Here is a 67,160-nt window from a genome sequence, read left to right as displayed (position 1 = left end):
TGACACGCTTAACATTTTGTGTCACTAATAATTACAAAACATTGACGACTTGATAAAGTTATTATTTGGTATACAAGAAGATGTTTTTCAAAACTGCTGCTGACCAGAGGCCTTTTTTTGCTGGCCTAGTGATGTCAGAATCAGAAAATTATATTTTATATGTATTTTACAAAATTGATTCCCATCAATCTACTGACATAGTTTTATTGCTTTTCTCTCCCTCGGTGGTGCTGTTTCCAGTGCAGCGCAGATAAATCAGAGCTTTAATCCAATCAGATTGTCCACGGCTGCTGTCTCCGGGTCAAAATCTACCCAGAGGCCTACATCATTTCAAGTGAATCCCATCTTCAGTTGAAACAAATAGGGAGGGTGTTGTTGATTTGCATATTCTTCAACCAATCAGATTTATGTCAACCTAGAACTTTTCACAGGTTTCTCAAATGGGGATGCTATACTTCACTGCAAAAATAATGTTATTTTAAACACCAAACCTAGTTGCAACTAGTTACCACCATCAGAAACGATAAACTAAGCCTCTTATTTGTCACTGGTGTATTCTGTTTTCACTCTCATACTGTCAGGTGTAATTGCCAGAATGCAAACAGTTTGGTGTGAGATGTGGTTGTTTAATATTCTGAGATACCAGAGACGGTAGTTGAGGATGTATTACATTGGACTATATTTACTGTACTGCAACTCTATATTGTACTGACATTAAAATTCACCACAATATGCAATGTCTGCCAGTACAATTTGTATAAAAATACACAAACTAATACACATTTGAGTTGTCTTAAGTGGGGCTTGAACTCAGAGCCTTCATGTTTCAAGGCATTGTCTTAACCTCTAGGCTAAATCAACAAGGGGGTGGTCATTTAGATACATTCAGACTTCTTGGTCAGCTCTGCATTTGCAGTCCAACAAAAAACAACCTAGCAATGGCAAAACATTTGTGGTGCTGTAAATGTCTGGTCAGTAGAAGGACGTACTCTAGGGCTAACTGAAATATGAGTTTAACAAACTTAAAAGTCAAGGTTAAAACAATCCTTTGATCAGTTCTATATTCAATGTTCACATTCAAGAGCTGTGCCTACTGTAAACATGGCAACATTCTTGACTGATGTTGAAGTCTAACACTTCCCCGAGTTGGTTTGTTGGAAAGGAGAATAAAACACCAGGAGTCAGGTCAATTACCGTATCATATGTCCATTTATTACAGAAGCTTCTGGAGACACGTGTCGCCGCACAATGTCTAAGGATCAACATTCAACAGATCATTTTATACTTCTATTACGCCCAAAAAGATAGAGTTGTTAAATTCACAGAACAAGTGTGCTATTGGTCCAGTTCCAATTCTATTCCTTATAAGGATAAACGCAAACATCTTCTTGTCTCCTCCTGGTTTCTGTCTGGCCTGTCAGACTATGTGTGTGTGTCTCTAACCTGTGTCCTGTTTCTCAAAAGACAGACATACTAAATCTTTCTCTCCCCGGCAACTGCTTAAACCGAGTTTCCTATTCTCCTACTTGCTCCTTCAGTTTCGGTTCATATTACAAACATTTAATATTTTGTTTCATTGGTTACAACAGCTTATAACAATTCACTAACTTATATAATCAATACATCTACATTGGTTACAACAGCTTACAACAGTTCACTAACTCATACAATCACTACATCTACACTGAAACCAATGCAAAATCTGTAAAACATTACAACTCTTTAAAACTCTTTAAAAAGCCTTTTTGAACAAAACAAAAAAAGTTATACATTTAATGTATGTATAATGTATGATCAAGTGGGATTTAATGTTCACCCCCTCCATGATCTGCCACCTTAACATGGTGGAGGGGTTTGAGTACCCGAGTGACCCTAGGAGCTATGTTGTCTGGGGCTATATGCCCCTGGTAGGGTCTCCCAAGTCAAACAGGTACTAGGTGACGGGTCAGACTAAGAGCAGTTCAAAACCCTTTAATGATGAGAACAATTTTGAGGTCTGTGACGTCGCCCGGTATGGCGCCTGAAGGAGGGACCATAAGGGGCCGGTGTGGAGAGGATCGGGCGGCAGTTGAAGGCGGGGGCCTAGAAAACCCGATCTCTGGACACGGAAACTAGCTCTAGGGACGTGGAACGTCACCTCGCTGGCGGGGAAGGAGACTGAGATTGTGCGTGAGGTTGAGAGGTTCCGCCTAGAGGTAGTCGGGATCACCTCTACGCACGGCTTACGCTCTGGAACCACACTCCTTGAGAGAGGATGGACTCTTCACCACTCTGGAGTTGCCCATGGTGAGAGGCGGTGGGCTGGTGTGGGTTTGCTTATTGCTCCCCAGCTCTGCCGCCATGTGTTGGAGTTTACCCTGGTGAACGAGGGTTGTTTCCCTGCGCCTACAGGTTGAGGACAGGTGCCTACGGGCCAAACGGCAGTGCAGAGTACCCGACCTTCCTTGAGTCTCTGGGAGGGGGGCTGGAAAGTGCTCCGACTGGGGACTCCATCGTTCTACTGGGGGACTTCCACACCCACATGGGCAACGACAGTGACAGTGACCTGGAGGGGCGTGATTGGGAGGAACGGCCCCCCTGATCTGAACCCGAGCGGTGTTCAGTTATTGGACTTCTGTGCTAGTCACAGTTTGTCCATAACGCACACCATGTTCAAGCATAAGGGTGTCCATCAGTGCACGTGGCACCAGGACACCCTAGGCCGTAGGTCGATGAACGACTTTGTTGTCGTTTCTCGAGTGAAGAGAGGGGCGGAGCTGTGTAAATGATCACCACCTGGTGCTGAGTTGGATCCGATGGCGGGGGAGGAAGCAGGACATACTCAGCAGGCCCAAGCGTACTGTAAGGGTCTGCTGGGAACGTCTGGCCGAGTCTCCTGTCAGAGAGATCTTTAACTCCCACCTCCGACAGAGCTTCGACTGGATCCCGAGTGAGGCTGGAGATATTGAGTCCGAGGGGACCATGTTCTCCACCGCCATTGTTGAAGCAGCCGCTCTGAGCTGTGGCTGTAAGGTCTCCGGTGCCTGTCGAGGCGGCAATCCCCGAACCCGGTGGTAGACACCGGAAGTAAGGGATGCCGTCAAGCTGAAGAAGGAGACCTATCAGGCCTGGTTGGCTTGTGGGACTCCTGAGGCAGCTGACGGGTACCGGCAGGCCAAGCGGACTGCAGCCCGGGTGGTTGTGGAGGCAAAAACGGGTGCTTCGTAGGAGTTTGGTGAAGAGATTCTGGCAAACTGTCCGGCGCCTCAGGAGAGGGAAACAGTGCCCTACCAATGCTGTTTACAGTAGAGGTGGGCAGCTGTTGACCTCAACTGGGGATGTTGTCGGGCGGTGGAAGGAGTACTTTGAGGATCTCCTCAATCCCGCCGTCACGTCTTCCATTGAGGAAGCAAAGGATGAGGGCTCAGAGGTGGACTCGTCCATCACCCGGGCTGAAGTCACAGAGGTAGTCAAGAAACTCCTCTATGGCAAGGCACCGGGGGTGGATGAGATCCGCTCTGAGTACCTCAAGTCTCTGGATGTTGTGGGGCTGTCTTGGTTGACACACCTGTGCAACATCGCGTGGCGGTCGGGGACAGTGCCTCTGGGATGGCAGACCGGGGTGGTGGTCCTGCTTTTTAAGAAGGGGGACCAGAGGGTGTGTTCCAACTATAGGTGGATCACACTTCTCAGCCTCCCCGGGAAAGTCTATGCCAGGGTACTGGAGAGGAGAATACGGCCGGTAATAGAACCTCGGATTCAGGAGGAACAGTGTGGTTTTCGTCCGGGCCGTGGAACACTGGACCAGCTCTATATCCTCTACAGGGTGATGGAGGGTTCATGGGAGTTTGCCCAACCAATCCACATGTGTTTTGTGGATTTGGAGAAGGCATTCGACTGTGTCCCTCGCGGCATCCTGTGGAGAGTGCTTCGGAAATATGGGGTCCTGGGTCCTTTGCTAAGGGCTGTCAGGTCCCTGTACGACCGAAGCAGGAGCTTGGTCCACATTGCCGGCAGTAAGTCAGACTTGTTCCCAGTGCATGTTGGACTCCGGCAGGGCTGCCCTTTGTCGCTGGTTCTGTTCGTAATTTTTATGGACAGAATTTCTAGGCGCAGCCAGGGGCCGGAGGGTGTCAGGTTTGGGGACCACTTGATTTCGTCTCTGCTCTTTGCGGATTATGTTGTCGTGTTGGCCCCTTCAAACCAGGAACTTCAGCATGCACTGGGACGGTTTGCAGCAGAGTGTGAAGCGGTGGGGATGAGAATCAGTACCTCCAAATCTGAGGCCATGGTCCTCAGTCGGAAAAGGGTGGCTTGCCCACTTCAGGTTGGTGGAGAGTGCCTGCCTCAAGTGGAGGAGTTTAAGTATCTAGGGGTCTTGTTCACGAGTGAGGGAAGGATGGAACGGGAGATTGACAGACGGATCGGTGCAGCTTCTGCAGTAATGCGGTCGATGGATCGGTCTGTCGTGGTGACAGGTCAATCTACGTTCCTACTCTCACCTATGGTCATGAGCTTTGGGTCATGACCGAAAGGACAAGATCCCGGATACAGGCGGCCGAAATGAGCTTTCTCCGCAGGGTGGCTGGGCGATCCCTTAGAGACAGGATGAGAAGCTCGGTCACCCGGGAGGAGCTCAGAGTAGAGCCGCTGCTCCTCCACATCGAGAGGGGTCAGCTGAGGTGGCTTGGGCATCTGTTTCGGACGCCTCCGGAACGCCTTCCTGGGAAGGTGTTCCGGTCCCGTCCCACTGGGAGGAGACCCCGGGGAAGACCTAGGACACGCTGGAGGGACTATGTCTCCCGGCTGGCCTGGGAACGCCTCGGTGTCCCCCCGGTCTAGGGAGTGTCTAGGGAGAAGGAAGTCTGGGCATCTCTGCTTAGACTGCTGCCCCGCGACCCGGCCCCGGATAAGCGGAAGAAAATTATGATGATGTTCACACTCGAGTTGTACCTATTGTAAACATCTGTAAACATGGCAATGACTGAGATCATTGTAAAAACTGTAAAACATTGCAACTCCTTAAAACACAAAAGCTATTTTAAACAAAAAAAGTTTTACATTTTATTTTTGAGTTGTAAACATGGCAACATTCCTTTGTAGAAATCATTATAAACAAGAAACCAGGCATGCCTCTTTCAGCCGGCCCGCAATTTGTGACAACTGCGACTTCTGCTGGTTCACCTCCCCCTGCAGCGGGTGGGCCCCAGCGGTCGACGTCACCGGCTTTCTGACACCACCGTCTCATCATACATTTCACCTGTGTCTCGTTTAATGCACCTGTTCCTCATCATCGCTGTTTCCCCCGGTATATATGTTCCCTCTGCTCCCCCTGTCTTTTTGTGTAATTGTCTCTAGCTACTATAAGAGCTGTACGACGCTTTGTTAAAGCTTATGATATATACTTTCGCTGGGATACAATTAAACAATCCTTCCACCACGCCTTCTCCGGTTCCTCCTTGCTCCTCTAAACCCCGAAGCCGTGACAGAATTACACACCACCACAAGACAGCAAGGATATGGAGCCTACAGGAGCCACAGGCGAGGTCGGTGTTGCGGAGGCGGTCCAAGTACATTCAACGATGCTGGCCAGCCTAGGCGCTGCAATGGACAACGTCTTAAAAGCGGTACAGCGCCTAGAGCTGAGCCAGCAGACCCCCGCAGCACCGGCCGTTTCTCCGCCTGCCCCTGCCGTGCCGCCAAGCATGGGGGCACTGCATCTTCCCTTGCCCAGGGACTTCGACGGGGCGGAGGACCGCTGCCAGGGATTCCTCCTACAGCTGGACATCGCGCTCCAGGCGATGCACCCTGCGCTGACCGAGGCTCAGAAGATCACCTTGCTCGTCTCCTGCCTGTCCGGAAAAGCCCTGGAGTGGGCCACCGCCATCTGGAACACCGAGCAGCCCACCCAGGGCAGCTACGCCGATTTCACCCGCTGCTTCCGAGCCGTGTTCGACCATCCACACGAAGGAAGAGAGGCGGGTGAACGGCTGTTCCACCTACGGCAGGGGACGAGGTCGGCGCAGGAGTTCGCACTGGAGTTCCGGACCCTGGCAGCGGGATCAGGGTGGAACTAACGGGCTCAAATCGACCACTACCGTTGTAGCCTTCGCGAGGACGTCCGGAGGGAGCTGGCTTGTCGAGACGTGTCCCTCTCCTTCGATCAGCTGGTTGACATGTCCATCCGTCTCGACTACCTGCTGGCTGCCCGAGGACGTCCCAGAAGAGGCCCGTCCGTTCCACCCTACCAACCCGACTCCGCCGTCCCCATGGAATTGGGGGCGGCTGCACTGCCGGGCAGACGTCGGGGAGGACAGGTGCGGAGTGCCTCCAAGGGGCAACGAGGCCATTCAACTGCACCACACCGCACCTCCCTCCCCGAGTCGAGAGGCGACAGGCATGGTACTTCCGCGTCACCCCAGGTAGCACATGCCCATTCACCACTTACCTCTTCCCTCTCTATGTGCACGGTCCCTGTTAAATTCCCCGGCTTTCCGCTGCTTTCCCGGTGTAAGGCGCTGGTAGACTCAGGCGCAGCTGGGAACTTCATGGATAGGTCTTTTGCCCTGCGGTCACGCATACCCCTCCAGGTCCTCACCACCCCCCTGCCCGTGAGAGCTTTAGACAGCCGGCCACTAGGGTCAGGTCTGGTCACAAGTTGCACTGTTCCCCTCCTCCTGATTACCGACAACCGACACAGCGAAACCATTTCATTTCACGTGATCGACTCACCTACGTTCCCAGTCGTTTTAGGTTTCCCCTGGTTGTCCCTCCATGACCCCGCCATCTCCTGGTCTAGTCGACGTCTGTCGGGGTGGTCGCGGAAGTGCCAGGGTAGGTGTTTGGGTGTTTCCGTTGGCTCGACCTCGGTGGAAAGTCCAGACAGTGCTCCCGCCGTGCCCATTCCCCCCGAATACAGGGACTTAGCTGCGGTCTTTTCCAAGGCTAAGGCCGCTGTGTTGCCACCACACCGGCCGGGGGATTGTGCGATAGACCTCGTTGACGGAGCCGCACTCCTGAAGGGTCACGTGTATCCACTGTCCCGCACCGAAACGGAAACCATGGGCGCGTACGTTACTGAAGCGTTGGCACAGGGCTACATTAGGCCCTCCAAGTCACAGGTCTCCTCGAGTTTCTTTTTTGTGAAAAAGAAGGACGGTGGTTTGCGCCCGTGCATCGATTACCGGGCGCTGAACAAGATCACCATCCCGTTCCGCTACCCTCTCCCTTTGATCTCTGCGGAGGTGGAGAAGATGCACGGGGCCCGCTTTTTCACTAAATTAGACCTCAGGAGTGCCTATAACCTGGTGTGTATCCGGGAAGGAGACGAGTGGAAAACGGCCTTTAGTACCACGTCCGGCCATTACGAGTATTTAGTGATGCCGTACGGGTTAATGAATGCTCCTTCAGTCTTCCAGTCCTTCGTTAACGACGTATTCCGGGACTTGTTATGCGAAGGCGTGGTGGTGTATATCGATGACATCTTGATATACACTGCCACCCGCGCCAAGCATGTCTCGTTGGTGCGCAGGGTGCTGGCTCGACTGCTGGAGCATGACCTGTACGTTAAAGCCGAGAAGTGTCTGTTTTTCCAGTCGTCTGTGTCCTTCCTGGGTTATCGCTTTTCCAGCACGGGTGTGGCTATGGAGGAGCCTCACATTGACGCCGTGCGTAATTGGCCGACCCCAACCACGGTTAAGGATGTGCAACGTTTCTTAGGCTTCTCTAACTACTACAGGAGGTTTATCCGGGGCTTTAGCCAGGTCGCGGCTCCGATCACCTCCCTTCTGAAGGGGGGGGGGCGACCCGGTTGCGGTGGACCATGGAAGCGGAGCGGGCGTTTGTGGAACTGAAACACCGTTTCACCACCGCTCCGGTCCTGGCCCATCCCGACCCGTCGCTCCAGTTCATCGTGGAGGTGGACGCGTCCGATTGTGGGCTCGGTGCCATCCTCTCCCAACGGACGGGGTGTCGTAACACGCTCCGTCCCTGTGCCTTCTTCTCCCAGAAGCTCAGTGCGGCGGAGCAGAACTACGACATAGGTGATCGTGAGCTGCTGGCCGTGGTTCGAGCTCTGTCGGCGTGGAGGCACTGGTTAGAGGGGGCTAAACACCCTTTCCTCGTCTGGACTGACCACCGGAACCTGGAGTACATGCGGGCAGCGAGGAGGCTGACCCCTCGCCAGGCAAGGTGGGCTATGTTCTTCACCCGGTTTGTGTTTACTCTTACCTACAGGCCGGGGAGTAAGAACGTCGGGGCTGACGCGCTGTCCAGCCAGCATGACACGGAGGAGAGGCCAGTGGATGATGCTCCCGTGCTCCCGGAGTCATGCATCGTGGCACCGGTGGTATGGGAACTGGACGCGGACATCACCAGAGCGCAGCGCGACGAGCCTTCTCCGCCCACATGCCCTGAGGGCCGTACGTATGTGCCGGCGTCTGTCCGCGACCGCCTCATCTACTGGGCGCATACATCTCCCTCCTCCGGTCATCCTGGCATCGGGCCAACAGTGCGCGCCCTGGCCGGTAAGTACTGGTGGCCCACTTTAGCCAAGGAAGTGAGGGTATACGTCTCTTCCTGCTCGGTGTGCGCCCAGAGTAAGGCACCCCGGCACCTACCTGTGGGCAAGTTGCACCCCTTGCCCATTCCACAACGACCATGGTCCCACCTATCTGTTGATTTTTTTGACTGATCTCCCCCCTTCCCAGGGCCATACCACCATCCTGGTCGTTGTGGATCGGTTCTCGAAGTCCTGCCGCCTCTTGCCTCTGCCCGGCCTTCCTACTGCCCTACAGACCGCGGAGGCCCTGTTTACACACGTCTTCCGGCACTATGGGGTGCCCGAGGACATCGTGTCTGACCGGGGTCCCCAATTCACGTCCAGGGTGTGGAAAGCATTTATGCAGCACCTGGGGATCTCGGTCAGCCTGACCTCGGGCTACCATCCCCAGTCCAACAGGCAGGTGGAGCGGGTAAACCAAGAAGTGGGTAGGTTCCTCCGGTCCTACTGCCAGGACCGGCCGGGGGAGTGGGCAGAGTTTCTGCCGTGGGCAGAATATGCACTGAATTCTCTGCACCACTCCTCCACGGGCGTGACGCCATTCCAGTGCGTACTGGGCTACCAGCCGGTCCTGGCGCCCTGGACGCCGAGCCAGACCGGTACCCCTGCGGTGGACGACTGGTTCCAGCGGGCAGCGGGCACATGGGAGGCAGTACAATCCCGCCTCCGGCTCGCTGTCCGCCGTCAAAAGACCTCTGCGGACCGCCACCGCGGGGAGGCCCCGGTGTATCGGCCGGGCGACCGGGTCTGGCTCTCGTCCAGGGACCTGCCCCTCTGCCTGCCCTGCCGGAAGCGGGCCCCGCGGTTTGTGGGGCCCTTTAAAGTCCTGAGGAGAGTCAACGAGGTAACATATCGGTTACGCCTTCCCCCAGACTACCGTATTAACCCCTCGTTCCATGTGTCCCTCCTCAGGCCGGTGGTGGATGGTCCCCTTCAGGGTTGTGAGGTGCGGGAGGTTCCCCCTCCCCCTCTGGACATCGAGGGGGCCCCGGCGTACTCTGTCCGCTCCATCATCGACTCGAGGCGCCGGGCGGGGGGCCTCCAGTACCTCGTGGAGTGGGAGGGGTACGGCCCGGAGGAGCGGAGCTGGGTTCCGGTGAAGGACGTCCTGGCTCCCGTCCTTGTCCGCGACTTCCATCAGCGTCGGCCGAATCGCCCTGCTCCGCGCCCCCCGGGTCGGCCCCGAGGCCGGTGTCGTCGCGCGGCTAGGGCCGCGCGTCAGAGGGGGGGTACTGTGACAACTGCGACCTCTGCTGGTTCACCTCCCCCTGCAGCGGGCGGGCCCCAGCGGTCGACGTCACCGGCTTTCTGACACCACCGTCTCATCATACATTTCACCTGTGTCTCGTTTAATGCACCTGTTCCTCATCATCGCTGTTTCCCCCGGTATATATGTTCCCTCTGCTCCCCCTGTCTTTGTGTGTAATTGTCTCTAGCTACTATAAGAGCTGTACGACACTTTGTTAAAGCTTATGCTATATACTTTCGCTGGGATACAATTAAACAATCCTTCCACCACGCCTTCTCCGGTTCCTCCTTGCTCCTCTAAACCCCGAAGCCGTGACACAATTGAAAATGTCATCACCTCGAGATTCAAACCTGGGTCACCCATGTGAAAGGCTGTGTCGTTAATCACTACTCCACTGAGCGGTACATTAACCAGGTGTCAGTATAGCCTCGTCTCTATCCTGAACAAATCCTCTTTTGCCACTGGCTGTTTTAATAGTCAATTGGTCATTTATGAATGACATTGATACAGTTAAACTGATGTACGTTTCTTTCTAAGTTTACCTCCACCACAAACAGCGTCTATGTATGGCGTTTGCCTCTGGCCGTTTTACAACGTATTAGCCAGTAATAAGCTTTACCGGTATCTACTAACTTACTGGAATAGTCAGAAGAACTGAGCAATTGCTAGCGAGTTTGCCAAAGCTATGTCATTTCATGGCAAAAAAAATAAATAAATCTTTCATGTCAAAACAACATACTTTTTTATTTTATTCGTGAATGACATTTATACAATAACTATCAATAAAGGTGACAATAACTAACGTTTTCATCAAGTGAAAAGACGAAAGAATCGTGGAATCTACCAGAAATAATTGCTCTCAATAGATTCAAACTTAGGTCTTCCACATGAGAGGCACTGTCTTTAACCACTACGCGAGGGCATTACATGTTTCAGCAGTCGCTAGACTAATAACAATAATACATTACATTTATAGAGCGCAGAGTGTTACAGCAGAGCGACCTGGAGGAATGGTATTGGGGAATAAGGTCTGAGAGATAGGGTGGAGCAAGTTGGTGGAGGGCTTTATACTTGAGAAGAAGAATTTTGAAGTCAATCCGTTTAGAGATTGGGAGCCAGTGGATTTCTTGTAGGATGGGGGTGATGTGCTGCCAGGATTTGGTGTGTGAGTGAAGTTGTGCAGCTGAGTTTGGAACTAGTTGTAGTTTAAGAGATGAAGTGTTAATGCAAGAAAGAAGAGAATTTCAATAGTCAAGATGGACAGAAATGAATGCATGTATTAGGGTTTCAGCGGCAGTGCGGGACAGGGAAGACTGTAACTTGGCAATATTGTAAAGGTGGAAGAATGAGGATTTGACTGTCTATTTTATGTGTTGTTGGAAGCAGAGTGAGGAGTTCGGTATGACACAGAGGTTGTGTGCATGAGGGGATGGAGATACAACAGAGTCATCAATAGAAGGTGCCGGCTTTGGTTAGTGTGGATTTTGTACCAATTAGTAGAAGTTCAGTTTTGTCACCGTTAAGCTTGAGGAAGTTCTGCTGCAGCCATGTTTTTATTGTTGCCAGGCAAGTTTCAATATGAGACAGAGGAGGGTTGGTGAGGGATTTAGTGCTGAAGTAGATCTGAGTGTCATCGGCATAGCAGTGGAAGTCCAGTTTTAGGTGACGGAGGATCTGACCAAGGGGGTGGATGTAGATGATAAAGAGTAGTGGCCCAAGAACAGAACCCTGGGGGACACCCTGTGTGACTACAGCTGAGTCAGAATGTTTACCATGGACTGAAATGTTGTGAGTACGGTTGGCGAGGTATGTGTGTAGCCAGGAAAATGTGGCTCCCTCAACACCCAAGGCTTTGAGCCTGGTGAGGAGGATCTGGTGATTGACTGTGTCAAAGGCAGCACTCAGGTCAAGCGGGATAAGGATGTTGGGGGGCACCAGCAATGAATCTAGAATATGTGAAGGTGCCACTTTTTAATTTGAATTACAAACCCTTTCATGAACTTCCATGAAAATTCAAATTCTTGGAGATGCACCTGTATACCAGAAATACAAAACACAACATGAAAGGCAAGTTTAATTCAAAAGTACATATTCAACCACAGGTCCTCTCAGGTGGTATAGTGATACAGGAGACAGATTCTTCCTGGGCAGATGAATGAGTGAGTAGTGGTTCATCATCAAGAATCTGGAGCGGTGGCTGGATAGTGGGCACAGACAGTGGTGGCTGGTTAGTGGGCACAGACAGTGGTGGCTGGTTAGTGGGCACAGACAGTGGTGGCTGGTTAGTGGGCACAGACATCGGTGGCTGGGTGGAGGGACCAGACAGCAGTGGCTGGGTGAAGGGACCAGACAGCAGTGGCTGGGTGGAGGGACCAGACAGCAGTGGCTGGGTGGAGGGACCAGACAGCAGTGGCTGGGTGAAGGGACCAGACAGCAGTGGCTAGGTCGAGGGACCAGACAGCGGTGGCTGGGTGGAAGGCAGCCTGACCAGAAAATGCATGGTGTAGGCCATGAGCTCCATCAATTTGTTGATCTAAAATAATGTTCTGATTTGAAGTAAACATGCACAATAGATGAGCTTGCATGAAACAAACACCAATTCTGTTTTCATTTGAGACAGGAACTAAAATATGCATCATCAATGTACCTGTACATCCTGATTGGACAACCAAAGAACATACAGAGTTGAGAATGCTTTTATGCCATGATCCATTAATGACCAAGAGGAACTGGTCTCAATTGATATAGATGATGTGGCTTCTTGCACAACAAAGATTTCACTGGCCATTTTATCTTGTCCAACAAAGTCAAACAAAACCTAAAGACACCAGTACACTTTTAAGACCCACTACCCCACTGAATTTCATCAAGCTGAACATATCACCTGAACTGGATCTAACAAGCTGAATTTGATCATGTTGATGTATCCATTTGGATATAAAAATTTTAAAGGTAGCCCATCTGAGGATTCCTCAAATGCAGCCATTCGATTAGCTGACATCTTACCTCAATAGCCTGAAATGTGATCTATCATTAACATTTCTTTCTGCTGATGGTTCAACAAACAAATATATTACAACACAAACCTTTTGACGTCTTTCCTCACCAGCCTCATAGGCCAGTTTCTTCATCTCCTATTAAAAGAACATTAAAAAAAACATATTATTTATGTTTTCTGTAAAAGCATGTAAAACATACACAAGGAAACATATAAAATACATTTTCTTTATTCACCAACAAGGTGTTATTATACTCATCGTCCTGCTGGTCACGTAGTGCTCGTCATTATGATTTTTAAAATATGACTGATCATGCAAAAACAGCCTTTATCTAAGGATTGTGATCATTCAATATGAAGCCATTTATTATCACATAGTTGAATAGCTCCTTTTAAATCATAATGAAAACAGAAATCCCCCAAATTGCCCTGATCAATAGTTTACACAAAAGCTGGCACTGGTACCAGGCAGCGAGCTAAGAGGGTATGGTATTGCTGGTTAATGTTGACTGAAATAATACGGGAAACAGTGTTGTTATCGGACAAAAACGTATATCTCAACACAGCTCCATACAATTCAATGTATAGATTAACACTGACGTTGCTTACCTGTAATTAAGTGTTTACGGTCAAGTTAGTGACAAACCTGGGTTCCACAGGCAGTGGCGTTTCTGGCCAAACTGGCGACCTAGGCGAGATCTCTAATGTCGCCCCCCGGCAAAAGAAAAATGTCAGCTTCGGGGAAAATAACACTATATTTTACTGTAATAAATACAAAAGTGCAAACGCATGTAACTAACCAGTTCAATTTTCTCCACACCGTTCGAAACCCATTTTGTCTCAAATTATCAGAGATGGGGACAAGTCACACATGGTCAAGTCCAAGCAAGTCTCAAGTCTTAACCATCAAGTCTCGAGTCAAGTCTCAAGTCACAGTTCAGATAAATCAAGCAAGTCAAGTCAAGTCAAGGGTTCACCCTAAGCAAGTCAAGTCGAGTCCTTATAAGTTTCAAGTCAAGTCAAGTCACAGTACTAAAGAGATGAACACACACGTGCGCTCGGTGCGAAGCTCGATTTCAAAATCAAATATTTTTCTCCTCCGCGGTACAATTTTTTGGGGGGACGAAGCGGAGGGATCTTGAATCAGCCTGAAGGGGTTGTATTCGCTATAACAACCACCTCGCTATACCTTATCCCGCTTGTAACATGGCTACCTACCAAATAAATCAATAATTTGACACAAAATATTGATTTCAAAAGGAATTTATTGATTTAAAAACGATTGTATTGCTTCCTCTAAAGAAAATAGTCCGTTCCGTCTCTGGTTAGAATCCTGCTGCGTCCATAGCAATGCGCTGTTTTTCATGGCAACGGTCTGTTATCAAGAAATAACACGCATTCTGCACTGGAATTCAGCCAATCCATGTAATAAGAGCTAATAATAACAACCTAATAAACTAATTATTGTGACTGAAAAACTGTCTAATATGTAATTACGCTGTAATTATTCTTGTCTGTATGAGTAAAAAAAAAAACTTTGAAACACTGTAAAAAATATTACATGCTATCTGCTTAAAAAAATTATGGTAACAATATTACACGTATTATATTTGAGTAGATTTTAAGGTTGTTTTTTTAGTGAAATTTACCCAAATAAATTAAGTAAAAATTCCTAAATTATTTAGTCTATGGCACATGATGAATTTAATATTATTAGTGGAATGTGCTTTTTTAATTTAAGTTGTCTCACAAATAAATCAAGCAGAATTTACTCATTTGTATGAATGAAATTTACTTAATTATAACATTTACTGCTTTTTTCAGGTTAAGATAATAATGAATACATAATGCACTTCTTGTTATCAAACATGCTTTTAATCTCTTTTTTTTTTTGCACAAATAAAACAAATCTGTATAAAATGTAAGTCAGCAGGTTTAAGATATGAAAATAAAATTAAAAAATGCCAACATTTTTCATGAGAAAGATCATTTTGTTAAACAACTTGTGCATACAAATTTGTATGCAACATATTTCTGTTAGAAAAGTCACATTATGGACTAAAACTTGAGAATAACTTGTAGCAAGACTTTGTAAAACATTTGTACTTGCTGAAAGCTTGTATGTAGAACAATATTAAACGTTCATCAATCAATGCAGTTTACTTTTCACCAGAACTTGGTAATAATGCATTGTCTCAATCTAAGTCATGAGTTTGTTTTTAAGTGTTAGTATTTTTGGTGAAAACTTGCAAACATCCAGTTCCAAGAAGAGCTTCTGAAAGGCCTCAAAAGTGTGCCTCAGTTCTTTTGGGTAGGTGAGGTTTAGTGCATATGTGAGTCCAAGAAGAACAGCACAGGCTCTTGCCAGATTTTCCAAGCCAGCCATGACTTGCACCTCCTCCAAGATGATGCTGAAATCCTCCTGATAATCCCTCTTGCAGATGGCAATTTTCATTATGTGCTGCAGGATATCTCCATTGTCACACTGTAAAATAAACATTAAATAAGTATTCTTATCTTGTCCATCTCATTATAAGTCTGTCCATAATTATAAAGTTGATTTGTGTACGTTGTAAAACAAACACTTTCAAAAAATAAAAAAATCTTATAACAGCTTAAAAAGACAACTACAAGCAAACCATTATAGTTTATTTTCTTTGTAATCACTGACACATAAAAATATTGTGTTTCAGTGGACCACAAAGACTGTCACAATAACATAAGTACAGTTTCAGCAATGACAGAGGGTGTATTCAGGAAGAAAAAAATTAATAAAAATTACATTTGGTGACACTATTGTAGGGGGAGGGTTACATTTTGATGGTCCACTATAGACATTCTACTACCTGTAAGTAACTACATGTCAACTAACTCAGAGTATTAGTAGACAGCTAGGTTAGGGTTAATAGATTAGTTAACATGTAGTTGCAGTTACTTATAGTCAGTAGAATGTCTAAAGTGGACCATCAAAATAAAGTGTTACCTTTTTCATATAGTGGCTGACAAAAAATCTATTTTGTGTTAAATATTTTCACATTAGCTTTATATAATTTAATTGAAAAAAAAAAAGATTGTTTAAGTTGCATTTCTATTTTTTAAAAAAAATAAAAACAATGTACAAATAAAGAATAATTGTAGTCACTTACATTGTACTCTTGGATTAGGTCATCCGCTTTTTCACCCAGATAACAATTCAAGCAACGGAGGACAACGTCTCTCATCATGTCGATGTTTTTATCAGGATTCTGATGTGACAAAGGTTTGTAAATTAGCGTCACCCAAATTTTTTCTTTTTTTTAATAATAATAATAATTGATGTTATGAAAGTACCTGCATCATGGGTTCAATTTTCTCCTTTAAAGTCCGGCCTAGTAGTCCTCCTCTGCAAGTGAATATGGCAAGGGCGTAGATTTGGTTTGAACATTGGGGGGGTTTAAAGTTGTGTGCTGCCTGTTTTTTTTTTCATGTGTATTGTTATTGGATCATCTTTCTTTCTTTCTTTCTTTCTTTCTTTCTTTCTTTCTATATGCTTTAACTGATTACAAAATCAACATATACAAATATGAAAGAGACAAAATTTAGACATTTTTTTAAAGATTTTTACATTCCATTTTAATGCATTTAATTTTTTTAAAGGGAAACACATGGGCTCTTGAACAACTGTAAACATTAAATTTAGATACACCACTTGCTCAAAGGCACAGAACAGTGATTATGATTACACAGTTTAAATGAAAGCTCCAAATATCTGCTTGCGTCTCTCACAACCAACAACAAATTCTTGGCACACCAACTTGTTGTCTAAGAGGTCCAACTTGTCTTGGTGGACATGACAAACTGCCACATGATTCTGTCTCTTTTGTGACATACTTGAGCGTAGCCAAGTTTTTAACCTTCTTAGGGCGCTAAAGCTCCTTTCTGCTTCAGAAGATGACACTGGTACAACCAAAAGCAACCTGACCAGAGTTTCCACTTCACTGAATAGGCCACGGACTTCCACTGACAAACCTTTAAGAATGTTTGCTGCCTCCATACTGGATCCAAATTGGTAGTTATGCCTAAACATTGGTAACTGAACTGCAAGCAACTGGCTGTTGATCTCTGGATACTCACAACACACTGAATCAATTTGTCCAGTGAGCAGAGTGTCCTCTAGTTTCTGCAAGGTCAGCAGATCTTCCTGATGAAAACGTTCATTGAGCTCTGACTCAACAACATCAAGCACCTGATAAAACTCAACTCTGTAATACTCTGTTGGAGTTTTTGGCATGTATGTGCTTGTGCTCGCATCTGTACTAAAACGCTTAGGAAGTCGCCTTGGTTCTGGAACTTTGATAGGCTCTAGATTTAGAGAATCCACAATCACATTTGCTTGCTCAAAAAGACTTTGAAAGGCATCTTCATTTCTTTTGTCTTTCAAGACAGACTGAACACAAGAAATGGCAGCTTTCATGCCAGAGATAGTCTGTGTCTTTCTTTGGAGAGAAGCATTCAAACACTCCATTTCTCCAATCACAGCTCCTGACAACGCAAGACCCAGTAAGGTCTGGCCTTTGAGAAATTGTTGGTGCAAGCCATTGGCGGTGGCTGCACTAGGAGAATTACTGTTTGACATTTCCTCTAAGGAAGTGAGCACAGAATCATACTGCTTGAGAACAGATGTTATTGCTTGGTGTCGTACTGTCCATCGTGTTTGACAGAGAGGCTTCAGAGGGCTTGCGATACCATGATCTGCCCTAGCAATCTGGTTAAACTTTTCTTTGAATTTACCAGACAGGCTATACAGATTTCCTAGCTGATGCACCCAGTCAAGAGAATTTCGCAGCAGTTTTGAAGCTGTGCATGCCTTTTGGGTAACTAGGTTTACACAATGTGCTCCACAGTGCACATATAAAGATAAAGGCTGTTTCTTTTTAATTACAGCCTGTGCTCCTGAGTATTTTCCAGACATATTGGCAGCACCATCATATGTCTGGCCACGCAATCCAGATAATGGCAAATGTAATCGAGAGAGTACATCCATTGCCATTTTTGCAAGACTCTCTCCCGTAGTTTCTGTCACTGCATAAAAACCAATGAATTCCTCATGAGGAATCAAGTCATGGTCAACATAACGAAGACAAATAGACTCTTGCTCTGTACCTGAGACATCTTGTGTTCCATCAACAATTAAGGCAAACTGAGGAACAGTAAGGGACTGAATGTTATTAGCTATTCCTCTGATGATGTCATTGCTCATTATGCCAAGTAGTTCATTCTGAATTTGAGGATTTGTGTAATTATGCTTTTGTGCTAGCCACTTGTCAAGGGCTGGATCATCTGCTCCCATGCATTTTAGAAGTTGGGAAAAATGTCCCCTCTCTTCAGCATGGCCTCTCAATGCAATACCTTGTCGAGCCAAATACTGAATACATCCTACAATTTTTAGCAATGCATTTCTTGCTTCCTCCTGTTGTCTAGAAACAACTGAGGAAAGCTGTGATGCTATACTGTTTGTTTCCTGAGCATACACAGTTGTTGCATGGCAGTGGGATTGGCTTTTAGCATGGGCTGTAAACTTTTCAACTGCCTTTTTCCAGTTCCTAAAACCAGTACTCACAAAGGCAGGATCCATCTTAGAGGCAAGCATTGTCTTCTTTGAGAGGACTTTTGCACAATAAAAGCATAAAACGCCTTTTAATGTGCTACTGTAATGCAGCCATGGGAACATCTGAAACCATTTTTGCTGAAAGTGTAGCACATAGTTTGCTCTATTCTGTACTTCTATAAACTTGGGATCAGGATGTACAGGCTTTAAGCAAGTGACGATTTCTGAATCTTCTCTGTCCCTGTTGTCTGTGCTCAGATGGTCTCTAACATTAGGTTCATTCTGAAACTGACAATAAAACACTGTTACACACCAAACAGCTCCCTAGTATATTGTGTACAGTGTAGAAAATTGTACAATTAGTTTGTCATCTAAAAAATTCTTCCCTGTTTTATTCTTACCTGCTCTTCTGAAATTGCTGTTTGACTATTGTCCTCACCCTGTCCCTCACTCTGTCCTTTACTGTGATGTACACATATTCCAGTTTTAGCCTGTTGTATTGACTAAATTAACTCATCATTCGTGTTTGTATGCCATTACCTGATCAGATGTTCTTCCTGTCCTTCTTTTGATTGGTTTAATCTGCTGCTACTTTCACATTGGATCTGATATAAGAACAAAACCACTAAAACTAAAACACCAAAAACTATCAAATTATTAAATCACACTGTATACCATCTATTCTTAATATTTAAAATATTTAATATTTTAATATTTGACTATTTTTAATTGACAAAGTAATTCTCATTAAAAAAAACTCACAGCATACTTTTAAAGATGTATAATAATCTGATGATCAAACATTTTTGGACATTTCTGTAGCCCTCCCTGAGTCCTTGTTTTCTTACCCGTTTTTCTGAAAGAACTAACTGTCTGTTGTCTTCTCCCTGTTCCTCACTGTGATGGAGAAAAGCCGGAATGTAAAACAGTTTCTTGACAGCCTTAGGAACTTGAATTAGTTTAAAGCTGTTTACTGGAGTATTTAAAACATTAAAGGCATTAATGTATAGCCTAACTTTACAAAGCTGCTGTTTTTCTATACTGTTTCCTTAGCCTGACTTCGTCATACTCAAATCTGTTCAGATATTGAGCCTGATACTTCTCAATTGGGGTTTTATTATGAGGCGTGTCTAAACCGAACCAAGGAAAAAAAAACTCAGCACGTAATTGGATAGACCTACAACCAATCAGAGCAACGGAGTAAATGATGCATGTTATTCATTCATATTTAAAATGTCGCGGCTCTGTTCCTCTTTTAAAATGAATGTGATGTCGATATCTTCTATAACAGACGTGATGGCAGAATCTACACATAATGTTTCAATGTTGTCTAACGTTACCTTATAGCCTAGTTATCAGAGGAAGCATATTCACTGTCAACTCACAGAACACTTCAAATCTTGTTTGCTCTCACAGCCAGGAATACGGGGGGAATAACGTTATATGGCTAGTCAGGGTTCAGTCAGAATACCGAGTCCACAGCCCTCTCCTCGGACAGCACGTCATATACGCATTTATTCTCTGACTTATTTGTGTGAACTCGTGAAATCTCATATACGCATTTATTCTATCTGTAAACTCGTGAAATCTAAATTCTCCAGCGGCAGTCATCTTTGTTGTAAACTAATTCAACCCAAGGGCTCGTTGGTGACGTGAATGATTACGTAACTCTAGATCATCTGTCTATCAGTCGTATAAAGCCCGCCCTAGCAATTTGATTGGCCCGACGATTTCTGAACAGATCATAATTACTCCTCAACTGATCGAGTCCAGACCGAACTTCCAGTCCAAAACATTTTGTGGGCGGGGTTCGGGCTGGCACCCAGGCTACTGTTTCCTATTTTATTTTATTGATTGAATGGCATCTTCTTTACCTGATCACCTGCTCCTCCTCTCCCTCTGCTGACTTGTCTACCCTGCTATATTTACCTTGAATCTGTTATAAAAACATGTTAAGAGATTATACATCTCATAACGTTATGAAATTTGTGAATAATCATTCATAATCATAAAATTCTAACATAGTATAAAAATAAAGAAATTAAGGCGAGACACTACAGGTGAATAGGGGGGAAAAAATAACTAATAGATATCATCATGAAACTTCCCCTCTTGATTACTGACATTAAGACAAATATTTTTTGTATTACACGTTTTTAGAAAATATATGTTTAAATATGCTAATTGGGTATTATTTCATTAAATATGTGCAAATGTGCATACATTTCCAGAAGAGAAATCTGAACATTGGATAAAGCCAGATTCAAAATTCTTGTTTCATTTTGTTGACATATTACAGTCAAAGGTTTTTACAGAGGGAATTTTGGATAATTAATTAGAAAAAACTGCCAACAGCCATAAAAAATCTATTTTCGCCCCTCTTTTAGGTACAAAATGTTGTATAAATCAGAATGTGAATGATATATAAACAAACCCCTCTGTAAAAACCTTGAGAATAAGGATAGGAATACACATGGAAAATTTGGTGAATGTAAGTGCTGCTGAAGTGGAGATTTCTGGCTCAGAGTATGAGAAAAAACCCATTTTGAGAAAACAGCCTTTAAAGATTTGTATTGTAAAAATGCATACTTTTTTGTGGAAAAAACTATTTACAAACATAATATCTTATAAAATCATTAGCAATCAACAATACAAACCATCTAAAAAAACTTAAACACTTATAACACAGCATTTATAGCCTTTAACTGAACAGAATAGCGAAAAGAAAAGGCAAAAACACACTCCGAGCATGTCACGTGATGCGTCTGAACGAATCACGTTGTCAGAAATTGACATCAGCCAATGAGATCCGCTTTTAGAGTAAAATGCCCAATTTTAATTTGACGATTGCTTGCTGATAAAAAGGAAATTAGCATATTTAGACCAGACAGCACTCACCATGAGAGAGAGACCTTTCCAGTGATATATGATATGACAAGGGTACAAACAGCGATCGCGCGGAGCAGCAAGTTGATTTAGAAACAACTTTTGATGAATTTAGGTGAAATCAAGAGACTCAAATAGACTAGAAATGTAGTAAAATAAAGACCTAATGTGTATTTTTGACTTTTTTTACACCACAAGTCTGAAAGAAGTCATGTTATTGAAGACAAATAGCCCCCATAGAGCCCCAAATCTCAACATTGACCAGTGAAAAAATGATGTTTTTGCCTGCCGTGTCTCGCCTTAAGTACAGAAACCGCCAGTAAATCGTTCATTCATCCAATTCGTTAAAAAGTCAGATTAATTTAGGAAGAAAACAAACACCGATGTGAAAACTTTTGTTATTGATAATTACAGACACTATTGAAAAATGAACTAGCAAAACAGACGGCTGATTTGGTAACTTGTTATACTGATAAGTGAGCTATAAGTTAAATACATTGAAATGGAGATTAGCTAGCTAAAATATATCTGGTTTCACTGGTGTGTGCTTAGCTATTACACAATATTCTCATACCTCATTCTCAGTACATGGTTGTTGTTTTTTTACATCCCTCTCTGACCAGCAGTTAAATAAAGTCCGCTGTGCAGCGCTTCTCTTCATTTTTGAACGTTGCCCGTCGTCGTGACTCGTGTGCTCTCCACTCGCGTTGTTTTGGAAAAAGTGCGCCTTGGGCGTTACCAATCGGTTCAATGGAGGGGAGTATTATTATTATTTTTTTTCCTATTTGATTATGACAAACTCATATTTGAGTAGGAACAATTATTGTTACAAAATATATGAATTCTTCATACTTTTCATTTGATCTACTGTAATTCTCATGTCGAAATATTGGGGGGGTTGTAACTGATGGATTTGAATATTGAGGGGGTTACCTCCCCCCCATCCCCCCCATAAACTACGCCCCTGGAATATGGCCAAAAGTTTAGGAGTAATCTGGTATGATATACTACATAATTTAACATTACATTAAAAATACACTATATTCTTATAAACATACCCGAGATGGTTTGCAGAACAAGATAATATCTTCACGATCATGGTCACGACTGCTGCATGTTTTAGTCATGGTTTTAGCGTTTTAGCCAGAGAATTTCTACACGAGGTCGAGGATATTTGCGGGAGAGTCTACTTCTATGAACGAGTTGGGACATCGCGTACAGGCTACTGCAAGAGAGGGCGCCATCTGGCTTCGAGTATGAACGCAATATTACATCGTGCCATTTGTATTATTATATTTTTTAAAATTATTATTACTCTTTTCTAGAAGATTAATTTTAAATTGTCGTACATTATTATATTTCGAAAGACGTAATTTGAAGTTTTAAAAAGTTACATCTATTAATCTTCCCAATATCAAGCTTACCGATGGTCTATGGAGAATATAACGTTAGCACATTGACGACGATTTTATTTTAGCAATCAATATTCTAGCCACAGCACAAGCATGTGGTGGTGTTGTACACACTGGAGATAAGACAATCGTTCACAGTTTCGCAAGTCATATAATTTGTTTTCGTTGATTTAAGACAACTCATCTTATCTATTTTGCCTTATAGGCATCGACAAGAGACAACTGAAATATGCGAACTCAGCGATGCTACTGAACAAGAGTGAACATAACTGGTCTATGAAAGAGCTTTAAGAAATAATGAAAAGCATAGTTATAACTAAGCTTACCTCTTATGTGATTGACGTTCGACCCCTCCGCCAAAAATGTCTTCTGATCACTGCCGTTCACTTTCAAATGGTGTCTCTAACCGCATAATTGAACCAATTCTCTTAAAATAAATCGGTAAAATTTTTCTTAATTTTATTAGTTTATTTTGCTCAAATTAAGCCTAAAAATTGCACACATTTTCTTAAATAAAAGAGGAAAACGTATCTCTTGTTTTTATTAGTGAAATCTTCTTAATATATTCTATCAAACACAAAACCACAATTTCAATAATGAAATGTACCCATTATATTTAATTATCACGTTATTTTTTTTAATGAAAATTACAAGACCCATGATTCATTTTTTACAGTGAATGTTTAGGTGCTAGTAATCACATCGGCGCCTCCATGTTAGCCTTTCATGCAGTAAAGTTAACTGTTAACTATGGTGTAAGCACAATGCTTTTTAGTTTCCACACGCAGTCCACAAACACTTTTTAATACAGACATTATAGCCTATGTGAAAAAAAAAACAACATAATATGCAACCAAGGCCAAATTATGACAAACAAAAGATTAATTCATTACATTAGTAACTTAATCGTTATAGATCTTAGTGAAACTGAATATAAAGAGATTACTTTCTTACCTTTCCTTGTGGTTCTTAAAATAACGAATGAAATTTGACGTTGTTGCATATTTTGCATCTGGCAAATCTTTTTTTATTCACACAGTCCAGTTCAAAGTCCTTGTATCCAAACGATACTATTTGTGGAGCTCGACTAACCTTACTGTCTGCCATGTTTGGCGCGTTTTGAATTGTGCAGCGTTAAAGGCACATACGTGCTGATCTCACAACATATAAAATAATTGTATTGCTGTTTGTTTATTATAAGTTCAAGTCATTGTCGAGTCTTCCACTTAAGGTCAAGTCTTAAGTAACTTGTTCTCAAGTCAAAGTCAAGTCATTTTCATACTTTAATCAAGCAAGTCACAAGTCCTGAAAATTGTGACTCGACTCGGGTCAAGTCATGTGACTCGAGTCCCCCACCTCTGCAAATTATTCATCTGAACAGGCCTACTTCCACCCTTTACCCACTGCCTGAGCACATGCTATTTATGAACTACTACTCTATGCAGTTCTAGCTTAGCTAGCCTAATGCGCTACATTTCAAATAGCTTAAACCAGAAACAGACAAATGCTTTTTGAACAGTCCAGAAAAAACATACCACAGTACTCATGTCTCCCTTATTCCTCGTCCATCCTCCTTCTATACTGTGCCCCATATAGACGTTGCTAATAGGAATACATACAGGTGCTGGTCATAAAATTAGAATATCATAAAAAAGTTGATTTATTTCAGTAATTCCATTCAAAAGGTTAAACTTGTATTATGTATACATTCATTCCACACATACTGATATATTTCAAGTGTTTATTTCATTACATTTTGATGATTATAACTGACAACTAATGAAAACCCCAAATTCAGTATCTCAGAAAATTTGAATATTGTGAGAAGGTTCAATATTGAAGACACCTGGTGCCGCACTCTAATCAGCTAATTAACCCAAAACACCTGCAAAGGCCTTTAAATGGTCTCTCAGTGTAGTTCTATAGGCAACACAATCATGGGGAAGACTGCTGATTTGACAGTTGTCCAAAAGACGACCATTGACACCTTTCACAAGGAGGGCAAGACACAAAAGGTCATAGCTAAAGAGGCTGGCTGTTCACAGAGCTCTGTGTCCAAGCACATTAATAGAGAGGCAAAGGGAAGGAAAAGATGTGGTAGAAAAATGTGTACAAGCAATAGGGATAACCGCACCCTGGAGAGGGTTGTGAAACAAAACCCATTCAAAAATGTGTGGGAGATTCACAAAGAGTGGACTGCAGCTGGAGTCAGTGCTTCAAGAACCACCACGCACAGACGTATGCAAGATATGGGTTTCAGCTGTCGCATTCCTTGTGTCAAGCCACTCTTGAACAAGACACAGCGTCAGAAGCGTCTCGCCTGGACTAAAGACAAAAAGGACTGGACTGCTGCTGAGTTATGCTCTCTGATGAAAGTACATTTTGCATTTCCTTTGGAAATCTAGGTCCCAGAGTCTGGAGGAAGAGAGGAGAGGCACAGAATCCACGTTGCTTGAAGTCCAGTGTAAAGTTTCCATAGTCAGTGATGGTTTGGGGTGCCATGTCATCTGCTGGTGTTGGTCCACTGTGTTTTCTGAGGTCCAAGGTCAACGCAACCAGGATGTTTTAGAGCACTTCATGCTTCCTGCTGCTGACCAACTTTATGGAGATGCAGATTTCATTTTCCAACTGGACTTGGCAACTGCACACAGTGCCAAAACTACCAGTACCTGGTTTAAGGACCATGGTATCACTGTTTCAGTGCTGTGGAGGGGGCGAAAACCAGATTGGAGGGGATCTAATTGGTTATTAGCATGAAGATGGGTTTGTAGTTGTGTGGCGACTATACACTCACCTAAAGGATTATTAGGAACACCTGTTCAATTTCTCATTAATGCAATTATCTAATCAACCAATCACATGGCAGTTGCTTCAATGCGTTTAGGGGTGTGGACCTGGTAAAGACAATCTCCTGAACTCCAAACTGAATGTCAGAATGGGAAAGAAAGGTGATTTAAGCAATTTTTAGTGTGGCATGGTTGTTGGTGCCAGACGGGCCGGTCTGAGTATTTCAAAATCTGCTCAGTCACTGGGATTTTCACGCACAACCATTTCTAGGGTTTACAAAGAATGGTGTGAAAAGGGAAAAACATCCAGTATGTGGCAGTCCTGTGGGCGAAAATGCCTTGTTGATGCTAGAGGTCAGAGGAGAATGGGCCGACTGATTCAAGCTGATAGAAGAGCAACTTTGCCTGAAATAACTACTCGTTACAACCGAGGTATGCAGCAAAGCATTTGTGAAGCCACAACACGCACAACCTTGAGGCGGATGGGCTACAACAGCAGAAGACCCCACCGGGTACCACTCATCTCCACTACAAATAGGAAAAAGTGGCTACTTCCAGCAGGATAATGCACCATGTCACAAAGCTCGAATCATTTCAAATTGGTTTCTTGAACATGATAATGAGTTCACTGTACTGAAATGGCCCCCACAGTCACCAGATCTCAACCCAATAGAGCATCTTTGGGATGTGGTGGAACAGGAGCTTTGTGCCCTGGATGTGCATCCCACAAATTTCCATCAACTGCAAGACGCTATCCTATCAATATGGGCCAACATTTCTAAAGAATGCTTTCAGCACCTTGTTGAATCAATGCCATGTAGAATTAAGGTAGTTCTGAAGGCGAAAGGGGGTCAAACACAGTATTAGTATGGTGTTCCTAATAATCCTTTAGGTGAGTGTTTATGGACTGTTCATGTGTCTACCTCAGAGATTCCTCAGAGGATTATTCTTGAAGCTTTTGACACGTCTCTCTATTTGCAAATAAACTGCTAATTATGCCAATAGAATTTTGTCTCTGTACTTACTCCTTTACGTGTTCCAATCGATGGAATTACCATCACAGTTGGCCACAGTGTAATATCCTGCTCATAGGCCCTAGATTCCGTATATATGGCACGGCTCCCTATACATGTCTAGCAATTCAAGACCAAATAATGCTTAGAAAAGATTGTGAAATGTTGTAGTGGTTTTGCTGTGTGAAATTGATATGCACTGGTACTCCAATGGAATCCCACAGATGAACATCAATGTTTAAGGACCAGAGTTAATCCTAAAACAGCCAATAATATTACAATTTATATTCTTAATGTGAGACCAGAATGTATCTTATCTACAAGAGGAATATTCAACCATGTTCCTGGAGGGCTGAAATACTTTTAACTTTGGTCTTCTTTCTAAATAAGAGACTGATTCAGACTTGAGACACCAGATGAGTGCAGTCCTCCAGAACAAAAGTTGAATAGTCCTGATCTAGGACATATTGACAGATTGGAGAAATTGTCATCTTATCAGTTAATAACAAGAAAATAAATGATATGTAATCATATTGTAAATAAAGAACAGAGGACAAGGATGGAGCCTTTTGTTTGCATTTATTTACTCAAATCGATTTTACGAAGCCCCAGACACTAGTATATGTCACAAAGTGCTTATGCAGATATCCATCCTAAAACCCCAAAGAGCAAGTAACAGTGGCTAGGAAAAATTCCCTGGTAGTCTTGTATCTTAGGGAGAAACCTAGAGAGGAGCCAGGCTCTGAGGGGTGGCCAGTCCTCTTCTGGCAGAATCTATGCAGAATCCAGATCAGATCAGTGACGATCAGGTGGGCTGTGGGCAGTGACAGCAGCAGTTGTCAGGTGGACTTTGGACAACTAGGAGTAGTTCAGCCAGGTAGTCCTGAGATGCAGAACAAGGGCTGATGTCCCCACCTATGATGCAACAAGACACCAGAGAAATTAGAGGGAGCATCTCTGAGATCCAAGGATACCTAAGCATATCATTTGACTGATAAAATAAAAAATACAATAAAAAACAGGGACTGAGACAGGACTAACTGAACCTTGCTGAATCGGTTTCCTCCAATTTGCACACACAAAGAAAGAAATATGAATGCTGTGTGCTGAAGTGCTTACAGTGCCACTTCACTTGTTTACAGGTGTTTCTTTGTGTGTGTGTGTGTGTGTAAGAAAGTTTTGGGCACCTCTTACCGTACAATGGTGTTGACAGGCCTCGGATTACTCATTACATCAACTCATCCCTACTGCTTCTCCTTTGTCCTCTGTCCCTGACACCACTCATCTGCAAGTCTGATGATTCAGCGACTGTCAACGGATGGTTTGACAACGTCTGAAACTTGATCCAGGGTGGTGGTCCAGACCAGTGGGGCTCTCCAACCTCTAAACTGACCTAGTTCAAGGTCATCCCATGGGCACGGAGGTGGAGGTGACCCTAGAATTTCCCTAAGTAGCACCTACTAGGTCAAACACCGGTCTGGGATAGCTGTAAAACTTGGAGGGAACAATGGCACGAAGTAACATTACATTTTACACAATGTTCTCCCCCAATACTGTACAGATCGGTTGGAAGAACACATTGAACCTACCTCTCCGGGACTCCAGGGGAAATGTATCATCCCGGCAGGATCAAGCTTAAGCCAATTGACCCTGGGAATTCATACTCGCCATTCCATTGGTCCTTGACCTCTGTATATAGCATCCCAGTAGTCCCTGGAGTCCATACTTACCATCCCATTGGTCTTGGGAGTCCATACTCACCATCCAATTGGTCTTGGGAGTCCATACTCATCATCCAATTGGTCTTGGGAGTGAATACTGTCTGAAAACCACACAGAAACATTACAAGTCACTCCTGTGTACAAGCTGTCCGTGTCTCATACAATAAATGAATGCATAACGAAATGTGACTACTACCATACGGTTCTGTCAGTAGGCTCTATTATGACGACACCGTTGATATTATAGAGGAATCGACGTGTTGACCACGCCTCCAACTGACAAACTCCACCATCTGACTTTAGTGTATTCATTGTTCATTTATAGAAAACATGTTTTTAGATTAATTGCAATTGCCAGCTTCTAATCAGCGATCTAGTGTGGCTGTACAATACTAACTATTAGCCAGCCAACGTTTGTGACATTAGCTCTACGTATAAGAAAAATAACGTAGGTTAACTAAGTTTCACCTCAAACTATTATTTATAACTGTTATAAATACAAAAGTGCGAACGCATGTAACTAACCAGTTCACCGCTGCAATTTTCTCCGCACCATTCGAAAACCATTTTGTCTCGAATTATTCATCTGAACAGGCCTACTTCCACGTAAGCAACGTCAGTGTTAATCTATACATTGAATTGGATAGAGCTGTGTTGAGATATACGTTTTCCGATAACAACACTGTTTCCCGTATTATTTCAGTCAACATTAACCAGCAATACCATACCCTCTTAGCTTGCTGCCTGGTACCAGTGCCAGCACCGTAAAGTAGCTCGCCAGTCCAATCGAAAGGATAAATTGAACTTCTGCATACGTTGCCGTAGTTAACTCAAGTCGGACCTTGTAACTGGTTATAAATAATAGTTTGGGGTGAAACTTAGTTAACCTAGGTTCATTTTCTTAAACATAGAGTAGAGCTAATGTCACAAACGTTGGCTGGCTAATGTGTTTAGTTAGTACTGTACAGCCACACTAGATCGCTGATTAGAAGCTGGCAATTGCAATTAATCTAAAAACATGTTTTCTATAAATGAACAATGAATACACTAAAGTCAGATGGTGAAGTTTGTCAGTTGGAGGCGTGGTCAACACGTCGATTCCTCTATATCAACGGTGTCGTCATAATAGAGCCTACTGACAGAACCGTATGGTAGTAGTCACATTTCGTTATGCATTCATTTGTTGTATGAGACACGGACAGCTTGTACACAGGAGTGACTTGTAATGTTTTCTGTGTGGTTTTCAGACAGTATTCACTCCCAAGACCAATTGAATGATGAGTATGGACTCCCAAGACCAATTGGATGGTGAGTATGGACTCCCAAGACCAATGGGATGGTAAGTATGGACTCCAGGGACTACTGGGATGCTATATACAGAGGTCAAGGACCAATGGAATGGCGAGTATGAATTCCCAGGGTCAATTGGCTTAAGCTTGATCCTGCCGGGATGATACATTTCCCCTGGAGTCCCAGAGAGGTAGGTTCAATGTGTTCTTCCAACCGATCTGTACAGTATTGGGGGAGAACATTGTGTAAAATGTAATGTTACTTCGTGCCATTGTTCCCTCCAAGTTTTACAGCTATCCCAGACCGGTGTTTGACCTAGTAGGTGCTACTTAGGGAAATTCTAGGGTCACCTCCACCTCCGTGCCCATGGGATGACCTTGAACTAGGTCAGTTTAGAGGTTGGAGAGCCCCACTGGTCTGGACCACCACCCTGGATCAAGTTTCAGACGTTGTCAAACCATCCGTTGACAGTCGCTGAATCATCAGACTTGCAGATGAGTGGTGTCAGGGACAGAGGACAAAGGAGAAGCAGTAGGGATGAGTTGATGTAATGAGCAATCAGCGGCCTGTCAACACCATTGTACGGTAAGAGGTGCCCAAAACTTTCTTACACACACACACACACACAAAGAAACACCTGTAAACAAGTGAAGTGGCACTGTAAGCACTTCAGCACACAGCATTCATATTTCTTTCTTTGTGTGTGCAAATTGGAGGAAACCGATTCAGCAAGGTTCAGTTAGTCCTGTCTCAGTCCCTGTTTTTTATTGTATTTTTTATTTTATCAGTCAAATGATATGCTTAGGTATCCTTGGATCTCAGAGATGCTCCCTCTAATTTCTCTGGTGTCTTGTTGCATCATAGGTGGGGACATCAGCCCTTGTTCTGCATCTCAGGACTACCTGGCTGAACTACTCCTAGTTGTCCAAAGTCCACCTGACAACTGCTGCTGTCACTGCCCACAGCCCACCTGATCGTCACTGATCTGATCTGGATTCTGCATAGATTCTGCCAGAAGAGGACTGGCCACCCCTCAGAGCCTGGCTCCTCTCTAGGTTTCTCCCTAAGATACAAGACTACCAGGGAGTTTTTCCTAGCCACTGTTACTTGCTCTTTGGGGTTTTAGGATGGATATCTGCATAAGCACTTTGTGACATATACTAGTGTCTGGGGCTTCGTAAAATCGATTTGAGTAAATAAATGCAAACAAAAGGCTCCATCCTTGTCCTCTGTTCTTTATTTACAATATGATTACATATCATTTATTTTCTTGTTATTAACTGATAAGATGACAATTTCTCCAATCTGTCAATATGTCCTAGATCAGGACTATTGAGTTTGTTAGCTCTCGCGTGGAGGCACTGAGCAGGGTAGATACTGAGCCCTGAGGAGCAAAAAATAACTGTCAAAAAGACCTGCATAACAAGGTAAATGGAACTTTATAAAGATGGAAAAAGATATAAAGAGATACCTGAGTCGGATGACGTACAACTACCCCCCTCCCCTGTGGTGTTTGTCTATGAACTGAAAGAAGACCCCAGTAAAACAGAAAACATTCAACAGCTCCGTGAAGAAATGGAGAGGGCCTACATAGACCCTAAATATGGACTATGGGAGGGGTGGTAATGTCTGGGGTCATGTGATAATGATAAACCAATCATTGAACAATGTTGTATAATATGTATATCCTTCATACACAAAGGGAGGGAACTGAAAGATGATATTATGGTAAACCAATCATTGTACAGTTACGTAAAAATGTGTACCTTGTGATGGCAATTCCATTGATCAGAACTCTTTAATGAGGAAGTAAAGAGACGAAATTCTCTTGGCACAATTTAACAGTTTTATTAATTATTTGCAAATTTTAGAGACGCGTCAAACGCTTACAAACATAATCGTCCGAGCAGTCACTTAACTCAATACAGGTCATTCAACAGTATTTATTACAGAGAAAATGGGGTGTGGTAAGTTGTTGCCCATCTGTCTTGTGTCACATAGATTTTTACCCAAAGGGCGGGCTGTCCCCCCACCTTATCCTTCTCAACTCCTGAGGAGTCACAATGTTTGGACAATCAACAGATAGACACTAAAAGGTTATACTGATTTACGAGTAACTCTCTAATCCCCTGATGCCGGTCAAGGATGCCCCTTAGGCAAACACCAGATCTCTCTTGGCATCTTTAACTAGTAACTCATTTATACATGTATAGGACCAAGTTTACATCAGTGCAAGAATTTCCACATCAACCTCCCTCATGAGGAACATGAATAAAAAATTTATAAAAGGGGCCTGGAGGGTCCGATAATGGCGCTTATTTGCGTTTGGAGCGAAGACTAAAGAAGAGTTCATCTGACTTTTGGTTATTGGACCCTCCCGGAACCCGGCGCTGTCTGTACTAGTGATTGACTGAATAAAGGTAGGAATTTGTAAGAGCTCGGGCTCCTCTTGGTCTCTGTGTGGGTGTGTGATTGTTAAATGCTTGATCATAATTCCTCTGCCTCTGAGCCGCAGCCCTGTTTTTACTAGAGATAGTAGTCAGTGAGATTCCACGTACTAAATAAATCAAAACTTAGACCTAGAGATGATATCAGTTCCCCGTCCAGGTCCCTTGCAGGCAACTGAGAGAAAAGGGTAGACACGATCGTCGGTGAGAGTGTGTCTGGTACTGGTTTGCTCTAAGGTTGGGTAAAAATATATTAATTCCTTGAGGTGAATTGTTCTGGTTTGCTAGTAAGTAAGCCTTTTTTGATAGAATATTATAGGGCAAAAAAGAAGTGGGTTGACCAGGGATTCGTTCCCGAGAAGGAATACGAAATTTGAGTCCCTGCCCTAAAAAGATCTGACCTCTGACCCAGTCTGAGCAGAGAATGACTGGACTGACTGAAGATCAGCATTAATTAGGTACGATTTTTAAAAAAGGGCTTGTGATTTACAGCTGGGAAATACCCACACCTTGGAGAAAACCAGAAAATAGTTTAAATGGACCATAAGGGGATGCTATATGCTATATAAAGCCAGCGTAAGTACGATAGGGGCGACTCTCAGTACCTCAGGCTCAGTGAGTGAACCGATTCTAATTGAGCAAGACTATAAATATTGTTGAGTGTTTGGAACCGCCAGGTGGCAACATAAATAGTTCCTTCATCGGAGGATTGATCGATAGGACCGTTCTAGACTTAGGATGCGTGTCATAAACCAGGGTGGAAGTTAACTGACCTTGCAGTGGGTCAAGTTACACCTTACGCTACATTCCAGTGCCTGGTAAACTGAGTTCGGTTTAATCCCTCCAAAGACAAAAAATTTAAATAAAAAGATCCTAGGGCAAGTGTGAAATAACCAAAGACACTTGGCGCTGTCACCTGATTAAAACTGAGGTCTGATAAATAACAGGAGGTAAGTTGATCGGGTGATCCCAGGGGTAAAGGCCTCAAAAAAGCACAACTTTATACCAATGTTTATAAATTACAGGATTGCATTGTTTCCAAAACAAAACTAAAGGAAAAAAATCAACCCACCTGCTTTTCATCGTTCATGGTAGATATTCAAGATTCCCTCAAGACAAAATGTAAAAATATTAGTCTTGCTATGTTTAAACAATGTACTGTTTTCAGTTCACATCACATGGTTGAGCATAAAGTGTGTGATTGATCTTAATGAATCATTAATCACTAATAATAATATTTAGATATGATTGCCAATGCAACAAAGTGGCTATGGTTTTACATTGATGGTAATTTAAAAAAATTATTCAGATTATGATGGTTCAAATCTTAGTAGAAGTAATGCAAGATAAATGAAGGAAATGCTTATTGGCACTTTAACAAGCCTTTTATGTTAAATATTGGACTTGCCATAGCTGCTATTAGATCATTTGATTAGATTAAACTTTATTGTACAAGTACAGTACAATGAATTGTAGTTTGTGTTTAACCAGAAGTGCAAATAGAGGATTGCAGAACATTTACAAGTATTAAATATACGTATGTACTAGTGGGATGTATGGATGTGCAATTAATGGCAATTCTAAATGTGCATTGGAAGCAAATAGAGGGCAGAAAAAGTACATATGTTAAGTGAAATGTATGTACAAGTATTAAGTATAATGTATGTAATGTATGTATAATGTATGTACAAGTATTAAATATAATGTATCTAATGTATGTATAATGTATGTACAAGCATTAAGTATAATGTATGTAATGTATGTATAATGTATGTACAACTATTAAGTATAATGTATGTAATGTATGTATAATGTATGTACAAGTGGGATAAATAGTTGTGAGGGTACAAGTGGCAATTCTAAATGGCATTCTGAATTTGCAATCCAGGCAGCAGGGGGTGCATGTGCAACTGAAATGCAGGGATAGCAGCAATGAGGTTCCTGAGATAGACGTATGTGTAACAATTGAAAATGAAAGTACAGTGGCAGTTCTAATGGGCAATGAAGGCAATTTAAGCTGCAAGTCGGCATTGTGCAAATGAAATGCAGGAACAGCGGCAGTGACACATACCTAACCCTAACCTTAACCCTAACCCTTACTGAAAACATCCTTATTAGACTTTGTAAGGGAGTGACAGAGAGCAGTAGTACAAAGGGTATGGTTAGTGATGGACAGACATCTCAACACTGATATTTGTTTTCCTCACGTGTCTGGTTATCAATTACATTTCAGAGTCCTGAGACACTAATATTCCCCAGTCGACTGTCATGCATTGTGAACTATGTTATTTTATCTTTCCACATATAATGCAATTTACACTGTTATATAAAAGGTTTCCAAAATAGTTTTTGGCTGTTTCTATAGCAAAACATTTCACAGTTTCAGAGAAATAACCAGATTCCCACCATCTTAATGTTTAAGTGCACCTGATAAGGAAGGACTCGGCCAGATGTTTGCCCATGTATTCAGTATTGGTGTTCACTGTCTCCCACTGAATTCCTTAATGTTTCTATTCTTTAAACAGCCACTGTAGGCTTACACATGACCTACATTTCCTGTGTCATTGGCCACATCCTTCTGTTTTGAAACTACACAAATGTGTAAATAATACAAAAAAATGTTGGGTTAGGATAGCCTTCAAGGTAACAGGCAAAAGATGTTCCTGTATATTATTAACCTAAGCAACTTATTAGCTATTAACAACATTTTTGGTAAGTTAATGTTAGTCAGCTGGCCGCACAAAGCATGAGCCTCATTGGCTGACTACAGTAACTAGCTTTCTACCTAACAATAGCAAAATAGATTACCTATTGGGAAACAAAAAAAAATGTTAGCTAATGAAAATATGGACATACTGTTAACATCAATTGATTTAGAAATAATCAGACATTTCCAAAGTAAGGTTATTTTTCTTGATGAATATGGGTTAACCCTGATTAACAGCAATCATGAAACAGAATTTCCCCAATTAGTGCCGGACACATGCAGGCTGATCTATTCTTCAAGGTGAACATTTTCAAATATTAGTGAACTGAATACAGTACATTTTACTGTACATTTAAAAATTCACAATTGGTGAAGGTTTAGGTGGCTATTTTGAAGGTGAGTTTTGACCTTTACCCAACACTTAACCAGCTGGCAATACATCATAATTACTCAACTCCACACTGTTTCTAGGTAGTTAGGCCAGTACAGATTGTTTAATTTATAGTCTAGAAAAATGTCTATAGCTGTATGGAGAAAACATTAATGACTGCTTGTTTAACATTACAATAAACATTCAGCAGAACTTCACAATGTGCTCTTTGTAACATCACACAATCTTTACACGTAATACACACAATGGGGCAAGCATACAGTACCAAAGCTGTTACAATCACATATTAAAAAAGTAGTCTAATCCCGTTTTGTGTGAAAAGTTAATAATCATTTTATGTTGTAGACTGGTTTAGAGGGGGCAGGATGTTTGCAGGGAATTAATTAGCAAGGAAGCGAGAGCTATTGTAAGCAATTTTCTGACCTTCATGAGATAGCATGGCTTCTGGTACACATTATTGTGCTAATGCATGGATAGTACATATAAATACTGAGCACTGTGGAATACTCAGGGAGCTAACATGATAACTTCTGATAACTTCTGGGACAAATGATATATGAAATTACACATACATTTCATTGGAATTAACTCTTGTCGTATTATTTGATAACAAAACAATTTTGTAACCTTACCATCTTCTCAATACATATTTTTTGCCGGACAGCGTAAGCGGATCCGGCCAAGAAGAGCGAATGTTTCTTACTGACTGAGTGAGTGAGTGAGTATCTATACCTTGTTAAATAATGTAGTGGTTAGAGAAGCGGACATGGGAACTGTAGGTCTACAACACACAATAGTTACGTTAGCCTTAACTGAAACTGTATACGATTATATTGCGACTGTTTCTGGCATGGGAAAGTTCATCTTCAGTCTCGCTAGCAATTGCTCAATTCTTATGATTATACCTAGGAAGTTAGTAGATACTATTAAGCTTATTACTGGCTAATTAGCTGTTAAAACAGCCAGTGGCAAAAGCAATAACAGTCCACAGACGCTATGGTGGAGGTGAATGTAATAAGAAACATTAAACAATCCTCAAAGGAGTCCAGTACCTGCTGAAACGTGTAATGCACTTTAACCCCACAGCTGTGGGTGGGCTTTCGTGGGAGGTGTGGATGATGCTTCTCCAATGGTTATCCATTTTTTGTGTCAGTTTGGATACCACCAACTGTTAGGCCTTTCTTTCCAACACAAAAAAAGTCATAGCAGACGCCTAAGAAGGACAGTGTCTGATGGATCTCTGATTGCATACTACATACGTATTGCAAGTAGATATGTCCTTTGTGGGTGATGAAGTACGAACTGTTTAGTATAGTAAACTAGTATGCCAGTACTGGGACGGATTGGAACATAATACTTCATCATGAAATTGCGTCTCAAAATATCAATTTATTGTGCATTAAATCTTGCCATGTTTGAATATTTAGCTAGAAACCATAAAGCATTGTGTTAAACTGACTAACATCTTTTATGAAGATTACTTCCACCACAAATAGCATCTATTAACTGTATGGCTTTTGCCACTGGTCGTTTCAATAGCTTACAAGCCATAATTGTGGTGATGTGGAGGACGCAGCAGAATCCATTTGCAGCTTTTATTTAGAATAGTCAACAGGCAGGGTAAATCAGGGGCAGACAGAACAACGGAGAAAATCACAGAGCAGAAGTAGATCACAGGCAAGGGTCGAAACAGGCGGCAGGAATCACAGTCCAATGAACAATCCGGGTCGAGACAGGCAGCAGAAAAATCAGAGGTCGGTATAAACAATCCAAGGTCGGTAACAGTTCCGCAAACACAGTGAAAAATGCTCAGAAATTGTACGCTGGGGCAATGCAATACTTCGCAATGGACTTGAGAGGGAACGGGGTTTATATAGATGAGTGTGGATGAGTTGCAGGTGTGTGTGCAATCAGTCCCAGGTGAGCGGCATGATGGGATGATGAGTTAATATTCTGGTGAAAGTGTCCTACAGTGGCGAAGAGGAGGTGGAGCGGAAGCCCGCTCTGTAACAATAATACTGGTATCTTACTACTTGGAATAGTCATAATAATTGAGCCCATATAGCGAGACTGAAGACGAACTTCACACTGCCATGTCATGGCACTATAACGATAATTTTTTCCTTCATACGTAAATTACATTAATACAATAACTATCAATATAGGTGATGATAACTGAGTTTTTCAATAAGTGAAAAGATTTGAGAATTGTGGAAACCCCTTCTCTTTTACTAAGCAAGAGGTTGTTTTCTATTTTAGGATACCCTAAAAAGTATGCAGATGCATACTTCCAAAATCCACCAGAAATAGTAGACCATCCAGGTGCTTTTGGCATACTATTTTCACCATAATGTGGTTTGGGACATACTAATCTTTTTGCCTATTAATTTGGCATATATACAGTAGTATGCAAGTATGAGTGGTAGAAAAGGATGTGAGGTAAAATCATTCTCAACTGATCACAGTTGGAAAATTGCAGAAATTGTTTGAACCTTGGGGGACACCAAGTCTTCATAGCTACACTACATTGTTACTACATTGTTATCTACAGTATATAGAAGATTAAAGGAATTAATGTCACTTATGTTTTCCCACCTAATCAAGCACTATGAGAAGACTCAGTGATGTTATTTTGGCAAGGAGAGGATGCACAAAATACTAAATGCATGTTTCTCAAATGTTTTTGAGAAAAGCATTTTTTTATTGAGCAATTTTACCTTTAAACAAGTTAAACATTTTCCCACTGCTACACAGCTGAACTTCATTTTGATACATCGGAGTCAGGGTTTGATAACTTCTAGACAATAAAATGTAATTGAAATGGTCTCATTCTATGCCAGGCTTTTCATTTTCACTTGTGGCAGGAAGAGTGGAAACTGAGGAGGAGCATGTGGACAAGCAATCTGATTGGTCAGTTGAGATGGAGAGGTTGCTCTCAGACTCGCTGATGCTGCCATCTTGAGGAACCTGAGTGTACTCACGAACAGAACAGGCACGCTCAGTGAAGTTGGGCTGGAAGCAAACATCTTTGGAGACATGAAGCCATGTCTTAAAAGATAAAGGTCACATGAGATGGAATTTACACAATACATAACAAAAACTATTTTAAGATTCATACAAAGAAAAAGTAAACAGCAAGAAGTAACAACGATTACCTCTTTATTGTCACTGTCAAGAAGGTCCTTCAGATTCTTGCCTGGATTAGGCACAATGGGAATGAAGATAAATCTCAGCCGTTCTCTAGACAAACATAAAGTCAACATAATCAGAGTATAGCTTATTTAAGAGGACGAATGGAGCATTAGGTTGAAAGGAGACTTGTATCTTTTAATGTTGACCACACCCCTTAAGTTAAATCTTTATGGGGGGTCTAAGTGTGGGGCTAACGTTGGCTGGCAGACCCACCTTTCCCCATAGATCAGCATGCAGGCCAACATTAACAGTAGCAAGGTACCCACAAATGACACCAATGGCTTCCACAAAGTCATTGAGCTGACAGGAATGTCTAGGACAAAGAAACAGGACGAAATAAATAATTATATTGTTCTTGGCATAAGAAAGTCCTGAATGAAGTCTGAGCACATCCAGTCATTAAACAAGACATAGCTTTTGTATGCTTGTACCTGTGCTGTTATTTCCCTTCATGGAATTGCAGAGAATGATCCGACTCCAATCACTCCAGAACTTGGACTCGCCACAAGAATTATGCATTCGTGTCCTTACTTGAAACTCATACTTGTTATTCGTTGAGGGGAAAGGCAAAGAATAAGTCTGTTCCAGCCTTGGAGAAATACTCTAAGAAAAAAAAATATGAATTGAAAAGTGCAGAGAAAGTTGTCAAAAACTGTAAGTATTAGTTGCTGACACATGAACAGTATGTCCACACAGTCCTCCAGTTCCTCCCCAGCCCACCTGCCACTTTTCGTTGTTTATTCTGTAGCGCACTTCACTCTCAAAGCAGTGGTGTATCCTGCTATTGTTCCAGTACAGATTCAGCTGTGGGCCTTCGCTCATCACCAATGAGAGGTTGGTAGGAGGGTAAAGCTTCACTAGAAAAAACAAGAATGTGGAATACAGGAAAATCACATGCCGAAACATTGTATTTATGTTTCATTCCTTTATGTATGTTTAATTCACATTGGATTAGAAAAAACCTACCCTTATCTTTGAGGTCATGTTTCTGCTCAAATGTCTTGTTCTGATAAACCAGCCTGGTTTTCAGAGTCCTAAACCTGTCACTGGTTTCATACTCCAGTCTACATCCCACAGTATAACCTTTCTCCTGGAGATATGTGGAGCATTCCTCCATATGCTCATATTGTGTGATGAACCTAAACACAAGCCATTTGAAGATTATGGATGGGAATTAGTACGGAAGTCTTAACACCACACCACTACAACTAAAGTGTAGCACCTATCACAATGGTGCCCTGCGAGCATGTTGTGCTCAGAACTCATTTCCCACTAAACATGTTGAAAGCATGACACAGTCGTGTCATTGCACTAACCTGTTGTGGAAGAAGGTGGAGTTCACCTCTGGGCTCCCCCATTCACTCCAGCTACAGTTGACATAATCCAGGTTCATGACCAGACAGGTGACAGCTGCAAAGCAACAACTGATGATTTAATCTTGAATCAGCCTCACTTGACAGAGGAGTGGAAGTTTGATGTTTGTAACCGAGTTTGAAAAGAAACAATGTTGCTAACACATTTCTAGCCTATGTATTATGATTGATAAGTCCACCGCAAAATAAAATGACCATAAAGAAAAGAACCAGCACTCTCGTTATATACATAATTTGACTAGTAGATGTTCAATGCTTCATTTTAAAATATGATTAAAAAGTTTATATTTTATGTTTCCTGCCTAGACATTCTAATGTATTTGTCCTCTTGCTCAGTTGTACATTGGGCCTCCCACTCCTCTTTCTATTCTGGTTAGAGCCAGTTTGCGTTGTTCTGTGAAGGGAGTAGTACACATCGTTGTCCGAGATCTTCAGTTTCTTGGCAATTTCTTACATGGAATAGCCTCAATTTCTCAGAACAAGAATAAACTGATGTATCTCAGATCTTTGTTTCTGGCCATTTTGAGCCTGTAATCAAACCCACAAATGCTGATTCTGAAGATACTGAACTAGTCTAAAGGCCAGTTTTATAGCTTTTTTAATCAGCAAAACAGTTTTCAGCAGTGCTAACCAAATCACAAAAGGGTTTTTGTAATAATCCTTTAGACTTGTAAAATTATTAACCTGGATTAGCATTAACACAACGTGCCATTGGAACACAGAAGTGATGGTTGCTGATAATGGGCCTCTGTATGTCTATGTAGATATTCCATTGATAATCACCCATTTCCAGCTACAGGACTCATTTACAACAGTAACAATGTCTACTCTGTATTTCTGATCAATTTGGTGTTATTTTAATGGACAAAAAAATTACTTTTCTTTCAAAAACAAGTTTTAAGTGACACCAAACATTTGAAGGGTAGTGTACATTCTCCTTATGCTACTGTGTGGGTTCTTTTTCAGAGCCCTGTGCCACTCACATTGATGGCTGTCTTTTTTTACTGTACATGGGCTTCTTTGGCCTGCGACCCCAATACATATAAAATGTATTCAATGACTAATATCTATCAAAATGGCTAGAATAGTTTTCCCCCCACAAATAAAGCATTTTTATATCTTGATAGGTATATTATTTAAATAATGAGACCTTTTGCTAGATTCGCATACATTTTTTTATAGTGTACAGCAGTTGTATTCAAATCTGGACTTCGAAGCCAGTTCCACTTTAATTGCAGCCTTCTAATCAGGCACTTCTTTTTTTTAACCTTGGACACCTGGTGGGAACAATTAATGGTTAGCTAGAACAGAAAACCAGCAGGCTCCAGACCTCATAGGGTAAGATTTGAATACCCCTGGTGTACAGGTAAAAATGGCAATTGTCGCACCTCATCTTCTGAAGTAACGTGGGAAATATTTCGGACAGACCTGTGGTTTAAAGACAGCCTGTGAATGTCAAACCAATGCCTATCGACTATGCACTTGATCAAAATGCTCTCCATGGTCACGTTGCTGCTGAAACACTTAAAGGGTGACTTTCACAGAGTGGCAAGGGGTTTAATAAACACTACTATTAATATCTGATTGACAAATTCTTCCTATTGTTTAAGAAAAAACACTACTGACAATTGAACATTTAATTTAGGACATATTTATTTTTGTATATGTGACAAGTCTCAAAATCGAATGTAAACAAATGCACATGTCATACTAATAGGCAGACTTTGTGAGGAATTATACAAGCAAAAAAATAACTTTGTGCCTCAAAGGATTTTACTTGCAGTGTTGTAGACCACTCCAAATGGCCACTGCAGGATCTATCTGCCCCTACACCCTTGATCATTTTGGCTTCATCATTTTTGTGACACTTGTGCAAATGGTCGATGTGCGCCTGAATGAGCAAATGGAGGACAGAGGGTGAAGTGGAGGGCAGAGGGATTGATTTGGGATTTAACAGATGTCTCTCTAAATGGGCACTGACGTAAAGAGACGCAGCAAGTCTGCTTCTGAAGTCCAACCATTTTCAAGTATAATTCATATCAGTTGTGGGAAGCAACTAAAAATATCTCCCAATGGCACCAAAACAATTCCACTCTCCCCAGTAACAGGAGTAGTTCAACAGAGAGCACCGTCCTATTTACCAGGTAAACAACATTTAAATGCCTTCCCGGGTCAGGGACCCAGCCAAAGGGCTGCGCGAAGAGTTAACACGTAACTCTGGTGCAGTGAACTTTCTAGTTGCTAGTGTGAATAGTTTGAGTCAAATAGGCTCTAAATGTTAATCCGTTTATGATTGTTCATATTACAGGAAACGACAAAGCAGTTGACGTCAAGCAGTCAAGCAGGGGACTTTGCTGTCGCAGTAGAGATGGCTTTTTAGGAAGTCTTTAATTAAATTTTCCCGAACGGTTATTATTTTGATTATATTATGTAATAGTTTGATACATTTTATTTATATAAGTATTTGATACAGTTGTATAAAATGGGTTTGATACTTATTTGACTAATCCCAAATAAATAAATGTGTGAAAACTCTTTTGTCATGTTACTTTATAATTCGAAAGTAAATACCAGGTAAACAGCTCTAGATTAGATACATTTCTGTGAAACAAATAACGTGAGTAAAAGAACAATTAAAACAAACAAAAAAATAAATGTCACATGAAAGTGGAACCACTAACACAATGATCTTAGGACAAATAGTAAAAGGACAAATTAAATCAAACAAATTTTTCAGTAAATAATAGTAATGTTAGTATGTTACGATAAAACATGAAGGGTTGAGGGCACATTGTCTTATCCATGACTAATCATGGTAAATAATAAATGCCATAAACAATTGGATCCAAATCAATAATCCAATAGAAATTACTTACTGGGACTGAAGGAAGCTTCGTTTCCTTGGAGAGAGATGATAAGTAGTAGCCAGATTCCAAAAATCTTCATGTTTAGTCTCATATGTTTCTATGGGTGCTCACTCTCTTCCTCCAAATACATTTGTTTCACTATTTTAAACAGCCACGGTAGGCCTACACATTTGTTACATTTCCTGTAAGTGTGAAGATTCAGTGGCCACATCCTTCAGTTTTTACAAAAAAAACACAGGAAGAGAAACAACACAGTTGTAAATATTACACGTAGAGGTGGATGTTCTAAACCACTAAGGTACAACTACGAACAACATTCACCAGACACAATAATTAACAGATGAACAGAGACACTATACAGGTGCTGGTCATATAATTATAATACCATCAAAAAGTTGATTTATTTCAGTAATTCCATTCAAAAAGTGAAACATGTATAATGCATACATTCATTCCACACAGACTGATATATTTCAAGTGTTTGATGTTTGTAACCGAGTTTGAAAAGAAACAATGTTGCTAACACATTTCTAGCCTATGTATTATGATTGATAAGTCCACCGCAAAATAAAATGACCATAAAGAAAATAACTAGCACTCTCGTTATATACATAATTTGACTAGTAGATGTTCAATGCTTCATTTTAAAATATGATTAAAAAGTTTATATTTTATGTTTCCTGCCTAGACATTCTAATGTATTTGTCCTCTTGCTCAGTTGTACATTGGGTCTCCCACTCCTCTTTCTATTCTGGTTAGAGCCAGTTTGCGTTGTTCTGTGAAGGGAGTAGTAAACATCGTTGTATGAGATCTTCAGTTTCTTGGCAATTTCTTACATGGAATAGCCTCAATTTCTCAGAACAAGAATAAACTGATGTATCTCAGATCTTTGTTTCTGGCCATTTTGAGCCTGTAATCAAACCCACAAATGCTGATTCTGAAGATACTGAACTAGTCTAAAGGCCAGTTTTATTGCTTCTTTAATCAGCAAAACAGTTTTCAGCAGTGCTACCCAAATCACAAAAGGGTTTTTGTAATAATCCTTTAGACTTGTAAAATTATTAACCTGGATTAGCATTAACACAACGTGCTATTGGAACACAGAAGTGATGGTTGCTGATAATGGGCCTCTGTATGTCTATGTAGATATTCCATTGATAATCACCCATTTCCAGCTACAGGACTCATTTACAACAGTAACAATGTCTACTCTGTATTTCTGATCAATTTGATGTTATTTTAATGGACGAAAAAATTACTTTTCTTTCAAAAACAAGTTTTAAGGGACACCAAACATTTGAAGGGTATTGTACATTCTCCTTATGCTACTGTGTGGGTTCTTTTTCAGAGCCCTGTGCCACTCACATTGATGGCTGTCTTTTTTTACTGTACATGGGCTTCTTTGGCCTGCGACCCCAATAAGTAGTAGATTCAGTGGCCACATCCTTCAGTTTATACAAAAAAACACAGGAAGAGAAACAACACAGTTGTAAATATTACACTTAGAGGTGGATGTTCTAAACCACTAAGGTACAACTACGAACAACATTCAGAAGACACAATAATTAACAGATGAACAGAGACACTATACAGGTGCTGGTCATATAATTAGAATACCATCAAAAAGTTGATTTATTTCAGTAATTCCATTCAAAAAGTGAAACATGTATAATGCATACATTCATTCCACACAGACTGATATATTTCAAGTGTTTTTTCTTTTAATGTTGATGATTATAACTGACAACTAATGAAAACCCCAAATTCAGTATCTCAGAAAATTTGAATATTGTGAAAATGTTCAATACTGAAGACACCTGGTGCCACACTCTAATCAGCTAATTAACTTAAAACACTTGCAAAGGCCTTTAAATGGTCTCTCAGTCTAGTTCTGTAGGCAACACAATCGTGGGGAAGACTGCTGACTTGACAGCTGTCCAAAAGACCACCATTGACACCTTGCACAAGGAGGGCAAGACACAAAAGGTCATTGCTAAAGAGGCTGGCTGTTCACAGAGCTCTGTGTCCAAGCACATTAATAGAGAGGCGAAGGGAAGGGAAAGATGTGGTAGAAAAAAGTGTACAAGCAATAGGGATAACCGCACCCTGGAGAGGATTGTGAAACAAAACCCATTCAAAAATGTGGGGGAGATTCACAAAGAGTGGACTGTAGCTGGAGTCAGTGCTTCAAGAGCCACCACGCACAAACGTATGCAAGACATGGGTTTCAGCTGTCGCATTCCTTGTGTCAAACCACTTTTGAACAAGACAGAAGCGTCTCGCCTGGGCTAAAGACTAAAATGACTGGACTGCTGCTGAGTGGTCCAAAGTTATGTTCTCTGATTAAAGTAAATTTTGCATTTCCTTTGGAAATCAAGGTCCCAGAGTCTGGAGGAAGAGAGGAGAGGCACAGGATCCACGATCCATGTCATCTGCTGGTGTTGGTCCACTGTGTTTTCTGAGGTCCAAGGTCAACGCAGCCGTCCACCAGGAAGTTTTAGAGCACTTTATGCTTCCTGCTACTGACCAACTTTATGGAGATACAGATTTCATTTTCCAACAGGACTTGGCACCTGCACACAGTGCCAAAGCTACCAGTACCTGGTTTAAGGACCATGGTATCCCTGTTCTTAATTGACCAGCAAACTCGCCTGACCATAACCCTATAGAAAATCAATGAGGTATTGTGAAGAGGAAGATGCGATACGCCAGACCCAACAATACAGAAGAGCTGAAGGCTACTATCAGAGCAACCTGGGCTCTCATAACACCTGAGCAGTGCCACAGACTGATTGACTCCATGCCACGCCGCATTGCTGCAGTAATTCAGGCAAAGGAGCCCCAACTAAGAATTGAGTGCTGTACATGCTCATACTTTTCATGTTCATACTTTTCAGTTGGCCAACATTTCTAAAAATAATTTTTTTGTATTTGTCTTAAGTAATATTCAAATTTTTGGAGATACTGAATTTGGGATTTTCATTAGTTGTCAGTTATAATCATCACAATAAAAAAAAGCAACACTTGAAATATATCAGTCTGTGTGCAATGAATGTATACATTATACAAGTTTCACATTTTGAATGAAATTACTGAAATAAATCAACTTTTTTATGATATTCTAATTATATGACCAGCACCTGTACATTGCAATATTTTTACATTTTAAGGAACAGTTATTCCTTACAAATTTGTTTGTAAACAATGAAATGTTAGCAAAATTAACATTTAGTAAACCATATTGTTTTGCATTGACTATTAATATGCATCTATTTTCTTGCAGATTTACAGAAAAACACTAATCCAAAATATTTAAATTTCTAGTGTTAATGTCAATATCACTCCTTAAACTTAATTAGTTACTTTATTTCGTTTTGTTTTTTACATTGTTTAGGCAGGCATGGACACGGAAACATAGACCACAATTTAATCAGACAAAACAATCGTTAATTACTCTAATGCAATGTCATGTGTCGGCATGTCTCTGGCCCCCTCCCAGCTAAGGGTGGTGACGAGCTCTACAGCAGACTTGCGCAACTCAATCGCTGGCTGAAAACGGAGTTCTGCCCGTCGCAGGAGGTAGAGTTTGTAGATAACTGGCCTTCTTTTTGGGACTCTCCCAGAAATAGGGCCAGGCCTGATCTGCTGAGGAGCGACGGACTCCATCCTAGCTGGAGTGGTGCTCTTCTTTTATCTAGGAACATTGACAGGAGTCTCACTCCTATAGCTTTAACATGAGATAGGGTGCAGGTCAATAGCATAGCCAGAGTAGTTAGTACAGCTTTGTCACTGTGACTTGTTCCAGGCTGAGAAAAGTTAAACAAGGTAGTGCTAACAAAAACAACCTTATTAAGATAAAGCCTTCCTCCACCTCGGTCAAAAATAAAAATAATTGTATCACTTCGCATCTCAAAATGGGACTCCTAAATATTAGATCTCTTGCTCCAAAGGCAGTTGCAGTAAATGAATTAATCTCTGATCATAAACTAGATGCTATTGGTTTATGTGAAACGTGGCTAAAGCCTAATGAATTCATTGCCTTAAATGAGGCCTCTCCTCTTGGCTACACTAGTGATCATATCCCTCGTGCGTCCCGAAAAGGAGGGGGTGTCGCTAATATTTATGACAGTAAATATAAACTTACTCTCAAACATATCACAGAGTTTCATTCTTTCAAAGTTTTACTCATGAAAGTTAACCAGGCCGATCAATCATTTTACATAGCTACTATTTATAGGCCTCCCGGGCCATACACATTGTTCCTCAATGAGTTTCCAGAATTCTTGTCTAACCTTGTAGTCATGGCAGATAGTATTCTAATTTTTGGCAATTTCAATGTTCATATGGAAAACCCCAATGATCCTCTTCAAAAAGCCTTTCAAGCCATAATTGACTCAATGGGTTTCATCCAAATGTCTCAGGTCCAACACATTGCCACAATCATACCTTAGATTTAGTCCTGTCACGAGAAATAGATATTGTAGATCTAATAATTTACCCCCAAAATCCTGGATTATCGGATCACTGTCTTATTACATTTACCGTTAAAACAAGAAATCCACTTGCCCCCCAAACAATGAGTTTCAAAAGCCGTACTATAAATTCTCGGACTACAAATAAATTCCTTGATATTCTTACAAGTTCGCTCATTAACGTCAGAGTAAATAAATCTGTAAACGATCAAATCGAGGATCTAAACTCAATACTGCGAAATACATTAGACATAGTTGCACCACTAAAAACTAAAGAAATACGCAACAAGAAACTTGCTCCTTGGTACACCGACAATACTAGAGCACTTAAGCTAGCCTCCAGAAAATTGGAGCGAAGGTGGCGCTCCACCAAGTTGGAAGTATTTAGACTAGCCTGGATAGACAGTACAGTACAATACCGAAAATCACTCACGTCTGCTCGATCAGCTTATTTCTCCAACCTGATTGAGGCGAACAAAAACAATCCAAAATTTCTCTTTGATACAGTTGCAAAGTTAACAAAAAAGCAAAGCTTAGCAAGTGAAGTGGGTCTTCACTTTAGTTGTAATGAATACATGAACTACTTTGATGAAAAGATCGTCACCATTAGAAAACAAATAACTGACTCCTTAAATAGTTATGGTCCTCAAAATCTCAGTTGTCCAAAAAATTTCCGGAACCTCCCTGACCAGGTGTCAATGGGGACACTTGAATTTTTTGATACCGTATCGCTCGACACATTTACAAAATTTGTAATGAGTTCTAAACCCACAAACTCTCAGCTAGACCCGATTCCTACACAATTACTTAAGGAGTTATTTCCAGTGCTAGGTCAGCCAATGCTGAACATAATAAATTGCTCCCTTTCCTCCGGATGCGTACCAAACTCACTAAAAATTGCGGAAATTAAGCCTCTTCTAAAAAAATCTAATCTAGATCCCGACATATTAAACAATTATAGGCCAATATCGAACCTCCCGTTCCTCTCAAAAATCTTAGAAAAGTGTGTTTCCCAACAACTGAAAGCCTTCCTAAAGACAAAAAACATTTATGAAATATTCCAGTCCGGTTTTAGATCCCATCATAGTACTGAGACTGCACTCGTGAAGGTAACAAATGACCTTCTAATGGCCTCAGACAAAGGTTCCGCATCCGTCCTGTTGCTTCTTGATCTTAGTGCTGCTTTCGACACTATTGATCACTCCCTTCTCTTAGAGAGACTGGAAACCAATATTGGGCTACGTGGACATGTTCTAGCCTGGTTTATCTGAAAGATATCAGTTCGTTAGTGTGGATGGCATATCCTCTGACAAGTCAAAGGTATGCTTTGGAGTTCCTCAAGGCTCGGTTCTGGGCCCATTATTGTTCTCACTATACATGCTCCCTCTGGGCGATGTAATCCGAAATCACAATATTAACTTTCACTGTTATGCTGATGACACACAGTTATATATTTCAATGAAGCATGGAGAAGCCCCTAAATTAGCTATTTTGGAAGCATGCGTTTCAGATATTAGGAAGTGGATGACAGAGAATTTCTTGCTCTTAAACTCAAATAAAACAGAAATGCTCCTTTTAGGACCCAAAAAACAAAGAGCGTTGTTAGCAGATTTCACTGTGAACCTCGACGGCTGCATGGTCGTATCCCAAAAAACTGTAAAAAACCTTGCCGTTACCCTTGACCCTGACCTCTCCTTTGAAGAACATATAAAATATGTCTCAAGAGTTGCTTATTTTCATCTTCGAAACATTGCAAAAATTAGAAATTTTCTATCAAAAACTGATGCAGAAAAATGAATCCATGCTTTAGTTACTTCTAGATTAGATTACTGCAATGCTCTTCTCTCTGGTTATCCAGACAAATTAATAAATCAATTTCAATTAGTGCTGCACACAGCTGCTAGAATCCTAACTAGAACAAAAAAATTTGAACACATTACTCCTGTCCTGGCATCCTTACATTGGCTGCCTGTTAGGGTTAGGGCTGATTTTAAGGTTTTACTCTTAATCTATAAATCAATACATGGACTTGCTCCTACTTACCTTGCTGAAATGATCCAGCCATACATACCTACACGTAACCTTAGATCGCAAGATGCAGGCCTTTTAATTGTACCTAGAATTTCTAAACAAACAGTTGGCGGCAGGGCCTTTTCTCATAGAGCTCCACTCCTGTGGAATGATCTGCCAATTAAGGTTAGAAATGCAAACTCAGTGCAAACTTTCAAGTGTCTACTAAAAACTCATCTCTACAGCACGGTTTATAATTAGGTGTAGCCTGGCCCGGGGGCGTGAAGGTGACCAGTAGGCTTGATACTGTCCACCCTTGCTGTCTTGCCAGGTGGGCTCTCGTCGCCACTGGGATGCCCTCCCTCCAATGCCTTTCGGGGGAAGAGTCACTGGCTTGTTGTTGACTCTCTATTGCGCACTTGTGCAATTGGGCTGTACGCTGCTAGCAATACTCGGCCCTCATTCAGGGGGGTTGCAGTTGGTGGGTGTCCCTTTGGTTGATGCCTGGCAATGTGGTTGGATTGATTTCCTGCCTGTTGGGCCCTGTCCGGGGCCTCCCCCGGGTAGGGCCACAGTGTCACCGGACCCCCCCGTCTCAGTTCCAAGGTGTTACGCTGCTATATTATTGTGCTGGGGGACATGAGGGATGTACTACTAACTTTTTTCAGTTTCCTCCAGTTTTAAATTTTAGAAGGAGATGAGGTCCTGGTCCACACCTGCGGATTACCTGGTTTGGGGGGGCCTGTTGCTGTCCCTGTCCTTGTCCACCTGGTCATACTTCTGACCTAGTCTAAAATCAAATAGACTCTGGATTTAGCCCAGAGAAATGTATTTATTATTCCAATTGGACTCTTAATATCTCACCCGGCACAGCCAGAAGAGGACTGGTCACCCCTCTGAGCCTGGGTCCTCTCTAGGTTTCTTCCTAAAATTCGACCTTCTTAGGGAGTTTTTCCTAGCCACTGAAATTCAACACTACTGTTATTTGCTCCTTGGGGTTTAAGGCCGGGTGTCTCTGTAAAGCACTTTGTGACAACTGCTGTTGTAAAAAGCGCTTTATAAATACATTTTGATTGATTGATTGATTGGTCATGCAGAAAGAGACATTTTTGAGTAGCATTTCAGAAAAGACTGATTTTGTTGCTGTATTTCTGTAAGTTATATTTTTCACAGTGCAGTTTGCAGGCTACACCGCCTGCCGCCTGTCTTGATTCTGTTTTCACAATAGAGTAAAAACTCTCAAAAGAGAATCCATAAACAGGAAATGACTGAGCCCAGTGGTAATAGACAAATTGTATCTTGATTGTATCGCTGTCTAGCAGATAACACCCACCCACCTTGCAAGTAATTTGCTGACCACTGCCTATTTGGCAAAACTTTTCTGACTTTCAAGCCAATATTACTAGGAGAAAGAAAGTTTTGATTGGGAAATTATTGGTTGCATCACTGAGATTTGCCCAAATAAAGAAATAACCAAATTATTAAATCCTAATGTCAATTGCTACCATCCCCCTCTAAATGAAAACCAAACAATGGATGTCAGAAACAATTTTAGGTACTCCAGTCTACTACTTGTCTCTGTGGTTGATTAGCTTTGAGAAGTGTAAGACACAGAAATGTGTCCAGGAAAAGCACTGGGTGAATCACAACAACTTCCCCATCTACAGTCATGTGAAAAAGTATGTAAAACCTCCTGGAAAGTTGAGACTTCTTTTTAAATGTTTTACATATTTAGGTATCTATGATATATAAGGACGTTCATTGATAAAAGTAACTCAATTTAACAGATCATATGATAATATTTAACTTGAATTAATTGATGTAATTAAGATTCAAATTAATCAAAATGCAATTTCTTTGAGCCTAAATAATAAGATATGTCCTTATGAATGGATGGACCCTCCCAATTTACACTCTAATCATTTTCTAATTATTTATACTTGTTTTGGTGCACCTGATTCACATTTTTAGTTATGGTAAAGGGAAGGGGGTACATACTTTTTTGGCACTATAAAATTGCATTTTGTTTCATTTTAATTGCATAAATGGTTTCAAAGTAAAAAATTGTTGGAGTAATTTGTGAAACGTGGTTACCTTTATTGAGATATGATTCCAATATTAAAAAAGGGGTTGTTCTAACTTTTGCAAATGACTATTGACGATACCGTTTCGGATGAGAAGAAGAGGTATGGGTCGGCTGTATGTTTTGAAACCAGACCAGAGTAGAAATCTGTAAATGACCTGACAGTGATTAACGGACTGCACCATTACCACCCACCCAGGTCTTCAATCCACCAGCCGTACTCCTCAACATACTGACATTGTTCTTCTCTGCCCTAGCTCATTCACTCCACTCACTGGTAAAGTAGATCCTTGTGCCAGTATGGAAGGCAACATCCTTTCAGGATCTTCAAATGAAACCTTCTCATGTGCTATGAAAGCCAGTTATCCAACCAGTTTGTAAGAAGAACACTAAGCGTTAATTGAACCAGATTTCCATGGGTAACATTCAGGAATGTCCCGAGGCTTGCTGGAAGCATGCAGATAAGAGACGATCTGTGGTGGGCCTCAGACTAGTCCCTAGATGAGTTGTTATTCAAGCGTTTCTGTGTTTATTCCGGGTTTGGGCAGTTAAGGCGCCAGGCGCTTTAGCAGTGTGGGGACTCACGTCCTCCAGTCCTCCATCCCTGAAGCTGTTCTAGTAACTTCGCATGACCAACCAAGAAATTACCGGAGCATGGTCTGTGTCCAGCCCTTGGTCAGCAGTACTGTACCAGTTGTAAGCAAACCTTAAATCAAGAGGCCTGTGATTTGTAGAGTAGTTTCAACTTTGTCATTTACTCATAAGCTCCCATTAGAAAAACAGATATGTTCCAGCAGCTAGATCATCCTCAGGCAATTGAAACATTTGTAGCTTTTCTTTCTGTTCCATGATGTTACTTTTGAGCACATGGAATCAATTCGGAGTATCCAGTGTAAATGAAAGTGGTCTAGCTTAATGTGTTTGTGCAAAATGCCTGAAACTGAGGCGTGCCAACCAAGCTGACCACAGGAAGACAATCTTCATTAATCATCACTACCTGACATCTTTTGGAATTGGTAGAACGCCTTATTAGTGTGGCTTCCCATTGCCTCTGGACTGCCTTACAGCAGACAGAGAAAGCTATAGAAATGCAATAGATCTCTGGATGTGGAATGGAGAATGAGGAATATATATATATATTGTGTGTGTGTGTGTGTGTGTTTTATAATATATATGTTTTAGGATCTGTGTATGACTTTTTGTCCGTGCTGCTTTCTGGATGAACATTCAAAATGGACTCATCTGGACTTTCATTTTACATCACTGTACTTCACTTCACTTTAAATCACGAAGATGACAGTCCACAGTTCAAGGACATGGACAGGAGGAAAGCAGATTTTACATCGTTGCCTTTGTCAAGACCTTTTGAACTGCTACCTCTTTGGACTTCTCATGACAACATTTCAGGAGGTATTGCTGCACATGATTATTCCAGGAACGACTGACATGGTCCTCTTTGATCCTGAACCAAGCATGGTGAGAAGAGGTATAAATTGTCCACTCCTATAAACACATTTAAACCAGTGTATCTACTAACACAGCTGCTTTTTTATATCTATGGAATAAATTCTGTTTTCACAAGTTGAATGTATACACAGTATAGACTATGTAAAAATCCTTGAGTGGTCAGTGTTAACGATATTTGTATTTTGATGATGGTATTTTGTTCATGTAGCAGACTGTGTGTACATTTATATACCTGTAAAGAGTGAGGTAGATGTGTTTATTTCTGTGGTCTTGCATGTGTGTGAATATATGGAATGTTTGGAAGGACTGTTTAGAGCATAGGGTATGCAACTGGCGCCACAGTTTAGGATCAGGAAGCATGCCAAGTTGGGAGGGGTTATACATGTATATTTCTATTGTTGCCATTTCTTTATGAGGTACAATTTTTTGCATGCACTTAAAACCACACTAAACGTCCTCTAAAATGTTTTTAAAACCAACAACAAAATAGTTGTTTGTCAGTGCCTGTGCCAACTCACCGGTCACCAAATAAAACTTATGGTTCAGACACCAATTTAAATGAAATAGAATGTTATTTATAGATTTATCTTGGAATATAGAAAGAAAAATTGGAAGAAAATGTATATTTATTTAAAATGGTATTGGGTTAATCTCGTCTGTTGTAGAACATTTGTTAATGTTCCATACCTGACAGCTGTGGGCCCAAAGTAGAAGTTCTGTAGAATAGTAAGACCTAATGAGAGACCCTCCCTAGTAGGAGGTGGCATGTCCAAAAGAGGAGGGGACTCCGGAGAAAGATTAATGACATGCCACTGGGCATTGGTTTAGGAGCCTATTCCAGCACAAACTCCTGAAGTACAAGTGGGTGCAATACTGGCATGACTGGCATGTGTCTGTGATTAGCAAGTGTCCATTCAGAGACTTCATCATGTTTGTTCATTTAGGAAGTTCTCTGCAAAGGTATTGTGATCGAAAACTCCACAGGACAGAGAGGAACAGAATAAATGGACAGAAGAGAAGTAGGTGAGTACTTCTATTATTTATTACTATAGTAAACAAACAGCCCCTAAACAGGGTTTATGCAAACCTAAAAGGGTTCTTTGGCTGTCCCCACAGGAGAAAAGAACCCTTTTCAGTTCCTGGTAGAACCCTTTTCAGTCTCCAGGTACAAAACTTGTACCAAAACAATTTATCATTAATTTATAAATAATTGACCCTAAGATGTGTGTTTACAAAACATACAAAAGTATGGGACTATATGGGTAGTGTAGAATACCAGTTTGGTCACCTAGGAGTCCTACCAATAGTAGGAGAGTTCTATCAGATGTGCCAGAACGTCGTTGTTATTGGCTGTATCTCTGGAAGCAGACAACCAAGCTTGGTGGTGATAAGCTAGCATGACGTAGCGGTGACGTTCTGGCCCCACACGGCTGACCGAATCACCCGCCAACCTCTATCTCAGGAGCTTCACATCTTTGTAGCGTACCTCTGGTGCAGAGATACCAGTGATTTGGGCCAAAAAGGATAAAACATCTCGTGAAGAATCGACAATGGCTGTGAAGAGATATCCAAACGCACTCCCGACTTGCGTGCGCTCCCACTCACACAATCCACACTCACTAGACACATCATTCTTCAGTTGATTGGATTTTGTGTGTAGCTGTTCTTTTCTATTAATGTAGCAATCTTTTTGTCATGTTTTGCGTTGACCCAAGGAAGTATTTCTGCCTCTTCAGTAAAAAAATAATAGGGATCCAAGAACAATTTCAGCTTGACAACAGTACACTGGTGTCACGGAAACATTATTTGTAACCGTTCCCTCACTGTTTCAGAGGCTTCCTAGGCCTTGTCACTTACCCTCTTTCTACACGTTTCTCTTCCTCTTACCTGCATACATTTCTACATTAGTTTTAATGTTACATTTGAATGACCCTGTCTATACCACAGGGTGAGTTCGGAGAGGCTCCGGGCCCAGTCCCGTGTTGCAGCGAAGAGCCGAAGGGAGAGAGAGAGCCGTCTGTTTGGGGAGCTGGCAGCATGGCTACCGCTGCCTCCCGGTCTGACCGTCCACATGGACAAGGCTTCCATTGTCCGATTCACACTGGGCTACCTGCGTCTGAGAGCAGCTCTGGATCAAAGAGACTACTCGGCACCAGAGACCAGGGTCAGCTCTGACACAGCCCAATTCTCCGTGCACGGTAACAACATCCTGCTGGGTGTTCGGAATGACAAGGCTTTCAGGCTATTTACATAATTACATACAGTTATAGAAAGATAGATACATATAGATACATACATTGGTAAACGTCTGTACATTTATTAGAAAATATAAAGTATAGGTGCAACATAGGTAGTGGTCGAGGTGAACAGACCACCACAGCTTTCAGAGTCTTCAAGGAAGCATTCAGAATCTTCTAGAATTAGAATCGCATTGTTCTTTGTGTCAAATAGACTGCCAGCCAATGGATGAGCAATTCTCTGAGGAGATGGTGCTTGATTCTGCTCTTGGGGGTTTCATGGTCTTGGTGTCCGAGAATGGTCAGATAATCTACGCTACTGGGGACATCCATACACACACTGGGCTCAACCAGGTACAGTCACCACAGGGACAGATGTTGAGTGTTATATAGTGTAGGCAAATGCAAATAAAAACTTCTTTTTTCAAATTTCATGAGTAGATGGATGTCATTGGTAGGAGTCTGTTTGACTTCACACACCTCTGCGACCAAAAGGAGGTCAGAGATATCTTCTCAAAAAACCTAGGTAAAGGGGACTTCACAAACGGTAATCGAAGGTATTTGGTCAACGATGTATAGCAGATTACAGGCTGATTGGTTTTCATTTGTGCCATGTTTTTCCATCAGCTCCCAATGGAATACAGAAATACGATTTCCTCCTCCGCATGAAGAGCTCTCTGACCTCTCAGGGTCGAGCTGTCAACCAAAGACACACAAACTGGAAGGTCAGTAAAAGCTTATTTGTGTTACCATTTTGAGTTGAATGCTGCTCTTCAGTAGGGATACACATTTCACTCCTATCTATATCCGTTCTGTTATCTTGTCTCTCACTCCCCCACATGCAGGCGATTCACTGTACTGGAGTTAAAAAGAAATGTCCTCTTCCAGAGACCGCCTGCCTTGTCTTATTGTGTCGACCCCTACCAATTTCCCAGAACATGGCCAGGGACGCCAGCTTGAATCACAGAACCTTCCTGACCAGACATAGCCCAGACATGAGGTTCACCCACTGCCAATCAGGGTATAACTCCATCACTGTATTTATTGTTTTACTGCGTCTTCTTTTTACCAAGTACACTTGAGAAACAATGCTCATTCGTGATGACAATCTTGCCAAAGGCATTACAGTCCCAGACAATGTATAGTGACACAAGAAATACTCAAAAGAAACTACATACAATGGGATAGAATGTCAGATCAATAAATGACACCATGTGTGGTATTCTACACATGCAGAGAGATCAATTACACCATATGTTTGCTAAACACTCATATGCTGACAAATGACACTAGTAATATTATTTTGTTTTAGTGTCAAGGAGCTGACAGGATACACAGAAAGTGAACTTCAAGGCCAATCTGTGTATCAGTATTACCACGCCTCCGACTGCCAGAACATCTACAAAACACATCAGAACTGTGAGTCTCCACAAATAGACGGCTAGTGGGTTAACATAATAAAATAAATTTAAAAAAGATTGTTAATATTTAACGTATCAGACCTAAAACGGCTATGTACTCATGTCTCCGGGACAGTGCTCTCTAAGGGCCAGGCGTCTCTGAGCAGGTACCGACTGCTGCTGAAAGCAGGTGGTTATGTGTGGGCAGAGACAGACGCATCAGTGGTCTACAACCAGATTGGGGAGGCCCAGAGTATCGTCTGCCTCAACTACATTTTAAGGTGAGTTGTGAAACAGGAGGTGGCTTAAACTAGATTTCCGTCCTACTGGTTACTAGATAAATGTTCCAACTGTATGCGCCGTATCTGACAGAAAGCTATTTTTTTCTATGCGCACCACCTCCTTATCTCACCACAGCGAGGCGGAGCTACCAGAGATGACGTTCTCACTGCAGCAAACCGAAGCATTATTGAGGCCCTTTTACTCTGAACTTGAGGTTGGGCCCACGGTGCAGAATGAACCCACAGCAGATGACCACGTTCATCTAATCAACACAACAGAATCACCTCCAGGTCAGCCACTTCAGCAGACATTTGGCCGGGAAGCAAATGTTTTTCTCAGAGACTTGTTCCATTCAACTGTTATGTTCCTCTATATGTTATAGAACACCAGGATAAGATACAAACCTATCTTGAGCTCAAACAACAGAATCAAATGAACACAAACTCCCTCTCTGTGAGTAGGCCTATCTTTTCATTTATAGTAAAACCTAGTAAAAAAAAAACGTCAGCATCAACTGTGTTAAAGATACTTTTTCCAATGACTTCTGCATTGCATTTTTGTCTTCCTTCAGGAATTATGTGAGCTGGACCTAGACTCGTTGGCTCCATACATACCTATGGATGGAGAGGACTTCCTCCTCACCCCAGTTATAAACGGGATCTTAGATATGTCAGAGGGCAAGCCACCCAACAATGTTCATGTCATACCACCTGGTTTGGAGGACCATTCTTCGAAAGTCCAGACAGTAGCTCCAGATTTTCCTCCCCAGCTTCAGATGAACAATGTTCAGATGAAGGCCCGGTGTGACTCAGAGAGGACACACACAGTGAAGGAATCAGAGTTTGGGTAAACAGCTTTCAATCTCAATCGATAGACATGCATACATTCTTTTACATCTTGCCACCTTAAGCTTTGTCGTTGTTTGCCACCTCCGATCTCTCTCAACCTAAGACATCTGCTTCTCCTTCAGGGACTGCACACAGTCAGTCTACAGAAGAGGTTGTAGTGGATTCAATGAGGGCAATGATCATGACAGATGGGAGGATCTTGTCTTGACAGAATGTGGGAGTGACAAATATTACGCATCGTGTAGACATCCGCGCGGATTTGTGGCTGCCGCACGACTGCCTCAGCGGCCTGTTAAATGTTTCCCCCTTCACCGTCCAGACGGATCCACCTACCTGTGCAGACCACCTCCAAGGCAAGTGTTGTGGAAATGCACACAACAGACCACAAAATCCACGAAATTCAATGATACTGACCAGAGGTCCACATGCCATAATCCCTTTAGCCTACCGGTGCTTAGCCAGGTGGACTGTGAGGGGATTCTGGGGCCAACCAGCTGCCTGCTCCAGGGGTCAGAGATTACCTCCGTCCTGGACCAGGCTGCCTTACGATTCTCACACCTGAAAATGGTGGCAATAAATCAGCTCACAACCAAACATGCCCACATGTACACACCCAGGCCAGTTACTAAAATCAACTGTGGAACATCAACTTTGTACGCTGAATGGATAACATGAACTTTGTATATTTTTGGAACAAATCATGCCAGTCTTTCTGTAAGGCCCATTTATTTGTCATGATAAAACCTATTGTGAATTACTATAATGGACCTAACATACAAACAAACTGTGATGTATTAGCCTACTACATACTGCACTTTATTGCAATGATAAAGATAACGATGTTTAACTGTATGTGCCCTTACAATCAATCATTTTATTAGTTTTTATTTTTTTAGGTGATTTTACCCTTTTAAGCAATGAGCCAGAGAAAGTATGATAATGTCTAAGAGCCAGATGCCCCAATGTGGCCCTTCACTTGGGGTGCAGTGATTGTTATATATTATGTTTATGGGCCAAAAATAGCTCAGTTGGTAGTGCACGGCACCTACAACTCCAGGGTTGTGGATTTGATTATAATGTGGGCCAGTATGACAGTTAATGAAAATGTTTGCAATCCTTACTGCAAGTTGCTCTGGATAAGGGAGTCTGCTAAATAAGCTTGGTGTACAATATCTTTTGATCCACAAAATGTTTGATTGCAATAGTAGCCTTCTGTCTGATCATTTCACTTTCTTTCATCCCATAAAACTTTCCTATGGGGATATTTACACAATCACTGACCATCAGTATACACAGCGCAATTCAGCACTTAGTATTTCCTGATTTACCATTAAACACAGCTTTCAGCCACATCATCACCCAACCAGACCATCCACACCCAACTCCTAAGGAAATTTATTTTAGGTTCAACTAATCCTTAAGCTGAAACAGGTTATTAAACAGGTTATTGTGAAAGGGTAGGTTGAAAGGAATTAAGTTGTACATAGAAACTGAGTTGTGGTCACAATCTAGTTCAGTAAAATAAAAATAAATTAAAATACAAAAATTAACAACTACCCACAATGAGCTATTGTCAGTGTCATAAAGAAGACCCAGAGCAACACAAGCCAGCTTCAACTGGGTAATGTTAGCCAGTAGACATCAAGTGTTTGCCTCGTCCTATGCCTCTAGATTATTGGAATTAATACATTTTGGACTTCCCAAAGATGTTAGTGGTATTAAGAATTTTGGATATGGAATAAACCTCATGTGTACAGATGAACTAGGTAATTTTGCTGCCAGCTACAGCACTTACTGGAATCAGGAGAGCAGAGTAAGAAGTGGTTTTCACTGAACAGCATCCAGGACCCCGACGAACTTCCCTAACCCTAACCCTATTATGGATGTTTTAAGATATAGTGGATATATAACTTCAGTGTTTGTTAAACTTGTTTTTATCCACATATAACAAAAAGAGGGGGAAACCTGATTAAAGGATGTCACTCTTTGCAGTCTTCAAAGTTAAGCATTTTTACCATACCACAGCAGATGTCATAGTGGTGCCCTGTATTAAAACAATAAAAACATGTATAAAATACCTATTTAAAACATTTTCTCTCTGCCATTGTCAGTATTTTGGCATGAGGCAAAGTATTGCATTTCCTCTGTGCTTCTCGCCACATTCGCCTTCAACACATCAACATGGTGAACCTGCAGACATGGTTAGCCCACTCCCATGCAGTCAAGCAGTAAGTCACTCTTTAACCCTTTGACGCGTACGATCACACCGGTGTGATCAGTCTAGAGTGGTCCCTGAAGCCTACGATCACACCGGTGTGATTAGAACGTATCGTTTAGAACGCATCATTAGAACGCCTAGGTACGAGTGACGTAACAATGGCTGGTCAGACCGCGCTGTTATTTACTCACATTTAGCTCAAACAGCGTTTATAACTTCATTTCCTGATTGTAATTGTTTCAAGACCACACTATGTTATTAACCAGGTAGCAAGCATAAAAAAGTGTTACTTACGTACCAACAGGTAGCCAACACTAGAAGTTAGATTTTCTACAATAAATATAATACGCAAAAACGAATTATATTAGCGACTACTATAGAGCATCTAACCATTTCCTGAAAGAGCTGACAACCTGTCAAAATCATTGTGTAAAAACTTTCAAGTTACGTTACCTGTTGAGGGTGCTGCTATGCTTTTTATCAATCAAAGATAAAGAAAGGTGAGTTACTCTAAGACCTGATGGTCATTTACATTTGCCAGTCTTTCGGACAGATTTGCCATCCTGGGGAAACTATGATCTTCATTTTAGCTGCACTGCATTACAGGTCAAACTTTGTTAGCTAGCGGTTAGCTGACGTTTGCTAGCGGTTAGCTGACGTTTGCTAGCGGTTAGCTGACGTTTGCTAGCTAGCTACAGTTACACATAAACCAGCTCTTTGAATTTGAGTCAAAAAGAGAAGCTTGCAATGCAATGTATTTAGTGTTCCTTACCTGGCAAAGTGACTTCATGTCAACACTCAATGCATGTAGCTAACGTGGGGTTAATCCAGTCAGTTTGTTTTGGTAGGGTTCACGCACAATAGTTCAATTGGCAGATCTAGTAGCAAACCGATGCCGCAAACTAAAACAGTAGCACTATTTTGTTGAGAAAAAAGCTCGTAATCTTCAAAAATCTACCTTTTCACTGATCGCATTTGTCCATTACTAAATGCAAGAATCGGAATCTATACTTTTTTGAGAGCTTCTGAATAATTACGTAAAACTATTTACATACCACCTATTGCCTGATAGATTGCGTATGTTTTATTGATACAACAAGTGAAGCGTTTCAGTATCTTTCTCGCCGTGATCTTTAGAAATAAGACAGCATTTTTAAGATTGGTTCATAATTATTCAATATACATTTTTAACAGTTACTACCTGTAGAAGTTTGTTAATATAATTTAAATAAAAAATTAGATGCATAACTAGTAAGCAGCGTGGTGTTTTTGGGAAGCTGCAGATTAAATGTTTTGTGACGTCACAATCAAATTCTGGAACTCTGAGTGAGTGCTGAACTCACGCGCAAAAAAACTCACTCTGGGGGGCCGTTAAGGCATATTTGAAACTCACGCGTGAAAAGGTTAATCTTTCTGATTGCAGACGTTTGCTGTTTTATTTGATTTCTGTGGGTTCACTTGCTGATAGGCTCTTTGGCACAAATTGTGTTTTGCTAAGTTAATGCATAAATAGTTTATTTATTCCAAAAGTGGCTCAATTCGACATTGCAGTTAAAAGCTAGTAGTTATTTTTTTGAAAGTCACTGGCCAGATTATGAAGTAATAATGTAAAAGTTTAGTTGGACAGAAACTTTAGAGTAACTGCTTTCAAATTGGACAATTGTTTTTTGAAATGTACTTCAAACCAGTGGTCAAGAGGGCACATCATTTGGCAGCTTGAAATGAATACAATTGATCTGTCTGACGTCACAATTAAGTTAGATCTAGATAATTGACTAAAACAGTTAGAATATAGATCCCATATAACCTAGCGGTAAAACCTGTTAACAATCTCCGTGTTATTTAGCCCACACCCACACCAATAACATATGACCAATATTTTATCCACTTCAGATAAAGTCCATGTTTCATATAGGTTTACACCACCTCGGAATGTTTGTGTTAATGTCTATAGGAAAATCAGACCTTTATCAATATCTATGCCTTTTTTTGTCAATATTTGTTGTAGAGTGAATTGATGCAAATATGTTGACAAACCTAGCTTGTCTGACGAAATCTACGTCAGGACAAAAAACTCTGGTGGCTGACAACACCAAAACACAGATACTGTACAAATAAACACCAATACAATTTGTTAAAATCATTAGTAAGAGCAGCCATAAGAAAAGTCTAGGCTTGTTTTGTGTATTAGTGTTAATAAATGTATTCGCACTAATACATTTATTAGTGCTAAAATGTATTAGATTTAATGAGTTTTTAATAGAATTACACCCTGTGGATAGAAATAGGCCCGAATTCTGGGAAATTCCCATTTATTCAAACGACGTGTCGGGGTAAGACTCAATTTAAGGTAATCTAAAATCCTTATGGTATACATGAAGGATTATGACAAATCAACTATTCCTCTGGCTGCCTTCCCTCAAGACATCACAACTCTCAAAACCGTCGGAATTTACATTTGAATAAGTGAACGGTGCAGTACGTAAGACTTTTGATGTAGCTGTCACTGGAAATTATGACTTATTTTCCTTACGTTGCCAAGGTATAATTATAATTTTTTACATCACGCGAAACAAGCATGCTGACATTTTTATTGTGTTATTCTTTTTGCCGGATATGATGTGATCGTTTTCGCCGACGTTCAGCTGACGAGGTGGCCGAGTGGTTAAGGCGATGGACTGCTAATCCATTGTGCTCTGCACGCGTGGGTTCGAATCCCATCCTCGTCGACAAATTCCGTTTTCCCGGCTACTCTTTTTAGTGTTTTAACGTATATGTTAGTCTCTGCAAGTGTTATTAATGACTTTAGATAATTATATTACATCTTAGAAATTTTTTTTAAAAAACATTCCATGTGAAAGCTTTGGATTGGAAAAGTCCAAGTAAAACGCCAAGTATAGGCCAAGTAAAAGTCCTGATGATTGTGAAGAATTTTAAACAGTGAAATAATTTTAAAAATGTTTTAGAGTAACCCACATTTTTTGTTGCAGGTAACGCTTAAATATGTGCCTTCACTGTGGGAATTGTACAAATAAATATCTTCAACCCTGGCGCAGAAAGTATACACTTATCTTTTTAAAAACGTAGTGGTAGGCTCAAATTGCTTGGGGGCGCTGTTTCCTAATAAAAGGCAAGTGACTTTCTCTTGTTGGTATATTCTAAGTTATATTAAATAATTCAAAATATTTCATGGTATGAGGTGTATCAATCAACAAAACAGCAATGGTTTATTGATTTTATTAAAATCCAAATGCATGTTCAGTGCAACATACCCAGAAGAACATAATTCAATTTAGGCCTAACACAAGTGGGTACACATTAAAAACTGCAACCAAATATTGTTTAACTGGAGCGTTTATCTTGCAGTTTTGCTTTTAACCTCCATACAATTAATGTTCTGGCTTGTTTGCCATCTGTTTGTCTTAAATTAGCATTCAATAATCTGTTCATTATGGGCAACCTCAATAACGAGGTTTACAATACATAATATTGTAAAATGTAGCACCTGTTGAATTAACAGTTGTATAAAAAAAATTCTGATGCCGGTGAAATAGGCACCAGCAGTGAACAAGGAACTCCTTCCTCTCGACAATGTAATTTCCACTGTCCAAAAATACACCACTTAATTTATGTTGCAGTGATTTTTGAAGCACCAAAATAAGCATTATCTGTAGATGGACAGGGACACTTTAATGTTCCACAGGATTATATAGACATCCAGTTTCACAGTGATTCCAGAGGCCATCAGAAGGCTGATCTGGACCCTGTCAGTGTCCTTTATTCAACCATGTCTTTAATTCATTCCCTTCTCAACTGTTTATGTATATATATATATATATATAAAAATATTCCCTCTGTTGATCAAGCACGAGATTTTGCCTTGTTTTTGTCCTCTGACTTGGAGGTGATGATCCAGCGATAACAGTCAGTGATACTCTTGTTTTGTTCTACAGCACAACTAGTGCAGTATACAATGCCCAGAGCCAGCATCACCACGATGAAAACACACAGGGGCACCAGGAGTGCTACTAGTAGCCAGCTCTTGTCATGCTTCTTTTTCCCCCTACTTTCAGACTGCTCGTCCTCTGGTGCAAATGTCGTTGTTTGGGCTTGAGGTGGGACACTGAATCTGGTAGGGGTGGCCTTGACCCCTGGGTCACTGTCAAGGGTTTCTACCACACTCCCAACTCCCTTGTCATTCTTGACTGCTGGGCGCTGGCCGTCGCTAACCCTCAGCACCACAGCAGGATCACCTGCTTGGCTATTTGTGTTGTCATCTTCCTTGGAGGAGCTGGCTGAGGGTGTGACAGGGTCCTGAGCGGGCTTTTTCCGTGTGAGAACATCCCACGGTAAGTTATGGTCCTCTGATGGCCTGTTAGGAATCGCTGTAGAAATTGTCTCCTCCTGAGGGGCTTCTGTAAACCAGCCCAGGTCAGTTGGAAGCCTCTCAGTGATGGTCTGCTCTGGTAGCCACTCCAAAGGTGTTATGCCTGGTATAAAGTCTGGGAATTCGGGGGCCCAGGTGATGGAGGTTTGGTAGGGTAAGGTAGCTGCAGAATACTCATCATCGCCCTCCGAAATGGCAATACAAGACCGTTGGTCTGCCTGCAGCTCAAACCCTGCCTCACAAACGCATTCAAAACCACCTACATAGTTGAGACACAACTGTTCGCAGCTTGTGGAGATCTGGCATTCATCTATGTCCTGGCAGAGGTCCGAATCACCGGGCAGCTTAGCGAAGCCCTGGCGGCAGCGGCAGGTGAAGGAGCCAGCTGTGTTTTCACACTGATGTTCACAGCTGCTGGATTCTTTGCATTCGTCGATGTCCACACACTCGCCGTCTTCATCCGGCTCATAGCCCTCGTTGCAGCGGCACTCGAAAGTGCCTGGAACGTTGACACATATGTGGGGGCACGGCGTCTGGAGACACTCATCGACATCCAGGCAGTTGTGTCCATTAGGGGCCAGCAGGTAACCATTTGGACACTTGCATCGGTATCCCTTAGCGGTCTCCTCACAGTTAAACTCACAATTGGCCGTGCCACAGGAACGGTCCAACTGGCAGGTCCGGTCGTCTTCGGCCAGCGTGAAGCCCTCGGAACACTCGCAGTAATACTGTGCGCCTGCGTTCTGACAGAAATGCTCACAGCCCCCGTTTTCCTCTTCACACCAGTCGTGGGCACCTTGAGAGCAGAGGGGGGTGTCTTTCGACCAGCCTACATAGCCGTCTTCCCTCAGCATGCAAAGAACTGACTGGTCTTCTACTCGTTCCTCACCGTCCGGGCAGGGCATGTTGGCCACCGAGCCAAAGGGGACGTGAGTGAGGACGGTACTTAGCAGGCCGAAAGGGGTGGTGTACAAGACGCGTCCCCCTCCCTCACTCTTCAGAGTGGGGCACATCCCCCTGTAGGGGAAGTAACACATGAATCCATCCACAGGCAGCATGCAGGAGCCTTCCAGCCACTTGAAGTTGTCCGCCTGGTCCCGGGTTTCGGCCGCGGTGTTGACGGTCATGACGACACAGCGGGGCGCGGCGCAGGTGTTCGGCGAGTCCGCTCTCACCCAATTTGTGTACGGCGTGTCCTGTTCACCTGTGATCCACTGGAATCCCCTGAGGGGTCGGGAGGCTGAGCATTGCCTCGGCTGGCGGTGGAGCCCAATCCACACTCTGACTCTGGCGCGAGGGCCGCGCTGCTCAACCAACGACAGGAGCTCGTGGACTACAGTCACCTCCTCAGAACTCCTCAAGGTTGCCAGGTAACCACCTTTGTCCTTGCAGAACCTAGCAGATTCACGAAAGGTTTTGCGCTGGAAATAGACAGCGTAGCAGCCTACCGCCGTGCACAGGGCATCTTGCTCCTGCAACTCTTGCGCCAGAGACTGGGGAGGCCAGCAGGTACCCAGGACTGCCAGGAGAGCACAGAAACGCAAGGCACAGCTCATCTCCCCCATCAGTACGAGTCTTTTTCCCCACCAGTCTCTCAGAGTGAAGTTGTACTTCAGCTTCGTTTTAATACAACACCAATTTTACAGAGCAAAGCACTTGGTTTACATTTAATCTAAGGCCTTTTCCTCAGCTCCCTAGTTCTCTACCTTCAGCTTGGTAGCCGCATTCTAACTGATCTGCAGAGAAAGAAAAGAGTGGGGAGGGAGGGACGGAGGGAGGGAAGAGGGAGGGTACGTAAAGGAAAAAGAACTGTATGTTTTTGGAAGAGGGGGTGGATAATGACTGAGTGCGCAGAGGTGGGGGTCTGCCGTGCTGGACGGTGGTTTTCCCTTGGGCCGTATGGTTCTCATAACTTTAAAGGGAATGGCTCTAAAAACTGCTACCAACCACCCCCGCCACATCAACTACTTCAGCTCCATCCACAATAATGGAAACTGTTTAATTTTCCCAGTTACTTAGACGGGCGAATTAGATTCATCATTGTTTTTATTCTAGGGTCGGATCTGTGAGACATTTTTTCCATTCTCATTCTGATGTTCTGTATATTCAATAATGAAATAATTAATTTCAGGTACTGAATTTCCTGTCCAGCTACTCGTAAACACCTCGTCTCTTTTTCAATCGTCTGTCGGCTGTGACATATAAAGAGGTTATGTGTGGCTGGATCTATTAATCGAATAAGATATGAGTATACTGTTCACTCATTCCATCCAAACACCAGAAGCCTGGAGATAGATTGCTGGGCCTACATTCATCGTGATATTGGTTGAGTGCAGGCTGATTGGGCCAAGATGTGCGACTACACAGGTTTACATAACCTGGGGCACATTAAAAAGTATGCAGAGCAATCGTTATTTTTTGTCATGCTGAGTTTTTTAGTGTCAGATTGAAAAGTAGCAAGAAGGTTCATTGTAGCTTTACCAATACAGTAGGCACCAAACCAGCGTAAAGGCAATCCAACAGACACAGGGTTCAAGCAATAGCTGTTTTTGTTCAGTGAACCTATTCTCTTACAGTCTGTAAATTAAGTCCACCAGTCTGTAAATTAAGTTTCCAATCCTTCTGGGCTGACTATGGCATCACTCCCTTAGCAGGTATGCTAGCTTGTTGTTTTTAGCCATCCCTGGAGTAGAATATGCTTTCAAACAGTCCAAAGTCTTACCAATCTTTTCCAAGTCAAACAAGTCTGGTTCTGGATAATTTCCCTCCAGATGGCTACATGATCTAGTCTTCCAACGATACAGCGGTAGGCTAGATAAAGAGCCATGCTGAAGGCTTATGAAACATACTAGATAGGAGTCTTTCGGCTGTTGATACCTGGATGCATTTGTATTGGGGGTTGTTTTTGGTGCATTACCTTCAAGGACTCTACAGATAAACAGTGGATATAAAAAGTCTACACACCCCTGTTAAAATGCCTGGTTCTTGTGATGTAAAAGAATTAATCATGTCAGAACTTTTTCCACCTTTAATGTGACCTATAGTGTGAAAAAATCAATTGAAAAACCAACTGAAATCTTTGAAGGGGATAAATAAAAAATGCATAATGTGCACTCCCTTAAACTAATACTTTGTTGAAGCAACTTATTTTATTACAGCACTCAGTCTTTTTAGGTAGGAGTCTATTAGCATAGCACATCTTGACATGGCAATATTTGACCACTCTTCTTTGCAAAAGCGCTCCAAATCTGTCAGATTTTGAGTACATCTCCTGTGCACAGCCCTCTTCAAATCACCC

General features: G+C 41.9%; 3 protein-coding genes and 1 non-coding gene across 8 annotated transcripts; 2 read left to right on the top strand and 2 right to left on the bottom strand.

Annotated features, from left to right (window-relative positions):
• Positions 1-36,607: 36,607 nt before the first annotated feature.
• On the bottom strand, positions 36,608-42,651 carry LOC105010007 (cytokine receptor common subunit gamma). Of its 2 annotated transcripts, none has more exons than XM_010869399.5 (8): positions 42,468-42,651; positions 39,535-39,628; positions 39,185-39,357; positions 38,939-39,075; positions 38,650-38,821; positions 38,432-38,531; positions 38,182-38,266; positions 36,608-38,052 (listed from the first exon to the last, which is right to left on the bottom strand). In XM_010869399.5, the coding sequence occupies exons 1-8, from the start codon at positions 42,547-42,549 to the stop codon at positions 37,858-37,860; spliced, it is 1,038 nt and encodes a 345-aa protein (XP_010867701.2). In that variant the 5' UTR covers positions 42,550-42,651; the 3' UTR covers positions 36,608-37,857. The 2 variants fall into 2 exon arrangements, with proteins under 2 accessions (XP_010867701.2, XP_010867700.2); XM_010869398.5 differs by having other exon boundaries at positions 36,608-38,074; positions 42,468-42,650.
• Positions 42,652-52,221: 9,570 nt separating this feature from the next.
• hif1al2 (hypoxia inducible factor 1 subunit alpha, like 2) lies at positions 52,222-58,459 on the top strand. Of its 4 annotated transcripts, XM_010895240.4 has the most exons (14): positions 52,222-52,509; positions 53,435-53,513; positions 54,438-54,688; positions 54,942-55,081; positions 55,169-55,253; positions 55,355-55,452; positions 55,573-55,748; positions 56,040-56,146; positions 56,264-56,408; positions 56,545-56,699; positions 56,792-56,862; positions 56,981-57,255; positions 57,380-57,610; positions 57,701-58,459. In XM_010895240.4, exons 1-14 carry the CDS (start codon positions 52,317-52,319, stop codon positions 57,930-57,932), a joined length of 2,238 nt encoding a protein of 745 aa, XP_010893542.1. In that variant the 5' UTR covers positions 52,222-52,316; the 3' UTR covers positions 57,933-58,459. The 4 variants fall into 4 exon arrangements, with proteins under 4 accessions (XP_010893542.1, XP_010893541.1, XP_010893540.1 ...); XM_010895239.5 differs by having other exon boundaries at positions 52,223-52,509; positions 55,663-55,748; positions 57,380-58,459; XM_010895238.3 differs by having other exon boundaries at positions 52,224-52,509; positions 57,380-58,459.
• Positions 58,460-62,122: 3,663 nt separating this feature from the next.
• Positions 62,123-62,204, top strand: trnas-gcu. The gene has a single exon. It is a non-coding gene; the product is annotated as a tRNA-Ser (tRNA).
• Positions 62,205-62,696: 492 nt separating this feature from the next.
• On the bottom strand, positions 62,697-65,597 carry cd248b (CD248 molecule, endosialin b). The gene has a single exon (XM_010895237.4). It carries the CDS (start codon positions 65,425-65,427, stop codon positions 63,337-63,339), a length of 2,091 nt encoding a protein of 696 aa, XP_010893539.1. The 5' UTR covers positions 65,428-65,597; the 3' UTR covers positions 62,697-63,336.
• Between the last annotated feature and the right edge of the window lie 1,563 nt (positions 65,598-67,160).

Source organism: Esox lucius, chromosome 7 (genome assembly GCF_011004845.1).
Source record: "Esox lucius isolate fEsoLuc1 chromosome 7, fEsoLuc1.pri, whole genome shotgun sequence".
Classification (NCBI taxonomy): Eukaryota; Metazoa; Chordata; class Actinopteri; order Esociformes; family Esocidae; genus Esox; species Esox lucius.
This window is presented reverse-complemented; position numbering and strand designations above follow the sequence as displayed.

Bases quoted from the DNA above. Each gene is read 5' to 3' on its own strand.
- LOC105010007 (XM_010869398.5), bottom strand. From the start codon at position 42,549: ATGAGACTAAACATGAAGATTTTTGGAATCTGGCTACTACTTATCATC. The intron at 38,267-38,431 runs GTGGGTCTGCCA...ATGTTTGTCTAG, and splicing joins ATGCTGATCTATGGGGAAAG to AGAACGGCTGAGATTTATCT. The intron at 38,075-38,181 runs GTAATCGTTGTT...TTATCTTTTAAG, and splicing joins TTGACAGTGACAATAAAGAG to ACATGGCTTCATGTCTCCAA.
- hif1al2 (XM_010895238.3), top strand. From the start codon at position 52,317: ATGACAGTCCACAGTTCAAGGACATGGACAGGAGGAAAGCAGATTTTA. The intron at 55,453-55,572 runs GTCAGTAAAAGC...CCCCACATGCAG, and splicing joins AAAGACACACAAACTGGAAG to GCGATTCACTGTACTGGAGT. The intron at 56,863-56,980 runs GTGAGTAGGCCT...GTCTTCCTTCAG, and splicing joins TGAACACAAACTCCCTCTCT to GAATTATGTGAGCTGGACCT.
- cd248b (XM_010895237.4), bottom strand. From the start codon at position 65,427: ATGGGGGAGATGAGCTGTGCCTTGCGTTTCTGTGCTCTCCTGGCAGTC.